We start from the raw sequence: 72,089 nt of genomic DNA on the forward strand, positions 1-72,089 counted from the left end.
AGAGAGAGAGAGAGAGAGAGAGAGAGAGAGAGAGAGAGAGACGGACACACACACACACACACACACACACACACATACACACACAGATACACACCTAAAATAGCAGTCAACGAATGAATGAGTGAATGAATGAATGAATGCATGAATAGAGCAATCAATCTATCAATCAATACAATACAATATGCAATAGATTCCATATCATTCGACCGACTGGTCTGCCCGTGCTTTCCATTGATTCACATAATATCCGCATTTTCACTTGATACTCCCATTCATACGGTTTTTTTTTCGTTTTACATCCATGACATACAAAACGGTCTTACGATATTCCACACTTCTCACAGTGGAACCATTTCTTCATACTAATTCCCAAGCCCACAGTCTCCGTACCTATGCTTCCGCCTTCATATTACAGACAATGCCATCTAGCGTCCTTCCACTAAACCTCCACTTCTCTGGGACAAATGGTGGTTACGGTGGTGGTTATGGTGGTGATGTTATGATGGAGGAGAGGGAAAGGAGAGCAGGGAGAGTACATGTATATCCATTCATATTTCCATGGGTATAAGCATGAAGTAGTGGGTGCAAGAAGAATAGAAAGAAAGGGAGAAGAAAGAAGAGGAGGAGAGAGTGTGAAAAGGGAAGAAATGGAAAACTTAGGAGTGATAATCAGCTGAGAAAAAAATACGAAAAGAAATTACATGAGTCAAATAGAAAAGAGAAAATGATGGTGATGGTGAGGATGATGGTGATGGTGATGATGATAATTCACGACGGAGGGAAGAGAGGCAGAGGTGGAAATGGTAGAGATGGTAGTGGTGAAGTCAGTGATGGTAGAGGCAGCGGTGAAGCGGCTGGAGGAGGAGGAGGAGGAGGAGGAAGTTTAGGCCGCTGAAGCTCTTGGACAACACCATTTCCACACAAACAGTCCCGGAACAAAGTTATGTCCGGAGCCTCGCCCAAGCTGCGCCACCCCTGCGACACACCACCACAACCACCGCCACCACCACCACAACCACCCGACCATGCACAACTTTACACAAATACACGGGCGCACATCAGCATACACGAGGCAGTAGCGGCGACACTAGCGTAGGAAGGGCGAGTCACCTGCACCACTACCACGACCAGCACTGCCACCATGACTTGCACTGTCCCGACCTCAACAACCGGGTACATGGAAACGAGGCTTAGGCAGACACCACCACGAGCAAGGATGGTTGAGTTGGTGGTCTTGTTAGGGGAATGGTACGGGAAGGGAAGGGAAGGGAGGGAAAAGGAGGGAAAGGAAGGGGAAGGGAAGGGAAGGGAAGGGAAGGGAGGAGAAAGAAAAGAAAGGGAAGGGAAGGGAAGGGAAGGGAAGGGAAGGGAAGGGAAGGGAAGGGAAGGGAGGAGAAAGAAAGGGAAGGGAAGGGAAGGGAGGATAAAGAAAGGGAAGGGATGGGAAGGGAAGGGAAGGGAAGGGAAGGGAAGGGGGTCAGGTAAGAATCGGAATAACAGGAGAGGTAAAAACTATTTATCTTTTGTTTTTTGTTACAAGTTGCTTCCTGTTGTATTTTTAAGACACCCAAACTAAAGCAAACAAAACGAAAACCAAAAAGAATTCAATCACAGACAAAAGACAAAGCTACTTTTACTTAAATTTCACGATACAGCAACAACACAAAAGAAGACAAAAATTGCAAACACACACACACACACACACACACACACACACACACACACACACACACACACACACACACACACACACACACACACACACTCAATTAATCAATACGTTCACAAGGTTTAGAAAAGTTATCTCTGATTGCTGAAAACTTTTTTTTACTCTCTCTATCTCAAACTTTTAACGAAGCCTCCTGATTGGCCAATTGTCTCAGTAAAGTAATTATCAACACACACACGCACGGAAGCACACACACACACACACACACACACACACACACACACACACACACACACACACACACACACACACACACAGTAAACACAAAACAGCCACACTCCAACACCACAAAAGCCAGAAGCAAACAAAGCATGGTCCAGGCGGTTCAGCTGCTACAAACAAAACTCACAATCATTCACCAGGTTAATCCTTTTAGCGCCAACAGGTGGAAAACGTAGCCACCTGTGTTTCTTCATTACCCCCAACACCTGGGAAAGCCGGACCGCTGCGTGGGTGGGATAGAGGACACTTTAGAACACCAAAATTTTACGGGTTCCTACAAATAGCACGAAAAAAGGAGAAGTGTCTTTACGCCCTTGACCTCAACCTCAACCTCATCTGGGTATTCTGGAGTTAGTAATTCATCCTTTGCCTCCGTGCACGCTTTTCTGAATCAAGGATGACCCAATGCGGAGCAAAACACCATAAAACCACAAAAACATATGCCTCCAGTTCCCGGCGTATCCCTGTTGCCTTGCAGAATCCCGGCGCACAATGTCAGGCTTTATGCCGTCCGGGAAAAAATACTGAATACTGAAACACGGAATGCCGCAGCAATAGACGCAAGAAAAATTACGAGGAAAGACAATACCGTGGCCGGGAATACCAGATAGAGAGTATATATAGTGCAGGGGACAATAGAGTCAGTATTTACAGGTTATCTTCCCCATAATACACAAATCAAGGAGAAAAAACAAACGCAGACCATTAATCAGAAAGAAATATTCACCATGGTTATTATATTATTCTCATAGGCCAGAAACTCCAAAATAATAGCAGCAAAAAATAGCCAAAAAAATATAAAAATGAGTAGCAAAAAAAAGGGGAACCAAAATTGAGGTGAAAATATGCAAAGTATCACAATTTAGGTACAGACAAAACCCCAACCAGCCTGAATGAGCTTACAGCAAAACCTACACGAGAAGATTTAAAGAAAAAAACATGAATAATAGGAAACCCGAAACTCAAGTAAAATTAATGCAAAGTACAACAAACTAAGTATACAAACAAAACCACAACTAACGTAAGTAAGTGCGGGTCAGGACAAGAAGAGACGGATAAGAGGAGGAGGAGGAGGAGGAGGAGGAGGAGAAGGGAAGCTGTATTGTCAGAAGCCCCTCGCAGCCCCACCCGCTCCCCCCATCAAAACCTCCCTCAGCACCAAGCTCGCCACTACGACCACATTCACCACTCGTTTGCCTGAGGGAAACAGGTGCATCAGAGCGGGACGAAAAGGGAGAAGAGAGGAGAGGAGAAAAAAGAAAAGAAGGGAATGGAGGATGAAGAGAAGGGGGATGGTGGGGAGGAGAGGAGAGAAGAGAGAAGAAGGGAATGGAGGATGAAGAGAGAGGGGATGGTGGGTAGGAAAGAGAGGATGAAAGGTAAGGATGGTGGAAGTGATGGGGAGCCTGGGATGAGGGAAGGAGGGAGGCTACGGGAGAGAGAAATGGTTGCAGCGCTGCGCCCCGTCCACAGGCCAGGCACTCACTTACTCCCCAGACACACAGGTGAGGTCCCGCAGCAATCAGCGCCGCCAGTGTGCCCGCCAAAGTGTGCAAATGTGGCCCCCGATGGTGTTTGACCTGCTTGATTGGGTGATATATTTTGCATAACGCTGACGGACCACCCTGGGGAGACACAAAGGACGGGAAAAAGGGGAGAGAGGCGTGAGGGGAATAGGAAGAGAGGGAAAGCAGTGTGTGTGTATGATAGGAGTGGGAAGGGAAGATTAGGTGTAATGTGATGGTAATTGTGGCTGAATGGGGAATCGTCTGCGCCCAGGTAGGAGAGACAATCAGTAGGAAGGGAGAGGTCGCGTGGAGAGCAAACAGAGAGAGCTAGAGAGAGAGACAACGGAGGAAAGGGACAGACAGACGTGGACGGAGAGAAGCAAAGGAAAACCAAAATCCTAGCTTACCCTTTTACCCTAATGCTCCTTCCTCGGCCTTCAGGGACACAAAACATTTCGGGAAGAATAAAGGAGCGTAAAAAATTACCTTCCTACTCATCAGGTAATCGTGTTAAGTCGGCGAGGCAGTGTTTTTACCTCCCCCCACTCGACCTTCTCTTCCCACTTCTCTCTCTCTCTCTCTCTCTCTCTCACACACACACACACACTGCTCACCTTCCCAAACCTGCCACTGCAACACAGTACTCACTCCATTATTAACGATAGCCACCAAATCGCCCATTAGTTTGACCGCACGCTTAGTCCGACTGTCAACAACCACCTAATATCCCCTTCCCTTTTTATTTTTGGGACTCGCGCCGCCACATCATCAGCTTTAAGCGCGGCCCTGTGTGACACCCGGATTTAGCTTTTGGGATGAGTGAGGATACATAAACGAGAGAGAAAGGGAAAGAGAAAGACAAACAGAAAAAGACAGACAGACACAGACAACCAGAGGAACACAGACGAAAAAACAGACGCAGACAGAAATATATAGATAGAGGCAAAACAGATAGATGAACAGAAGGAAACACGGACAACCAGCCACAAACAGGCACAGATACACACATACAGATAATCATAGACATAAATAAACAAATAAAAGGAAAGGTAAACGGATATTTAAATAAACAAAAGTAAAGGGACACACACACACACACACACACACACACACACACACACACACACACACACACACACACATACACACACACACACACGCAGCCCGGAAAAATCAGATTATGGACACCCGCTATTTCCGTACATCCTGTCAAGCTTTAATTCATGTGCTCCCTTGCCCGGCCATCCCTCTGCCTGATTATACCGACACGTTGCCTGTATAAGCGGGCTAACCCACTCACACCCACGAGAGGCGGAACACGACGGGATCGGAAGAGTGAACCAGTAAGAGGATGAGTGTAGGGACGGGGATGGCAGGGCAGGGAAGCGTAGAGTGAGGAAGGGTGCGGTGTGAGAGCATTCTGAAAAGTAGGCATGATAGGCTGAGAGAAAAGGAGATAAGGAACTAAGGGAGGATAGGGTGCAGGAAGGGGTGACTGAAGGAGGAAAGAAAGGAAAGCCGGTGTGGAAAGTAGGCAGGAAAAGGAGCAAGAGGCGAGGGAGAAAATGTGATAAGGGAGGAAATTAAATAAAGGCATTGTAAAAGGTAGATTTGGAAGGGAAAAAAGCGAAGGAGGGAAGACCAAGTGACACTGTGAAAGGGAGGGTGAGAGGGTGAGTGGAAAGGAAGCAAGGGACGGAGGCAGGAAAGGCAAGGGTGTCGCACAGGTGGTAGGCAGGTGGGCAGGTGTGGGGTTGGTGGGCAGGTGTAGGGTAGCGGTCGCCGACGTGTGATTGATGAGGGAAAGGTGAGCGTGCGGGCGAGGTGTTTGTGGCCGTGCACGAGTTTAATGGTGTCAGGTGTGGCTGATACGTCATAAAGCACGGAAGTATGTGTGTGTGTGTGTGTGTGTGTGTGTGTGTGTGTGTGTGTGTGTGTGTGTGTGTGTGTGTGTGTGTGTGTGTGTAACTACGGTCAGGCTACATGTATTCGGTATGTATCTCTATTCGTCTGTCTGTCTCTCTGTCTGTGGGTCTCTCTCACACACACTCTCTCTGCATTGAAATTAACTGCCACTCATTTTTATTCCGTCAGGACGTTTGCAGCTCATAAATCTTTTGTGTGAGTGATAAGCACGTCAGTACACAAACAACTACAAATGATAACAGGTACTAACTACACCGCACACACACACACACACACACACACACACACACACACACACACACACACACAAACACACACACACGAGTGAATCTTCCAGAAATAAATGTATCAGGTTTCACATTCATTAGTGCAAAGTTGTCTCTAGCCGGGCGATTAAAAATATAGTCAGAGAATACAAAATGAACCATAAAACAATAAAATAATAAGTGTTTAAGTGCGAAAAAGAGGAAAATACAAACAAATTATTTAGAGTTATGAGTTATCACGCTCCAGAGTAACACTAAGCCAGAGATTTTACGACGAAGAAAATAGTGAATGGGATATATATCTTTTTTGTTTACACTTATGATTACGAAGTAGGATAAAAATACGAGGAATTACCAAGAGCTCCCGGAAAATAAATACCACCACTTAATACGAGTCCAAAACACGTGCCATTCATGTCGTTTCCGGAAAATCTTAGGAGTAAAGTACACGACGAGATCATAAACATAGGGATCAGAGTTAAAGTGTGTCGGATTTAACTGCTTCACAAGGGGATTAGAGAGAATTTACAGGGACAGTAATGCTCTCTCTCTCTCTCTCTCTCTCTCTCTCTCTCTCTCTCTCTCTCTCTCTCTCTCTCTCTCTCTCTCTCTCTCTCTCTCTCTCTCTCTCTCTCTCTCTCTCTCTCTCTCTCTCTCTCTCTCTCTCTCTCCCCCTAAGGTGAGTTACTGTTGAATCTTTGTGTTTGTTTTACGCATTTTTTTTGTCTGTGTGTGTGTGTGTGTGTGTGTGTGTGTGTGTGTGTGTGTGTGTGTGTGTGTGTGTGTATCCTTCACAAAGCTCGTGTTTGGCGCGTGGACGTCAAAAACACGCACGAGAGTATTTAATAATGGAAATCTTTAGCAGTGAGTACAAATTCCTGCTTTTTCTTACTCATCATTATTTTATAAGAAACTATTTATGATAACACGTGCGAAGGAGAAATATTTAATGTAAGGTGGGGACGTGTGTGGAGGTGTTTGTGTGTGGGGGGGTGAGTGTGTGTCAGATATTTCCAGTACACATTAAATATTTCTAAAACCTATTGTTGGTGTCCATACTGATATTTTTTTTTTCCGTTTTACCTTCAAATACTCCCAATTGCTTCATAGTCTTTCTATCCGCACGCTTTCCATCTTTGAATGTAACTATTCCTGATCATTGTCCCACTTCTCTTTCACTTTCCTCTTCCTGTATCATCTTCTCATTCCCACTTCCTTCCCTCTATGCCATTTCACCTCACGTTTCCTTTCTTGCTGTTCCTCCGAAAGAATTTGTCTCATCCTCTTCTTATTCATCACCGAATCAACCATAAGTAGATGCTCTCCATGCTCCCATCTCCGGTTATTCTAGTCTCTTTCCCAAGCCTCTGAGAGTCTTCAAGAGGGTGAGAGCAGCGTCCGGGTGGTGGTAGTGCGCCATTACGCCGAACATGAGTGTGGGGGCGTGGCGAGGCGTGACGGATGGTGCCCACTCACGCCTCCGCCCCGAGCGCCCACTGGTAAAACAATAGACAAGACACACTATACTCCATTCTGAACCTGAACTTGAATCTGTCTCACTCACCGATGAACAGGCGGGGAAGCGCTCTCTCTCTCTCTCTCTCTCTCTCTCTCTCTCTCTCTCTCTCTCTCTCTCTCTCTCTCTCTCTCTCTCTCTCTCTCTCTCTCTCTCTCTCTCTCTCTCTCTCTCTCTCTCTCTCTCTCTCTCTCTCTCTCTCTCTCTCTCTCTCTCTCTCTCTCTCTCTCTCTCTCTCTCTCTCTCTCTCTCTCTCTCTCTCTCTCTCTCTCTCTCTCTCTCTCTCTCTCTCTCTCTACACACACACACACACACACACACACACACACACACACACACACACACACACCTCGATCTACCTGCGCCTCGAGTGATCGGAACACTCAGGTAACGAAGCCAATGACCAACGTTGCCCCACCTCGCCTACACGCTTTCGCCTGTGTGTGTGTGTGTGTGTGTGTGTGTGTGTGTGTGTGTGTCTCTCTCTCTCTCTCTCTCTCTCTCTCCATATTACTATTTTATTATTATTATTAGTAGTAGTAGTAGTAGTAGTAGTAGTAGTAGTAGTAGTAGTAGTAGTAGTAGTAGTAGTAGTAGTAGTAGTAGTAGTAGTAGTAGTAGCATTATTATTATTATTATTATTATTATTATTATTATTATTATTATTATTATTATTATTATTATTATTATTATTATTATTATTATTATTATTATTATTATTAATATTAAATATTATTATTATCCCACCATTCATTTTCTCCCCCTCCTATTCCTCCTATTTTTCCTAAAATTATAAATACGTCAAAAGGAACCGACAACTCTCCTCGAAGATGTGAAGGTCCTAGCGGACAGTCAGCGCAACGCAGCCTAACCAAGAAAATTGAAAACAGACCACTGGCAAACCCGACCCTCTTTACCTGACACGGGTAAACGGAGGTAACGATAAACCACAGACTGAAAAGTTCGACATCAAAGGAAACGATCTTAAGAAAAATTACATGGTACAAACTAATTCAGTGTCTCAAAGATGACGGTGTAAGATTCGAGAACCAGCTCCTCCGGCTCAAGAAGAAACGTTTCTGATTATAATTATCAAACAACTTATTTTTACTTTTTTTTCACATCTCCAAAACATGATAAACAAATATCCTTATAATATATATAATTTTCAAGATATTTACGACCAAGTCTTTCACGATTTTTTTCATGGTTATAGTAATCAAGAATGCGTGTAGAGAGGAACCTTCGCACGTATGTCTTAGTACATGTGTCTTAGTACGTATGTCTTAGCTGAACAAAGCAAGTTGTACTAAATGTCAGAATACTTCATTGGCACGGTACACTAAGAATCTGTATTTCTCATTTAGCAGTTTAATTTAAAGACTTGAAACTTGGCTGAATTCTCTACGGCCTGAAAACACGCAAAACTCGAGAAATTGGAGTCGATCGAGACCACTGGCGGTGCATGACAGGAGGATCGGTTAAATTTACTGGTTCGTTAGTGATTGCTTACCATTAATAGTTTTCTGGTGCAGCTGCTTTTAGTCATCCAATCCTCTTGCCGCGCCTCAACACTAATAACACCAATGATGTAAGCCTTACGAAGAAACGTGAAAATTATCAGCATGTTTACTGTGACAGAGGAGGAGTGACAAGTCTTCATGGTTTTTTTTTCTCTTCTTTTCTGAATAAATAACTAACCTGAGATCAAATATCAACCACCTGACAGTCCAGGAAAGCCATCACAACAGCATCAACACCAACAATAAGGATATGAAAGTATTCCTCCTCCTCCTCCTCCTCCTCCTCCTCCACGAGTAATATTACAATGTGTAACAATCTCCAAGTTCACAAACACATTCCTTCCGTTTCCCGTTGCGTCACTAGGAATTGTGAACCTTCCTCCCTACAATAACATTCCTACCCCCTACCTGCTGCTGCCTACTTCACTACCTACCACCTTTATTTTTCCTCCTCAACATTCTCCTTTTCTAAACTCCATCTGAATAAGAAATCTTAAGAAATATATACGTAAATGTGGCGGTATACATCAAAAATATTTCCATGCGCAACAGCAATAAAAGGCAACCACGATTTTGTTCAGGTAGAGGAGACTCGAGTAAAGTTAATATAGAGAAAGTAAAAAAAATATAAAAATATAAAAATAAAAATAAAACATACACAAACACACACGTAGAAAAAAAATACAGAATAAAAATATTTGTATAGGTAAAGAAATGTAAAAAAAAAATATATATATACGTGTGGGAGAAAAACAAGCAAGGTTAAGAGGGCGGACGAACGCGGGAAGACGAGAGAGAAGAAAAGAGAACAAACGTGTCGCTGACGGAACGGAAGAAAAGAATTGCTGTTGTCGACGTTTTTCCGTTCCCTCTTTCTTATTCTGTTGACAAGAAAACGTGTGTGTGTGTGTGTGTGTGTGTGTGTGTGTGTGTGTGTGTGTGTGTGTGTGTGTGTGTGTGTGTGTGTGTGTGTGTGTGTGTGTGTGTGTGTGAGTTTTGTGGGTTGTGGTACAGGTTGAAAAGGAAAATGGAAATAGGAGGAGAAGTAAGAGAAGGAGAAGACGGAGGAGGAGGAGGAGGAGGAGGAAAGGATGAGCAATGAGAAGGAGAACCAGAAGAACAAGAAGACCAACAACAAAATCAAACAAAAAACAAAACAGGTCGAGGAGAAGGAGGAAGCACAGGAGAAGAAGGTAATGATGGAAGGTCAGGAAGCAACACTAAAATGGTGTGGGAGGAGGCGGACGAGGCGGCGGCGGCGGGGCTGGGCGGAGCGGGACGGAGCGGCAGGCAGGAGGCAGGCACAAGCTTATAGGCAGGTGGTGGGAGTGCATGGAATAATGAGCGGCGTGCGGTGGGGCTGACGGATGGCCGGCAAGCGATGAGCAGCGATGAACGAGGCGGCGGCGGTGAATAAGAGATGAGGCGCCAGTGATGAATGGCTCGGCGGGGCGAAGGAGGGTGAGGCGATGGGCGGCACGTGAATAAGAACGCCCCATGAAAAGTGAACGAGAGAGAGAGAGAGAGAGAGAGAGAGAGAGAGAGAGAGAGAGAGAGAGAGAGAGAGAGAGAGAGAGAGAGAGAGAAACACACAGACAGACAGACACACACACACACACACACACACACACACACACACACACACACACACACACACACACACACACACACACACACACGACAGATAGAAAGACAGATAAACTGATAGACAGATAAGATAAACAGACGGACGGACACATAGAAAAACAGACAAAGAAGGAAAGAAAAGATAGAGAGAAAGAAAGAACTAGACAGACAGACAAACAGAAAAACAGCAGGGGTAGAAATGAGTGAAGGGATAGGTGACATTAAAGAGAATACTTAAGCACAAGGCAAAAAAAATAGGACACAAACAAATCAGATAAACACCCATAACTTCAGAGGAAGAATAATTATGGAACACACACACGAGAGAATACGTGGAGAGAAAATACGAAAGTACATCCATGAATAAGGAAGCAAATTTATGATTACTGACGGTGATTATTGTCATTACCCTACGGGACTACGGCGCACCATCAGGAAAACCATTACCTCTAGGGATAATAACCGACCTATATGAATATCTCGCCGACATACCGAACGAGTAAAAAAGTAGCTATTTGCTATCCATTGAGACTACCGTTGATCTAAACCTTTTTTTATCTATGGCCACGAGTTGTTCTTAAAACACGCTATTCGTCTCTAGTGTAAACATCGGCAACTCAGACCTGTTTCTAAGACGGAAGGAGAAACTATGTAAAAATTAGGTCGAGCTTGTGTGTGCGTGCCGATGCAAAACGTCAGTGAGACATGCAAGGGAGTGGAGGGTGTGGAGGAGGCGCTGCTGGCGAGCCCGGAACGACGGTGTGTATGTTTGTCGACAGCTCGCCGCCGCCGCCCGACCTGCTTCAGTGAGCCTCCTTAGCATGCACCACTACTTCATGGCGCTCACGTTGCCGCTGTTTGTTTTTGTTAATGGTATGACGATGCTATTAGGGTTGTGATGATGGTGTGCGTGTGAGATTGCAAAGGTAATAGTGGTGGTGCTGGTGGTGCTGGTAGTAGAAGTGGCAGAGGTAATGGCAGTAGTAGTAGTAGTAGTGGTAGTAGTAGACGTCACTACCGAGCCGGCACTGCTCCCCCTGGACGGTGAACACCTTAGATACAGGACGGCCAATACTTCACATGAGGCACGGGTTTATGTAAGTGCCCGCGGATTCTGGGTGCGCGGACAGCGGGCATTCATGGACATCCGCATATTCAACCCGATTGCTGCCACTGGAGGCCGCGCAACACAGGAACGAGCAGGAGAAAACAAGGGCATACGGTAACAGAATCCAGCATGTGGATCAGGGCAGCTTCACCCACCTCGTCTTCACCACATTCTGCGGAATGGGTCCCAGGGCCCGATGCTTCTACGCACGACGCGTGGAACTGATCTCAGAAAAGAAGCATCAGCCAAGGAGCCACGTTGTCGCCTGGATGAGGTGTTGCCTCTCGTTCTCCCAGCTCAGGTCGGCCATCCTATGTCTCCGGGGCACCAGACACTCTGGCCCAAAAGCCACCAACATTTCCAATATGGACTATAAGCCCACAATGGTGGAGAGTGACATTAGGGTGGGTCGGGAGCGATGTGAGTAGGGAAGGAAAGGGAGATCTAGACGCAATAGATGATATGGTGTTATGTATAGATTTAGTGATAAGTAGTACTAGTGATATGGTTGGATACCACAGTCATTAGCGAACAGAGTTGGAGCTAATGACCTCCAGTTTATGGAGCCCTCCATGATTATGTGTCGGGAAAATAAACATGGGTGGAGGTATCTTTTTAGTAGTAGTAGTAGTAGTAGTAGTAGTAGTAGTAGTAGTAGTAGTAGTAGTAGTAGTAGTAGTAGTAGTAGTAGTAGTAGTAGTAGTAGTAGTGGTAGTAGTAGTAGTAGTAGTAGTAGTAGTAGTAGTAGTACTAGTAGTAGTAGTAGTAGTAGTAGTAGTAGTAGTAGTGATATGGTTGGATGCCACAGTCATTAGCGAACAGAGTTGGGGCTAATGACCTCCAAGCTATGGAGCCCTCCATGATTATGTGTTGGGAAAATAAACATGGGTGGAGGTATCTTTATGTTGTAGTAGTAGTAGTAGTAGTAGTAGTAGTAGTAGTAGTTGTTGTTGTAGTACCAGTACAGCTTTGGAAATTATAGTAATAGCAGCAATAGTAGTAGTAGTAGTAGTAGTAGTAGTAGTATAATGTAGTACCAGTAATTTTGTTGTTTTTTGTTGTTGTTTTGGAGGTAGAAGCAGTAAGGGTGTCAGAGTAGAAACATTTATGAGCACGAGAAAAAAAAACAGCACATGAAGCTCAAAGCACGCCATTACTCTCGAGCAATGACGGGTTGGTGCACACGGCTCGATAATCTCACCCACACGGAAGTGGCAGAAATCTCGAGTTTAGATCAGCCGCACCCGTCCATCTCCCCCTATCATATATTCCCTTTCCACACCCACACACACCTCGGGGCCTGAGGGATGCGTGCCAAGCGTGATGAAACCCAATAAAAGAAACAATAAACTTTCACGCAACAGATCAAAACATGGAAACAAATACTCCCATAAATACACGAGTCCCGCACGAACAGAGGTTTTCGTGATCACCCTTTCCCGTCCACCGAGTAGCGTGTGGAGTGCCTGAGACCCTGAGACCCTCCAACAAATCCCAGTGGCAGAGAATCACGTCAGTCAAGCCGGAGGGTGAACAACGGGATGCCATGGGGAACAAGACCTCAGAAGACTTTATGTTCAGGGGCGGAAGGGAAATGAACGTCGCAGGAAATGAAAAAAATCTAGATTGAGGGGAATAAGTGGTAGAAGAAAAAGGAAATGGGTCTCGCTTGCGTGCTCGCCAAATGACTTAACCGGAACGATATATTTGAGGTAAAGTGTAGAGCCCTGACACACACCCCGCGGCCTCGCGTGACGCCGCCCACGCCCTGGAGGGAGGCGCCATCACCCCCTGCGTAACACACCCGGGAAGACACCATTAACCCTTACGAAGCACTTGACCACTGCGGGAACCCTTACCCGTGTCAAACCACGGGGAGACTTTTCGTCAACGAGTTACGCTTCGTACTGAAGGACACCAGTTAATCCCGCGGCACTTCAGTATTCTTATCTATACAGCGCAAAAGGAAGCCACTGTTTTAAATTACATGTCAATATAAACAATGTAAAGAAGATTAAAAGACAATGAAAAAAATATTGAAATAATAAAAGCGAAACAGAACACAAAAAAATATCATATAGGTAAGAAAGTTTTCCAAAGTCAATTAAAAATGTAACGGGGAAGTAAAATTTTATGTTATGATATAAGAAGTAGACCAACCTTTTCCATGGAAGCAAGTCATGTCCGTTACGGCCTGGCAGTCACCACGTCTCTTGAGGCATCCTGGACATTAACCTGCAAAAGACATCAAATCGTCATCGTCATCACCTCCACAACATTTGATCGGAGCAATAACAGACCTTGGTTACATTTTGCTATTCATATCACAAATACGGCGCACCAACGCTTCCTCCCTGACCGCCTGACCTTAACAACAAACACTTTTGGTCCCGCTTCCGCCTGGACTGAAGGGCTCAGCTTTGTTATTTTGTACCAAGAAAAATTCTTTGGGAGGTACTAGGCAGTCAGCGACTGGAAACAACCTCTCAATACACCAAGAATCTCTCTCTCTCTCTCTCTCTCTCTCTCTCCCACACTCGTGTGTGCATTGATCGCCCGCTGCACGGCTGGCTGGCTGCTGGTAATGTTTGGTCAGAGGTGATCACGCGAGCCACAACTCATCATGCAGGCTGCACCTTTCTCACGGGGTCATTTGCCGTAGCTCTTGGCATTCACCTCCTTACTTTCTCTCTCCCAAACCTCTGTAATACCTCCCTTGCTCTCACCCCCACCAAAATTATCTTTCTCCTCCTCCTCCTCCTCCTCCTCCTCCTCCTCTCCTCCTCCTCCTCCTCCTGACCTTCCTTCTGCTTCTCCTCCTCATTCGTGCCTCTCATGTCTTTCCTTTCCTCTTTCTTCTTTTGTTTGTTTTCTACTTCTCGTTGTCGTTCTCTTTCAAGTCGTTTTCACTACTTATACTCTTGTTCTTATTCTTGTTTTACTACTGCTCGTTCTCCTCTTCTTCTTGTTTTCTTGTTTTCATTTCATTTTATCCTCTTCTCCTCCTCTCCTTCTCCTCCTGCTCTTCTTCCTCCTCCTCTATCATCTCCCCCGCGCGTCGTGTCCTTCCCAGCGGTAAACTCCGAGCCGTCGGTGTCACCCTCGCGTGCTCGGCTCACGTCACTCTCTCGCCTTAGCAACTGGAGACTGATTTATATCTCGTGTTATGGTTTCCCGGAATGTCGTTCTCCCCTCTCCTCAGAAGCACCAATAGCTTTCATTCCATTATTACTTCCTTATCACCACTTTTTATCCTGGCTACTTTCCCTTGCCTCGCGTAGAATATCCCTCCCGTCATTACTGCATTTGTTTTTTTCTTCTAGTTATTTTTTCCTCTCTTCTCGGGCAGCGTTTGTTTCCTTCACTTCAGCTTCCGTGGGTTTACGAGGACCTCAGGCGGGGTAGAAGTGAGGGAGGGAGGGGTGGAAGGGGCGCCTGCTTCTTCTTTTGATAAGTTGGCGCAATCTCGCTGCTTTCTTTTCATCTTTTTTTAATCACACTCGGAAGGTGGCCATTAACGTCTCAGCGCGGCGCTCTCAACCCGTGTTAGTTTTTTGTTGTTTAAGTTCTGCTGCGATAAAGTACCTGCGAGCAATTTTCTTTTTTCTTTTTTAATGAGTTTTTTTATGACTGTAATCTCTGCTGCTTTAGTTCTTGCTGCTGCTGTGTTTTTTTATTTTATTATTATTCTTCCTCCTCTTCTGAATTTTTCTCCTTTTTTCTTCTTCCTCCTCTTCTTAATCTGTTGTCTTATTTTTTTCTTGTTTCTTCCACTTCCTTTTCTTCTTCCTGCAGTTTTTTTTTCGTCGCTGTGCTTTAGTTTTTGCTGCTTCTGGATTTTTTTCTTCATCCTCTTCTTGTTTTTCTTTTTTCTCCATTTCTCTTTTTCATATGTCTTCTTTTTTTCTTTTTCTTTCTCTTCCCTTTCTTCTGGTTGCTGTTCTTTTTCGCCGCTGTTGTCATTGCCACCGTCTATTTCTTCTTTCTCCTCGTCATCTTCGCCCACGTTTTCGACTTTTACGTAACGAGATTATCCTCATTATTTTTGCCATTAGTTTTATTGGTTTCTTGTTTCTGCTGTTCTAAGAAAGGAAAGGAAGGAAAGGAAAGGAAAGGAAAGGAAAGGAAAGGAAAGAAAATTAAATGAAACGAAAGGAAAGGAGATGAATGGAAAGTGAAGGAAAGAGGAAATAATACAAATGTGAGGAGCCAAAAAACATTGATAAAAAGAAAAGGGAGGCAGCAGGTAAATGGAATAGGCGTGTTTTTTTCATTTTCTTACCACATTGTCGCTTTGGCAATATTTTCTAACAGCAAAGAAGACAACTCAAGGACAAAAGAATAGAGAAACAAGAACCCTGTCCCTCCTCTTCCATAAAGCATTGCATGACTAAATAATCACTTCTGGAATCTCTGTACTGTGGCCGCGGTGGAGTTGGCAATACCAGTCCTCAGTAGGCGGGGTCGTTCACGAATGAGAGTGGCCGAGCATTCCAATAATTTCTAAGGAGACGAAACAGAGCGAGACACTATGTAATATGTAGGTGATGATTAACAATGCTGGACGGCGAAGGAGGTAGAAGAGAGGGAGGAGGTAGAAGAGGAGGAGGAGGTAGAAGAGGAGGAGGTAGAAGAGGAGGATTAGGATTAGGAGGAGGAGGACGGTAAGGTGGTGGTGGTGGCGGTGGAAGAGGAGATAGAGAAGGACGAAGATGATGTAGAAGTGAAGAAGGAAAAGGAAGGATAAAAGAGGAAGAGTACGGGGAAAGGAGGAGCAGGAGAAAAAGGAGGAGGAGGAGGAAGGAGAGAAGAAGCAGGAGTGAAACGAGCAGGAACATGAGGGTAACGAAGAGGAGGAAAAGCGGGAAGAAGAAGAAGGAGGAGGAAGAGAAGGAAGAGGAGGAGGAGTAAACAAGTGAAGGGAGAAGAAAAGAACGATAACAATGATGCGGGAAGGAAAAAGATGACAACAGTGCCGATTGCAGTGAAAGCTGATGAAAGAGAGAATGGGAAAAAAGGCCAAGAAGAAGAAGAATCACCTGTCAAAACTTTCTCCTTTTCATCAGCGGCGGAGGGAAAGACATACTCAGGAGGGAGGAGGAGGGACAGGGGAGGGAGGAGGAAGAGGAAGAGGAGGAGGAGGAGGAGGAGGAGGAGGAAGACGACACGGAGACAAACGATAGAGCGATAAGTTCAGAAACAGAGTAACAAAAGTGGTAAACAACGAACGCCCAGGACGAGGTGGCAAAATGTTGATAACTGTGACGAAGATAAGACATTATGACGAAATACATCTGACTGCATTGGTGTGTCTGTAAGAGAGAGAGAGATAGGGAAGTGGAAAGGGAAGAGAGGGAGTAAGGGAGGGTAAGAGAAGCAGCGAATAGAGGAGCAAAAGAAAAGGGAAATAAAAGAGAAGGGAATGGGAGATGATGTCGGTGAGTTGCAATTGGTGTATAGAGAAAAAATATGATGATGAGAGGATGTGGAGAAAAGTGGAAAAGAAGGAAAGGGAAGGAAAAGAAGGGAAAGGAACAGAAAGGAAAGGAAAGGAGCACAGAGGAAGAGGAAGGAAAGGAAAAGGAAAAGGAAAAGAAAAAAGAGGAAAACGAGGAAAGGAAAGGAAAGGAAACGAAAGGAGTGGAAAGGAAAAAGGAAAGAAGAGAAAAGTAAACGAAAAAAGGAAAGGAAAAGAAAGGAAAGGAAAGGAAAAACGGAAAGGAAAAAAAACAAGGAAACGAAAGGAAACGTAAGAAAACAAAACGAAACGAAAGGAAAGGAAAGGAAGGGAAAGATAAGGAGCAAAAAGGAAAGGAAAGGAAGGGAAAGACAGAAAAGGAGAGAAGAAAGGAAATTAAAGAAAAGGAAAGGAACACAAAGGAAAGGAGAGGAACAAAAAGGAAAGAAAAGTAACAATGAGAAAAGGAACAAAGGAAAGAAAAGGAACAGAAAGGAAAGGATAAAAGAAGAAAGGAAAGGAACAGAAAGAAAATCAAAGGAAAGGAAAGGAGAGGAAGCAACAGGAAAGGAAAGGAAAGGAAAGGAAAGGAAACGAAACGAATAAAGAAAAGGACAGGAAACGAAAGGAAGGAAAAGAATGGAAAGGAAAGGAACAAAAAGAAAAGAAAAGGAGAAAGGAAAAAAAGGAAACAAAATAAAAGGAACAGGAAATAAAGGAAAGAACAGAAAACGAGGAAAGAAAAAAAGGAAAGGACAGCGAAGGAGAGAGGAAATAAAACCTTTGTGAGTAGCCAAAAAAAACATTAATAAAAAGCAAAAAGTAGGGCAGCAAGTAAATGGAACAGACGTCATAATTAAAGCCGCCTCTGATGATAAAAAATGTCCTCTCCTCTTTCGTCCTTTTCCTGCCTTTTTTTTCTACACCTATTTTTTTTCACCTCTCGCCTTTTGTTGTGCGTATTTGCTCGTAAAGCAGATCAATTTTTTCCTCTTCTGTTCTTAATTCCTTGTAGCTCTTCGTTATGACTTTAATCTTCTTTTCATTTCTCTTTCAGTCATCATCTTTCTATTTTCTTTTTTCTTTGCCGTTTCTCTCTTTTCTAACCTTTTTCCTAACTATTTCCTTTTTCTCTTTCTTAGCATTTACTTTTCTTTATATGTTCTTTTCTCTCTCTCTCTCTCTCTTCTTTTCATTTCTCTTTCAGTTATCATCTTTCTATTTTCCTTTTCCTTGCCGTTTCTCTCTTTTTTCAACCTCTTTCCTACCTGTTTCCTTCTTCTCTTTCCCAACATTTATTTTCCTTACATTTTATCTTTTCCATCCTTCTCGTTACTTCTCCTTTTTTTCTTTCACTTCATTTCAGTTATCATCTTTCTATTTTCCTTTTCCTTGCCGTTTCTCTCTTTTTTCAACCTCTTTCCTACCTGTTTCCTTCTTCTCTTTCCCAACATTTATTTTCCTTACATTTTATCTTTTTCATGCTTCTCGTTACTCCTCCTTTTTTTCCTTCACTTCATTTCATTTATCATTTTTCTATTATCTTTTTCCTTGCCGTTTCTCTCTTTTTTTTTCAACCTCTTTCCTACCTGTTTCCTTTATCTCTTTCCTGACATTTATTTTCCTAACAGTTTCCCTTTTCCACGCTTTTCGTTAACCTTCTTCTCTTTCTCCCTCTTTTCGCACTATTCAATTTTCTTCCTGAGCAATCTGCCAATCTGTTATTTCACTTTTTTACATACTTTTTCTTTTCTTTTATCGTGAACCCATGTCAATCACTCCCATTTTGTATCTTCTAAGTAAATACCATCTTTTTTTTTCCCTTTCAGTCCACCCATTTCCTCTCTCAAGTAACTAACATGTCTTTCCATACTATATGATCAAGTACATTTCTTAATTTACCCTTCCCTCTTTTTCCTCCACCTTCTGTATAGCTTCTACTTTATCATACGTACTAAACCACTCTCTCTCTCTCTCTCATTCTTTGTTTTGTCGCTTTTTCTTCTTTTTCAGGTCACTTAATTTTCCCTTCTTTCTTTTTCCTCCATCTTCTGTATAGCTTCTACTTTATCATATGTACTAAACCACTCTCTCTCATTCTTTGTTTTGTCGTTTTTTCTTCTTTTTTCAGGTCACTCCTCTGTTCTACTTCTTACATAGCAAGTCTATTGTCTCTCTCCCACCAGTGATACTACTTCCTCTTTAACCACCTTACCTACCTCTCCACTTCTCTCCCTCTCTTGACCTGACAATTATTTCCTCCTACCTGCCAGTTTTCTCATATCAGCGACAATAAAGGTGATGTTCGCGACACACCTTGCTCAAACAAAGGACAGGTACGCATGCAGACACGCTGAAGGTAAAGTATTGCGACCAGAAATAGCTCGTTGATGTCCTAAAGGAGACGAGGTTCCGGAGAGCAATATTTAGTCAACGCCAGTGACAGATGAAGCGGCGTGATGTTACGGTCAATGGTATGGGAAGCGATCTGATACTATGAGTCGAGATAGGATTACAATTGGATCGGACCTGAATGGAACTGAAGGCTTCTATTGCATTAGCCTATACAGCCGTTATATCAATCGTCTCTCTCTCTCTCTCTCTCTCTCTCTCTCTCTCTCTCTCTCTCTCTCTCTCTTCCATCAATAATTAGGATGTAAGCGACAAACTCCTTGCAGAATCTCCTCTACCAATATCTTAACGACAAGGGTAAACTAAACATTCTTCAGCTACATGCAACAGGTACTAATGTGTTCTGCAGGTCAGGGAACAACACTCTGTATAACACAACAGAAGATCACTAATCATTGGAAGTCAAGGAGGCTTTCTGTTGCACACTCTTCCATGCTTCCACGCTTCCTCTTACATCACCCTGTTTACGCAAGGGTCTGCTTTTCCCGCGCCACCTTATATAAAAGTTATTTTGAATTACGTGTTTTTTTCTCCTCTCCGCAATATGTGTTGGGATGTTTGTCGAGTTGCGAGACAATCTTATCTTTTTTTCCGTCTACCTGTTTATCTTTCTATCTATGTTTGTCTCATTATTTCGCTTTAAGATGTGTATTATTTGTGTATTTACTATAATCTATTCACGTCTTCATTTTTTTCACTTTCATTGCCAGTTTAAAAAGTTATCGATACGACACACACACACACACACACACACACACACACACACACACACACACAGAGAGAGAGAGAGAGAGAGAGAGAGAGAGAGAGAGAGAGAGAGAGAGAGAGAGAGAGAGAGAGAGAGAGAGAGAGAGAGAGAGAGAGAGAAGTATATCAAAATCTTTATTCTTTTGATAGTGAAAAATAATGTGAAACGAACCTCCTCCCCCCCCTCCTCCTCCTCCTCCTGCTCCTCCTCTTCTTCTACTCACTCTATTTAGCTCTCTCTTGCAACAAAACACCTACACCACCATCATCTTCACCACCATCACCTCCACCACCACCTCCACCACCACCCTGCGCCCTCACTCTCGCCAGCACAATGCAACAACGTGCAACATTTTTCCAATAATTTCCTCTTCTTCGGAAAATGTGTGGACGATGCGAGGCTAATGTTTCGGGCTGGGGGGAGGGGGAAAGGGAGAGGAGGAAAGGGAGGCTTGAAGTGGCTCGTACCTTGTGGGGGGAATGGGAGTGCACGCGCGTGGCCCTTCAAGGTAGGTGATGGCGTCGGAGAGGGAGGGTGAGGGGAAGTGAATGGGAGAAGTGAAGAGGATGAGAGACAAGGATGGTACATAAAAAAGACGTAGGATTTCTGAAACCACTCTTAGTATATTATTGATTTTTTTTCTTTACAGCAGTGGAGGCAGCTCAAAAACAGCAACAAAACGGCCCGCTATACGAAGCTCCGACAAAATAGAAGAAGTAAAGAGGATGAGAGAGAAGGATGATACATAGAAAAGACGTAGATGAGCAGGATTTCTGGACCACCACTTCGCATTTTATTGATTTTCTTTTCGAGCAGTGGAGGCAGCTCAAGGGCACAACACAAAAAAAGCAACAAAAAATCCCGCTACACGTTGCTCCGACAAAAGAAAAAAAGAACGAGAGGCCGGAAGAGAGGTCAATTTCGGATGGAGAGGTGTTGATGCTCCCCTCTTGAAAGAAGGTATGGATTTACTCTATTCTCATTTAACGTGAATATGTAAGTTTCTCGAAGGATACCAACACCATTTGCTCGCTTAAATTTTCTTCCTTCTAGTAACAGTTTGTCAAAAAAGGATGATAGTTCGATATGTACCTTTGAAAATACACGAAGCTGATAGTCTATTACAGTTTTTGGTACTCACTTAGTACATCATTTATTTAAACTGTCATCATTTAACGTAAATTACTAGTTTCAAGAAGCCTATTAGCACTTCCTTTTTTTTATTTTATTTTTTTTTTTGCTTCATCAGTTTCTCAATAACATACCTTTATAAATACACGAAGCTAAAAATATATTACGATTTTTCATACTCTAAGGAACCCACTCAGCTTCTCATAAGATACCTTTAGAAATACGCGAAGCTGATAATATATTACGATTTTTGGTACTCCAAGGAACCCTCTCAAGGCCGGGTACTGTCTTCTGCAGGCGACGCGGAGGCGGCGGGGGGCGGGGCTAACGAGGCGGCCAGGTGTTCACGGCTGCGCGAGGCTCATTATCTCGCGGCGATGCGTCAGGTGGGGGCCGCCAGGTGGTATGCCGGCACTAATTACCTCCCTATCCTCCCTTATTCTCTCTCTCTCTCTCTCTCTCTCTCTCTCTCTCTCTCTCTCTCTCTCTCTCTCTCTCTCTCTCTCTCTCTCTCTCATCGTAACCAGCAACTGTTACAAATGTCTACACAATATCATTCGTTATCGCGCACCAAGCACTTCCCTTGACGCTAACACGGTGACGCAACACGGAAGATGACGCTACACGCTGCTTGCAATGATGGCGTTTGATATTATACTCATGTTACATAATTTCCACATAACATATTTCCAGCGTTGCATTACTTTGACTCCACTGGTAAACGTGTAGGTGGTTGACAGTAGACATGGTGGTTAACTATAGCCCGTGTTCTCAGACGCTTAAGGCTCACACAAAATATATATAAAGACAACGAAGGAGATTAGCCGGGATTTCATAAGTGTTTTTTCAAGTTCAAAGAGCAGGAGCACTGTCAAATTATCGCTTTTTTTTCAGTAAAGGAAGCAGCTCAAGGGCAATGAGAACAACTGAGAAAAGAAAAAAAAGAAAGCCCGCTAATCACTGCCCCTATAAAAGAGACTATAGAAGACATACGATATAAAAGAGGTCAATTTCGGGTGGAGAGAGAGAGAGAGAGAGAGAGAGAGAGAGAGAGAGAGAGAGAGAGAGAATAGATATATAGATAGATAAAGTTAGATTGATAGATAGACAGAGAGCCAGGTATATAGAGAAAGTTATATGTATAAATCTCATAAACCAACCCGTGAAAATATTAACACAACCTCTACGAAAATCTTCTCATATGTGGGTGTGTAAGCCCTGAAATGTTTGATATTATGAGCCTAGGATTGAGACGATGTTTGTTTGCACCATTTCAATACTATCAAGGTCAGCCTAAGCTCACACTTTGAAGAGAGCAGAGAAACATTGCAAAATAGGTTCCCTCTACTTTTAACAACCATATTTCATCGTGACTCAAGTTTCGTTCGAGATTTATGTCAAGCTTTGTACATATTAAGGTCAAGAAGTCTGTAATTCCTGTCAGTTCCTCGAAATTCTCTCTCTCTCTCTCTCTCTCTCTCTCTCTCTCTCTCTCTCTCTGTTATTATTTTTCGTATTTACGTTGTTCTTTCTCTTCCTTTCTTTTTGTCTTGCTCTTTTTCCTCCTCGGATTCCTCTCATTTATTCCAGTTGCTCTTCATCAACTCTCAGATTGCTCCTTCCCCTCTTATTCACTTCCCTTTCCCCGTTTCCTTTCTCATACGCTCCTGCCTTTCCTCTTTATATAGACTACCACCCATCTCTCTCTCTCTCTCTCTCTCTCTCTCTCTCTCTCTCTCTCTCTCTCTCTCTCTCTCTCTCTCTCTCTCTCTCTCACACACACACACACACACACACACACACACACACACACACACACTCATATCAGTAAAAAAAAAACTAGCACGCCATATTAATGTACCATGCACACACACACACGCACACACACACTCATCAGCAGCGAGCATACGGTTAATGTTACTTCGCGTTCGTACCCTTCGTATCTCAGCGACGGAAGATGGAAAGAAAGTAATGAAATCCTTTTCCATTACCTCCCATCCTATGTTCACGTCCCTTACATCATCCATTTTTATATCATTTCACCTTCAGGCAGTAGCGAAGGAAGCTGGTTGTGATGATGGTGGAGATGGAGGAAGGAGGAGGAGGAGGAGGGAGGACGGAAGGGAAAGAGAGAGAGAGGGGGAGAGGGGGAGCGAGAGGGAAAGGGGGGAAGGGGGTTGAGAGGTAGGGGGGGTTGCTCACATTGATTCATTTAGCTCAGGTGAGTACGTAACCTCATTACTTTTAAGGCTGTTTGCACCAGGTAAACTCATCTCCGGTAATAAGAACGAACATCTCTGAAAAATGGTTAGATATTAAAGGATCCCGGCGTGGGAGTAAAGGTGAGGTGGGGCGGCGGGGAGAGTGGGTGAGGGAGGGGAGGGGCGTGACGGAGGGTTTAATGGTGGGGAGAAGAGAGAGAGGGAGGGTCTTAGGGCAACAGGGGGACAGGAGGGGTAAATAGTGAGGAGAGAAGTGAAGGAGAGTCTTTGGTGGGAAGAGGAGGAGACTGAAGGAATGTCTAATGGAAGGAGAAGAGGAAGAAGGAGGGTCTTAGGGCAGAAGGGGGACAGGAGGGGCTAATGGCGGGGAGAGAAGTGAAGGAGGGTCTTTGGTGGGTAGAATAAGGAGGGTCTAATGGAGGTGGAAGAGGGAGAGGGAGGGTCTTAGGGCAGGAGAGGGGAAGTGGGATCTAACGTTGGGGAGAGAAGAGGGAAAGTGAAAGACGGTCTTACGCTGGGGAACAGAGGTGGAGAAGACTCTTATTGTGGGAAGAAGTGGGAAGGGGGTAAGGAAGGGTTTGACGGTGTGTAAAAAGGAGTGGTGAAGACGGGGCTAAAGTTAGAGTATATGGAAGAGCAAGGGGAGGACGTGATAAGCGGTTCACGTACTGAGGTGATACGAAGCTGTGTGGGGCGACTGGGGACACGAAGGAGGTCGTCAGAGATTCATACAGTAATAATGCTAGGACGGTGAGGGGGTCTAATCATGTAATGCGTCCTGATGGGTAACTGAAGCTGTTGAAAGGCGGTACAAAAACGGATATCCAGAGGGACGTTATCTATAACTATGTCTCAGTGGGGCAATCGACGAAGTTTTTGCACCGTGAACGTGAAAAACACATTTGAGAACCCGGCTAATCCTCTTTGTGGCCTTTGGATATATTTGTTGTGAGAGCCGAAAGCGTTTAGAACACAGGCCCTGCTCCCCGAACCCTGCCTCACGTTACCTTTGACGCAGTATTGACAAAGTGCTTTCGATATATTGCGGTCATCAACAAACACACAGACAAACACTCGGGAATCTATGATCTCCACCGCACTCATATTTATGCGTATAATATTGACTAGTGGGATCCAGTGCGGCTTACTGATAATTGTCGTAATAATATTCAATGCGTGAAAATTTTCAAATAGACAAAAAAACAGGGAGTTAATACAGACCAATAAGACCTTAAAACCTAATAACGGTGATGGGAGGTCTGGTGTGTGATATGAGGAGCTGAGGAAAACAAAAATGACAAGTTGGAAAGAATATCTGCGTGTGAGATGAATACAAAAAGTAGGAAGGGAGGATTTGGCTCTGCAGGAAAAAATATCGAGGCGCCAAAACCCTGAGTAAAGGCGTGAGAACGTGAGAACGACCTAGGTACCAAACATAACCTGAGAAAACTTATCCATTAGAGTCCAGTGTGATCGTGAGTTGCGCAGGAATGCTTTGCCTCACCGAACCTAACATAACCGGCAATGTATTGTGAAGGAATGTTATCTAAGAAAGACTTGCCTAACCAAACGTAACATGGCATAACACACCACAACCTGACAGCCAAAGTCCGGCATGAAGGGGTATTATGTAAGCACGGAAAGCTTGCCCTACGACTTAACCGAGACGCCACGACACCCATTGATCTCGCGGCACCTGTGTTTAAATAGAGGCATATTGTCTACGAACGATTTCCCTCATCTAACCTAACCTAACATAACATAAGTTGACCGCTAAAGTCCAGCATGAAGGCGCATTATATAACCACGATAAGCTTGCCCTACGACTCAACTAAGACGCCGGGACACCCATTGATCTCGGGGCACCTGTGTTTAAGTAGAGGCAGAAGCTAAATGCCAGTTACGTTACGAGCCATAAATATTGCAGGTAAGGAGGAAAAGTAGGCGAAAATTACGTTAAACCCCCGACCCGCCGTGAGCGATGCCTGTGTTCATGGGATGTAGATCACGCGGGAACCGAACCTTACACGACTTTCCTTTTTTCTCACGTCTTAAAAGAAATAAATATGCTGAAGGAGCGAGAGGAGGGTCAGCCGCCTGCATGCCAACGGGCCGTCTGGGAAAATTGGTCAGCTATGTAAGACGTAAAAAAAGAGACGCTATAACTTGGGCCGCGGGTAGACTCCCTTATCTGTGAGTGTGTGTGTGCGTGAGGAAGAGTGTGCGCCAGTTCTGCCAAATTATCGTACTCATCGCATTGCATTTTCAAAGTTTCTGACCAAAAAAAAAGAATGAAAACCATCAATATTTAACCGTTTTAACGATAACTTTAATTTTCTATCGTTATTTGTGTGGTTACGACGCTCTTGGAGCCTAAAAATGATATATGCAATGTTCAGAGTGCGACAATTTGGCAACGCTGGTGTACGCGTTAGAGCAGCTCCCTTTTAGTATACATATATCATAATAACTGATACACAATACAATATGAACCGCTAGATAGCAAATGTGTATCATCGTATTGGGGTTTCAAAAATCGGCGAAAGTCTATGGAAAAGCAAGTGTTAGCGGCGGACCTCGGTTGAGCGGGCCACCTTTACGGCCAAAGGTAACCAATTAATGAGGGACGAGGGCTTCAGGTGCTCCGGCCGGTACAGGTAAGGCCTTCCGAAGGGGATGTAGCAATTAATTATCAGTAAGCCGCACTGGATCCCACTAGTTAATATTATACGCCAATATATATGAGTGCGGTGGAGCTTATACATTCATGCGTGTTTGACCGTGTGTTTGTTCATGGCCACAATATATCGACAGCACTTCGTAAATACTGGGTCAAGGATAAGTTGAGGGGGGTTTGGGGGGCCGGTCTGGATGCATTCACGTGGTCTCTGTGGCACCGCTGGACCATGAACAGGACCTGATTTTTTTTTTCTCTGTCAATCTATTTTTGTGTCAAGGGTAACGTGAGGCAGGTTTTGGGAGCAAGTCTGGATACATTCACGTGATGCCTGCTTCACGGCTGGACCAAGAACGGGATTTTTTTTTTTTTTCGCTGTCAATCTGAGCTGCCGAGACTGATTCAACTGAGGACGTGGACAAAGTTTATTATTCTGTTTACCACAAGCCAAAATAATTCAATAAGGAAACATCGGTCTGAATGGAAAATGTGAAAATATGAAATTAACTGATCGAGGCAAAAATCTGATTAACAATTGGTAACAGTACAGATTCACGTGGATATCTAGTTTTTTTTCCACTTATCTCGTTAACTGTTTTTTTAAACGATCATATACTATTTTTTGTGCGGAACCTGATCCAAGTTCATGGTAAAATAGTTTTTTCACTGACAATAAAATACTTGATTCGTAGCCTTTGCAAATATGTGTTCACTCTGATCTTTTTTATGAGGAACGAAAGTATGGAAACAGTAACGAGTCGGTTTTTTTTTTTGCTATAATTTAACCCTGTTCACAACCTGCCAACTGTTTCACTTGATAATAATAATAACAATGTCTGTAATATCCCTTTGCTCGTGTAACCTCTCTCAAGGACCAACCGACACGCGAGCATTATTCAGCACCACACACCACATGCTTGCGAATCTGTATCACAAGATTTTACAATGTCTGACTCCAGAATGCAAGCTCCTTCCTGGAACACCGTGTACGATGAAACAATACTCACAACACAAAGGTATTAACGGAAACACCTCACACACACACACACACACACACACACACACACACACACACACACACGTACAAACACCAAGATTAGAGGGGAAACGAGACATGACGAGCAGGATGGGAAGGAGGAGGAGGATAGAAGGTGGAGATAAAGGAACGGGATGTGGGAAGGAGGGAAGGGCGGGAGGGAAAGAAGGAAGGAAGGAAGGAGAAAATGAAGAAAGGAAGGAAGGAAAAGAGGATAGAAGGAAGGAAAGGAGGAGGAAAGAAAGGATGACAGACAGAAAGAAAGGAAGGAAGGGGACATAGGCAGGAGGAAACCAAGAAAGAAAGGGACATCATGGAGGAAAGGAGGGATGAAGGGAACATGGAAGGGGGGAAGAGCGAGAGAGGACTTAGAAAGGAAGTAAGGATGGAAGGAAGGAAGGAAGAAAGGAAGGAAGAAAGGAAGGAAGAAAGGAAGGATGAAAGGAAGGAAAGAAGGATACATAGGAAGAAGGAAAGGAAAGAGGAAAGGGACATAGAAAGGAGAAAAGGGGGAGGGGAACGGGACAGAGGAAGGAGGGTGAGAGAGAGGGAGGTGAAGACAGGACAGTTAGTGCCGCAGGACCCAAGTCTCCCGCCACTAACAGCCTCGTTAGCCGCGCCCGCCGACTAACGAGCGGGCGGCACAAACTCCCTTGCCCCGCCCTGGTGAGTGAGCACAAGTTACACCAAGCAAGTTATGACGAGCAGTTCGGGCGAGGCGCTGCGGCGTGGCGGTGGAGGCGGTAGCGGTGGCGGTGACTCTGGGAATACTGGCGGAACGGTGGTGGTAATAGTGATGGATGGAGGCCGTAGGTAGTAGTCGAGGTGGTAATGCCTGGAGATTTATACTGGTGAGAGGAAGGGAGGGGAGTCGTGTTTAATTGTGAAGTGGTGTGATAGTGCGGTAAGTCGTTTATGGGGGAGGACGGAAATGATTGTGTTGTGACGTAGTGGTAGTGAATTTGATGGTGGTAGTGATGGTGGTGAGAAGAGTTGTGGTGGTGAAGGGAAATGGTGAGAGGAGTGAAGAGGTGGAATAGTCGTCTCGTCAGTAGGTGGAAGGCAGTCAGGTGGATGTGTTAGAAGGTCAGTGGTGGTATATGAAGCAGAAATGGTGAGGGAAGGGGGAATAGAGATAATATATGGAAGGATAATACTCTAAAGGGGATGAGGAGCAAGTACGTTTTCCTTATGCTAATGGTGATGGTGAAGGATGGTGAGGGGAGCTGCCGGGCTGGTGGAGTTGGAGATGGGTGGTGCTGGTGGTAGTGGTGGCGGTGATGGATGTTAGCGTTGGAAAGTGGAGGCACAATTGCGAGTGAGGCTGCAGATGTGTGCGTTCTGTATTATTAAGTTGTGGTTGTGTGGTTTACCAGTGGTGAGTAATAAATAGGTGGATGCAGCGTGATTGAGTATTGATTGGGTGGCGGTGGTAGTGTTGGGGGGGGGGGGGTATTGGGGGTAGGGGGATCGTGATGGTGGTGGTAGCAATACAAAAAGTGGTAATGGTAGTAAAATTAGAAGTTGTAGCAGTAGTAGCAGAAAAAAAAGTAAAGTAAAAGTAGTAGTAGAAGAAAAATAATGGCTGAAACAGTAGTAGTAGTAGTAGTAGTAGTAGTAGTAATTGTTGCAGTAATAGTAGTAGTAAAAAAGCTAGAAACGGGAGAGGCACATAGAGGCAGCACAGTTTGATCACAGAACGAGCGTAACTTAATAAAAAAACAGCCTCCGATAAAAGTCTAGCCCGAGGGAGGGAGGGAGAGAGAATATCCTCGTGCTCGTCTTTTCTCTATTTTAGCCTAATTCTGCTGAAGTGGCTCTTTCTTCCAAGCCTCTTCCTTCCTCCTCGCCAACCAGCCCGCCAGTCAGCCAGCCAGCGAGCCAGGCAGCCAACCAGCCAGCCAGCCAGTCAGCCTCCCGGATAGCCAACAATTCCTGCAGTACCATCATTTCAGTGCTCACAAATCCTCGTAGAGTGAAAAATATCTCCCACTTTCGGCGCGGGAACAATACTGCATTTCACGGCCGAGGGAGAGGAAAATCATTATATATTTCAAAGGTACGACGTGTTTTCCCATCCCGCCTTCCACCTTTTCTCCACCGTAAGTCATTTCCTAGGACGGACGGGCGTGGGCTTGGCGGTCACCTGTACGCCCTTCCCTGACGCCATTGCATGTTCTCCATAATTCTAATCCTCTTAATTTAGGCTAATCAGCTGTCCTTAGCGCAATTAGACTCGAGCTGGGATTGCCGTGAGGGGAGGGAGAGAACGTTGTGGGCCAGAGACAACCCCTGACAGTAATGGGGAACTGATGTGACCATGTGTGTATGTGTGTATCTCTCTCTCTCTCTCTCTCTCCACAACACTGAGCAATGTACGTAATTCAAAGTAAAAATTCTACCCAGCCATGTTCTAGTATATTTTCGTTTTGCCTCTCTCTCTCTCTCTCTCTCTCTGTTAATCCTCTCGATCCGACGCTAAGTCGCACCGTTAGCGCCTCAGATCAGTGTGTAACCTTATCGCATTACAAAGCTCGGGAGGCGGGGCAGGCGTAGGGATCAGACTGCTAAAGAAGAGCGATGGGAACGGAAAATAATAGAAGGACGGGTGAAGAGGAGTGCAAGGCAGATTTCCTTACCGCCCAGAGCCTGAAAACAACTACTTTCTGTAATCTTCCATCTATCTAAAGCACTAGCGCGATCATTTATAAACAATGTATTCAGTAATAGTGCAAGTGTTTAAAAGAACAAAGCAGCAAAGTGAGACATCCTGACAACTTATACAACACACACACACACACACACACACACACACACACACACACACACACACACACACACACACACACACACACACACCATTATAGTTAAGTGCCTACGATTCTCTGCCAATTGCCGTGAGCACAAAGCCATCCATGCGTCTCCTTCTTTATCTGTGTCTTCAACGGGATCATAAGGTTTTTTGACGTTACTCTTGCCTCTCCATCCACCACGATCTCTCTGACCCTGACTCTCTTCGCCCAGTTCGTCATCATTCACCCGAGCAGAAGTTGTTCCTTATGTAGTTTACCTTCTCGTCCTCCTTTCTCTCTAAACTGCTTTTTTTTCCTGTCATACCTTTTCCTCTTCTTCCTACTTTTACCTTATCTATCTTCCTCCTTTCGTTTTCTTCCTCATCCTCCTCTTTGTCTCCAGTCCTATCTTTCTCCTCCTCCTTCTCATATCATTTTTCTTCTTCTCCTCCTCCTCCTCCTCCTACCTTGACCAGATCAAAAGGACCTTGACCAGATCATCCAGTGGTCCAAAAAGTTCAACGTTGACAAATGCAAAGTCAAGCACTTTGGTTCCAGAAACAGTAACCATACATACAACATGCGTGGAAATCCTCCGCAGGTCGTGCAGAAGGAATCGGATCTTGAAGTCACTATCAGCAGTGACCTAAGCAAAACACTGTGAAAAAGCATATAAGAAAGCCAACACTATGCCCGGGTTTATATCAAGAAACTTCGATATAAGACGCCGGAAGTAATGTTGTACTTATATAACATAATATAGTATAATTAGGTCCCCTTATTACAGAAAAGACACTGAATTATTTGAAAGAATCCAGCGACGCGCTACGAAGATGAATCCACCCTTGAGAGCCCTGCCGTATGAAGAACGACTCAGGCGACTTAACCTTTTCACGCTGGAAAAGACGCCTACGAGGGGATACGATTCAGGTCTTCATGTACCTACGGAACTTCAGTAACGGCGACCACTCCTAGCTCTTTGAGCTACAGACCAACTCAAGAACTAGAAACAACGGCCTGCCCATTCAAGCGAAGCGATGCAACACAGACATTGGTATAGGAGTTTCTTCTCTAACCGACTCATACGCCATTGGAACGACCTCCCTGCTGAAGTAGTAAGTGCAGAAACCATCAATTCCTTCAAAAATCGCATCGACCGTCACTTCGTGACAACAGGAGTAAACTGAAAATACGCACCGATATGCCTTGAACTGCTCTGCAGGCACCAAGTGACTGTCAGGCAGATCACGGCTCTACAACAGGCAACCTCGTAATGAGTCAGTAGGCTTTCTGTTGCCTGTCATTCCATGTTTCCATGTTTCCTGGACGCGCCGTAAACAACGCCTCCACAAGTTAGTGCAACGCGAGCCTAACTTCGCCAAACGCGGCGCGACACTCCAGCTTCCATGCAACAGATCTCTCGAGTTTTGCAATGCGACGCGACTTTTAGGAGCAATTTTAGTCGCAGCAATTCCCCGACGGACTTTTCCCAAGCGGGAGTGAGTTAAGATTATCCAGGTATGAAAATTAAGAACCTTGAAACTTCTGGCGCTCTCCCTCCCTCGTATGCATGCAGTTTTCACGGCGATAGTGAAAGAGGATGGTTATGTGTGCTGGGGGTGACGGAGGGGGAAGGGGCGTGGTTGTGTGTGGGATTGGGAGAGGATGCGTGTGTGTGGGGAGTTGCGTGTGTGTGTGTGTGTGTGTTCTATAGTAACTTTTTTTTAATATATTTTTGTTTCTCGTATTCATGACATTATTTTTTGCAGTAACGGAAGCAGCTCAAAGGCAAAAATAAAATGGAAAACAAAAATGCCCCGCTAAACTCTGTTCCGCAAAAAGAAAACAAAATTGAACCAGCTTGATAATTCCCATTGTAAATTTTAAGCTATATACATTTAGAGAAACTACCTTCAGCTTCGTGTAATGTTGTACTACTTTTTCTTAGATTATTTTTTCCTAGTGTTATTTGATGCCTGGCCTCCCGTGTAAGCTCTGAAATTATATTATTGTCTTTTTTAACACTTTTGCTTGCTCTCCATCCTCTTCCCTTTTCGGCTTTCTCTAAACTCGGTACTAAAATTTTTCATCCTCTTTCCTTTTAGTCTTTTCCGAAACTTTTTCTCATACGTTTTCGACAATCTCCTAGCTCCTCCTCCTCCTCCTCCTCCTCCTCTTCCCCTCCTCCTTCACTTTAGTCCTATGAGTTTTTTCTTCTTTCTTTTCCCTCCATCAGATTTCTTTCAGGTTCTCCTCCCCAGTCTCTTATAGCAGGGTTTTTAGCCACATTTTTAGCACCCTTTCTTTTCTGGTATTCTCAAAAGTGACTTCTGCCTCAAAAATTTACTTCAAATCCGCACTGCTTTTAAACTGAATTCTCTCTCTCTCTCTCTCTCTCTCTCTCTCTCTCTCTCTCTCTCTCTCTCTCTCTCTCTCTCTCTCTCTCTCTCTAATGGATCCAAAATGAGGTTTGTCGCTACGAGCACCGACATGAAGTCCTAAAAAAAAAAAAGCCTGACGGAGGAAACGGAAGCGAAAAAGATAAGAGAGACTGTGTTATTTTAGCGTTAATGGCGCAGCTTGTTTTAATGTAACATGTTTTTCCTCCTTCCATGAAATTATTTGACTCAATCTAGGTCAAGTGTGTGCATGTGTGTGTGCGTGCGTGTGTATGTGTAAGGGGGTGCATAACTTTTAAATTTAACTATCAACGCAATAGAAATAATCTGCTGTTAATTGGCAAACTTTATTGACCAAACAAGTGTTACAGAATCTCGAGCGAATATCCAATAAATATTTACCCTTTCCTTGAATCATTAGGATCCAACAGCCGATCGTGCAATCCTTCTGTCTGAACAGGGATTTCCCTTGGCACACTTAAACACATTAATTATTTTTTCCGCCTAATTAAGACATCCAACCGCCTGCTGAGAAGTAATACACGTGTCGCTGTGAAATCTAAGCCTAACAGTTACACACCTTAGTTACATAAGGCTGTATTACTTCCAAACATGCCGGGGCCTCATTCCATGCATTGAACAAGGCTAGCGTAAAAGTTGCCGGGACTTGTATGAACACTTTTACTACTAGTAACCTTCGAAAATAAACGCATTGAAAACTAGAACCGTTTGCGAATGCTGGCCTTCATGTTAATTAATCGCTCGAATGCATCACGAACTCACATAAGCAGCTGACCACGTGAACGCTTTATCAATATACGGAAATAATCGATATTCATCAGTTCTCCACCTTAACTGCTATGACTTCATTATCATCATCTTTATCTTTCATCAGTTTTCCAGTCAACAACCTTTAGTTACTGTGTGACTCTGAATGCATGCTCGCACACACACTCACACACAAAATTTACAGAACAATTTTGTCAAGACTTGCTCACTAAGGGAAGATACTAATAAGCGATTCTGCTACCTGTACGGTGTTCCGGTTAAGGTGATGAACACACACTAAATAATATAGATAATTTAATAGGGATAATACTTCACGGTACTTGAGATGCCATCTAAGCAGAAATACCATCCACTGTATCTGATACACAGTTACTGGGACAAGATCAGTTGAGAAATTTTGACGTTTCTGTCCATCTTCCCCCTCACACCCTGCCGTCCCGCCGCGCCAATCTCGCCTGCCCTCCTCCCTTCCCCTTCCCATCGCAGCGCCGCCCGCCTCCTCCCTGCCCCGGACTGCTCAGTATTCCGGGCGGGACGTACCGAGGCCAAACAGCGTGGGCAGAAGGAGAATGGAGGTGGCGGGAGGAGAATGGCGGTGGCGGGAGGAGGCCGATGTGTCGCAGGAATTAGGTTAGTGTAGGCTACGCTCGCAGACCTTTAAACAACACATGATGTTCAACGTGAGGCCAATGGGCGCCGCTTCTCAGTAGTGCTGTCTGTTTTCTGCGATCTGCCTCAAAGTGCCGGCAGGCTTTCACAAACGGCGCTACACTTTAGTGACGGCGGACGGATTTATTTTTATTTTTATAATTGCACAGTTATTTATATTCCTGCATGACCCATGCGGCCCCAATACTCCCCAAGACAGACCCAATTGACGGGCAGCATGTGGGCGCTCAGTGGCCACTCGGCGATGATTGCAAACTACTGGCAGGCAGCGCAGGACCTTGAACTGGAGAACCCGTGTTCGCCCCCACTGTGCCAGGCCACTCCGCCACCTCCTCCCTTTATTCAGCCATCTACACTGAGTGGTAAGAGCACCAGTAGCAGCAGCAAGTATCAACAGAAATATAACGAGAATTAATGAGTAACTTGTGTTTCCATTACTACTGTTATTGACAGCACAGTTATGAATAACTAAAAAAAAAATATTTGGTTAAGATAACAATCCCATTCTCCTGTAACAATTCATCGCGGCGCCTCTGCTGGGCAGATTGTGTTGCAAGACAAAATATATCTAAATCAACAACACGATATTGTAAAGCGCTTTGGACTGTGTAGCGCCGCACTTCAATATTTACATGAACAAATACTTCAGGAAAAACTACGTGCTGATGCAAATGGATATAACTCTATCAACTCAATTTCCTTTCACTTGAATACTTCTGCGAGATTTCCCCGACACAGAAATAGAGACGCGTTGTTCCCGTGCTAAGTGCATCCATAAAAACTGAGGGAGTGATTGCTGCTCGCGGCACGCTTCTTACAGGGGAGCCCTGACAATTAAGGAGTCATTAAAGTAACAACTTAATGTCTTAAATGGTTTGTTTTAGTTGATCGTAAAACGCAATAACAGGTCTCATAACAGCGTACCAAGAGTATAATTAACGAAAAAAAACTGTTTTACATCGTTGTTAAGTTACGTAAACGGACGTCTTTGCCACCCAACCTTGGCAAACGATTTGTTTTCTCAAGATTTTTTTGTCTGTTATCCACTCCGGTGTGCTTGCTGGGAGTCAGGTGAAGGCAAAGTACAACACATTTTCGATGAACTTGTATCCTAGGCTGCTTTACGGCCCTTACTGACGGCAGCTACACATACCCGAGAAGAAAAAAAATCTGAAGAACTTGAGTGACTGGTATGCAGCGTAGAAAAAATGTTAATAAGGGAAACAAAGATTACTAGCTTTGAAAATTATTCTTGTACCGGCTACATTTATTTTCTTCTGTTTCTCAGAATAATTAGAGTTTTAGCACAATTAGCAAATTTAATGTCTGAGTAACCTGTCCCTAGATAGACACATCATTAGCACACGGCGACAAGTTTACCCTCCGCGGGTATAATAATGATGCACGTGTCTGTAATGCCGAACAAATCACGGATCGTTACGCCCACGTCGGCTCGCGAATGGCTGGCCCCGGAAAAGTAATTTTCCCGGAGTGGCTCCCATTCCCCGCTGATGTACTGCCTTATCACGGCCGTTAGCGCTGCCGGGAGTGGCCGAAACACCTTCATCGCCGGGGTGGTAATGTTACTTATTATATCCATGAATAACTTTCCCTTGACATCTACCGCAGCTTTATACTCCATGGGTGTTGAATTATTTAGATAACACCGTTTTTTACTGTTTTAGAACAAACATAAAACTGGAGGAAGAACTTATAATGAGCACACGCATGAAGAGAATTACACCATTGTAGCCATTAGCTCGGAAAGAGATTCACTTAACGCTACAGATTTAAGGTGAATTGAAAAAGATAATCCGGGACGGAGCAAGGTACGGCGACGACACTACTCTGAGCTCGGTGCCTCTCCACCCTCTCCTTCCCTTGCTTCCCTCCGTACGCTCCTTGACAATGGGAGATATCCTGCTAACAATTTTACGCTACATCAAATATATTAGCGATAGATCCCGCAAACAAAAGCTCCATGGTGGCCACTTACGCGAGCACTTTAACAGTAATCAATAGTTTGTGGGCCCCGATAATTTGAAGCTAATCTCATCCCATCCCACGCCCTTTGAAATTAGCTTTACTGTTACAATAAATAGTCTCATATATATTGAAATATCCTGTAAGACAAAAAAATAAACCTGGATATGAATAAAACTAAGTAGAATAAAGCTAAACATTGGGATAGAGTAAACGGAACGGTCTTAGGTAACAGAGAGTAGATATAAAACACAAGAGGAATAAACCATCACGTCGCAGGCATAAAAAGTCGTCAGGTAGAGAGTGAAGAGTGGAAGTTAGGGCGGCGGTCGTAAGAAGCAGGACCCAGCATGGACTAGGGTGGCGGCTAAACACCCTTCTTCTGCCGCAGAGGCCAATCGGAGCTCTCGGGGGAAATTAAGAAAGTGTGAAGGGAAGGAAAGAATCATAAGGAAAAACTGTCCGAGAGAGAGAGAGAGAGAGAGAGAGAGAGAGAGAGAGAGAGAGAGAGAGAGAGAGAGAGAGAGAGAGAGAGAGATGAATGAAATGGGTGGTAAAAGGGAAGGGTATGGGTGAGGAAGGAAAGGGAAGGAGAACAAAAGGAAAAAAAAAGAAGGATAAGGAGAGAGAAAGGTGCTGGAGGAGAGGAATAAATAAGGTAAGAAGGAGAAGGTATGGAGTATGAGAGAGAGAGAGAGAGAGAGAGAGAGAGAGAGAGAGAGAGAGAGAGAGAGAGAGAGAGAGAGAGAGAGAGAGAGAGAGAGAGAGAGAAAGGATCCCGTGGTAGCCCAATTTCGGGAGTCAGCATCAAAATGAGTCAAGTGAGAAATAAGTTGGTCTTCATCTTTGTCAGTGTCCTCTCGAGTCGCCACGATTTTTGGAGGTAGACTTTTTCCTTTCATCTTATTTTCCAACGCTAACCGCCGCGCCGCGTCCCTCTCCGTGTCAAGTTTTCGCTGCTCGGAGCTTCGACGCTTCGGATAGATTATTTTCGGAGCTTCGGAATAAATCACACGCTTTTTGTTTTTTATTACTCAATTATTATCATTATCATAAGTAGCATTGGTATCATTATCACTATTATTGTTATTACTATTACGATCATGGTTATATTGTCACTAATGGGTCTTTCTCCTTTACATTTTGTCCTAACCTTTCTTCCAGACCACGAAGCCGCCTTTCAAGACTACTGAAGCACTTGACAACTATTCAGCAACAGCATTTTCCACAACAGCCAGATCGTGACACTTAGCTAACCCTGTTGATAGATAACTGACAACAGCCTGATGAATAAACTCGTGTCAGCACCTGTCTCCCACTCGTAAACGTTCCACTAACTTTTAACCACATCGACTGTACTACGCTTTTTTCTTTGTTTCTTTTTGTATCTCATGACGTTCTTTGCCTATCGGTAGTAACATTATCTAATATCCTCTAAATCATGCCGTACACACCCATTCACATTGCCGGATAGCATTTTATTAATCAACACCAAATAGAAGGAAAATTAAATTATCAGGACAAAAAAAATTAATTCTCTCTCTCTCTCTCTCTCTCTCTCTCTCTCTCTCTCTCCATGGCCCTGACCATTAACGGCGCTAGTAAGGCTGCGTTATGTATTCCAATTAACCATGAAATCCTCTCATGTTCCTTCAGAGTGCTTCGGTGTGTGTGTGTGTGTGTGTGTGTGTGTGTGGTAGGAGTACATGTAATCAATGGCTTGTATCTGATCAGTTAATTGTATCAGCCATCCTCTTACGCCTTTTTACGCCTACATACACGATCCCTTCAACGTCTACACACACACACACACACACACACACACACACACACACACACACACACACACACACACTGCATTTTAAATTAAGCAGTATATTTTACAGTTTAGCAATTACACTCCGGCGTTTGATGCTGTAAACTCGATAAAACAGAAGCATGGAGAACGCAAGTTTCGTTAGGACTATAAAGTTACCTTAATGAAAATTCTAACAGATTAAAAAGCCAAACTAATATTGTACAAAAAAAAACAGTAGTAAAAGTAATAATAGAAGTAGTAGTAGTAGTAGTAGTAGTAGTAAGAGTTAAGTCGTTATTTTAGCAAAGGTATGAGTTCATTGTTACTAATTAAGATTGCATAGGAAGAAATTGACGACCGGTCTTTGTCAAACTAACCAAAGAATTCGATTATAAAACACTTGACGGATGGAGTTGTGAAATTAAAGTCATTATTCATAAAGCTGTTCTGAGAGTCTGCATCATAAACGAGGACGAAGAGGAGGAGGAGGAGGAGGAGGAGGAGGAAGAGGAGGAGGAGGAGGAGGAGGAGGAAGAAGAATAGAAGGAGGAGGTGGAGAATAAACAGTTAAAAATGACGGTCAAAATTCGAAAAAAAGTAATAATAAAGGAAGCATCAACAATCAAAATGGTTCCCATCATTCGTGCATAAAGTTTTTTTTTCGAGGCAATCAATAAACATCCGAGTTATTCATCACTAAATAAAAGGTTTCTCTCGACAAGGTAATTTGTGTAGCTAATTAAAATGCGACATGGAAATGAGCGATGACATGTAAATAACGTGTGTGTGTGTGTGTGTGTGTGTGTGTGTGTGTGTGTGTGTGTGTGTGTGTGTGTGTGTGTGTGTGTGAATTGGACATTGGAAGACAATAGTTTTGAAAAAGCCTAAAACTATACGAATGCAAAATAATTATTTATCTGTATAGCAACTCGTCTATTGATTTCATAAAAGACAAAATCACACACACACACACACACACACACACACACACGATTCGCTGCATTTCCTATTCTCGTGCTGTCGACGGATTTCAGGGCAAAGAAACCTTCACGACACCTCGCCCAACATCCGCCTTGAATCTTTCACGGGTCACTAAAATATTCAAGTCTAGTCGATAGGAAAATGTCAAGCTTCTAAAATACCAAGCTCCTCTTCACTAATTACGCCCGCTGCGGCAGAGTTCTGACGTAAAGATATTAATTAGTCAAAGGTCAGAGTTCTTAGGCGCTGCCTTCTCTTACATCAATCATTTCTAAAAGCCTAAAAAGAAGTTAAACGCGTCCCTGTGAGTGCTTCTTTACGTTTATGGTGCAGAAGCTTTGTCAAACTACCACCAGGGTCATAAAATTGCCCATGGAAACGCCCACAAGTCCTACGAAATCCTTGTTAAATGTATTTGCTTGAGAGCCGAAAGGTTTAAGAATATGACCCAAAGGAATTTTTATGGGGGGAAGATTTACAGAGAAGGGGAGTCACTGACCTTGCTTGCTCCATAGACGTTACGGGCAGGTGACACCTTGCCTCCCTCAATACTTCATAGTATGTACACGCCAAATCCGGGCGGCGGCGACATCACAAGAACCGTGCCCGTGTGTGGAGACTCTTACCTGGAAATTGAAGAAGTCTGTTAACATTATACTCGAGCCTTTCCTCAAAACATATCAATAATAAGAAAAATAAGGAGACAGTGAATAATAAATGCTCTACCTAATTATATACTGTATAGCTCTCTCCTTAATGACTTGACCTCACCATAAAGCAAATACCGTACTCGAACTCACCAGTGTACACTTCCAAGCTGCCAACGGTAACCTTGCACTACATATTATCACACAAGGCATGTAACCACAAATGAACGAGCCAGCCGGCCTGTCAGACTGGGCGCATGTGCTACCCTCTGCCGGCCCCGCACCGTTGCCATGGTTACGTGTCAAAGAAAACGTCATGCATTTTATGGATGACAATTGTAAAAACGCAAAAGTTTCAACTCAATCTCGATAATTTTAAAAAGGCAGAAAGGATAAATACCAAGCATACAATGTAATCTTATGAACGTGGATGAGTGGAGGTTACAGAAGAGATACAGTAGTCTGACTGATATGTTTGCACGTGGTAGTGGTCACGCCGACGGCTGACCATTTTGAACCGACCAGGCCACCCCTGAAACGAACCCTCGACCGAATACCGTTCCGATACCCTAATTTGTCGCTTTTTCTGCAGCATCATTTGAGACTGATGGGGTAAAAAACAAACTATTACCGGTTGCGAAACAAACATTTTGTAGCGCTATATGCGGAATGTTTTCAAGGCCGACGGAGTTCCCGGCGGCAAAAATAACACACCGGCCGAAGCACAATAGACTGAATTTCGTGCAACGACTCGTCCGTGATTCCCGCGGCGCTGTGCAGGTGGGCGCGCGGCGGCGGCAGGTGGGGCAACGCGGCGTTGATTGTAGTGAGGGCGGGAGTGATAGGATGCGGGGAAAAGGCTGAAAAACGTTGGGGAAAAAGTTAAAAAGAGGAGAGAGAGAGAGAGAGAGAGAGAGAGAGAGAGAGAGGGGCAGTCGTAGTCAGACAGAATAAATAGTAAAAAAAAGTCTAATGGTGAAGATATACAGAAAACACACGACAAGACCTACTCATTATGGACCTAATATATGCATTTGGACTTTCTCCTCTACGTACTCTTTGAACTAAAGCTTCCGCCCCTCCATCCATCGCCCACCCCATCCGTCGCCCCTCCCTCCCTCCCCCCCATCCATCCCTCTCCTTCCTCCCTCCCGTTCCATCGCCCCCCTCCCCCCCAGGATAATGGGTCTGGGATAACAAGAGCCAGTTTCTTCCCTTAACAAGACCTCTCCAATTACTTGTTCCTTTTCTTTACAGGCTTACTCTACTCTTTTATTTAGTCGCATTTGCCCGCGAGTAGTTTATCCTCTTTCTATTTCTCTCTCTCTCTCTCTCTCTCTCTCTCTCTCTCTCTCTCTCTCTCTCTCGTAATTTGCCTAGATCAATGACTGATAACCATTCGAGTTTATAAAGAGAGAGAGAGAGAGAGAGAGAGAGAGAGAGAGAGAGAGAGAGAGAGAGAGAGTTTCCTTTTAATATTTTCTTTTAATTATCTCTGTTTTCCTTTTCTTGATTGTGTGTATATCTTCGTCTTCAATGTCACCAAAATTTCTTTTTTCATATGTTAATCTTCAGATGTGTACCCGTAAAGCTTTCTTCCTCTTCCTCCTCATCATCACCGAGGACGCAACCTTCTTCAACGACTACAATGTAACAACCTAACCTGAGAAAAAGAAACAACGGTAAAACAATCCAAGCAAAGCGATGCAGTACGGATATCGGCAGGAGTTACTTTTCGAACAGAGTCGTCCGCCACTGGAACAACCTTCCTGCAGGAGTGGTTAGTGCGGAAACAATCGACTCTTTTTAAGAATCGCATTGACCGTCACTTTGCTGCATCGGGAGTGAACTGAACGTAGTCCTAAGTATGAAAATTAGTGCTTCAATCTTTCCGCAGGTCACTCCTGCGGCTGACGGATTGATTAAATCACTAAAAGAAGGCAGCCTCGCAATGAGACAGCAGGCTTTCTGAAGCCTGCTCGTCCATGTTTCCTCCTCCTCCTCCTCCTCCTCCCTCTCCTTTACCCCCTGTTATTCTTCCTTCTCAGTCTCCTCCTCGTCCTCCTCCTCCTCCTTCTATTCTATTTTCCATTTTCTCCCCATATATTAATTTATAATGCTGTATAAACTTCCTCTTATAAATAAATAAAAAAAGTTACATAATACAAAAATCAATCAGCCTTTGCTTTTTTGTCAAATGGTGTATCCCCAAAACTGCAGATACTTTTTCTTTGTCATGTCAATTATTTAAAAAAAATATATTCTGATATTTTTCTCGCTTAAATCCTTCACAAGTTTCAATTCAGGAATCCTCGATAGCAAAGAGTTTTTCCCCTCTTATCCAATTTTTTTCTTTGGGGGAGAAGCGGGGAAAAAAGAAGGAAAACACGTTCATTTATCATCAAAATTAATAATCCTCGAAAAGGTGCATTTTTTGTATAAAGTTAAATAAATACACCGATGGACAGATTGATGGATGGATGGACGCTACGCCGGCAAATTACAGTGAAAAAAAGGACGATCGATGATAGATAGGTCACGGTAACAATGGAGGACAAATCAGTCATCCATCCCCTTTCAAAAGAGACAAATTCCTACGTGCAGAAATAATGTCAAATAAATGTATGAAAAAACACACCAGAAAAAAAAACATATATACAAACGTTAGCACAAAAGTTTGAAATGCATAAATAAAGAAGAGAGAAAAAAAAATAAGCGACGCGACTCATCCCAATTAGAGAGAGAGAGAGAGAGAGAGAGAGAGAGAGAGAGAGAGAGAGAGAGAGAGAGAGAGAGAGAGAGAGAGAGAGAGAGAGAGAGAGAAAGGAGAAATCAGAACACTCAAAACATCATACAACAACAACAACAACAACAACAACAACATTACTCACAAACAACCCCATACATAACACATTCCTTACAATTATCCCAAACTGCCCGAGAAAAATAATATGCAAACGAATAACAACAACAACAACAACAACAACAACAACACACTCACAAACTAACCCATACATAACACATCCTTTACAATGATGATCCCATACCACGCAGGAAAAAAAATATATATGATATGCGAACGAACATTTTTTTTAATCCTATCCAACCTATAACCAAGCTGCCTGGACACTAATTTTACACAGCTGAATAATTACGCACACACACACACACACACACACACACACACACACACACACACACACACATCCATAAGCCGACGAGGGAGCGAGGCAATACAAGCTCCCATAACAACAGCAAAAATGAGTATCTGTATACGAATAACGTTATCATATCCATCACGAACTCGGCTTTATCGCCAGATTTTGTGCGTTCTTCTAAAATTAATGAGAAAGGGAGGCAGACAGGCAGACAGACAGACAGAGCGTGCATCTCCGCCTCTCAGACTACAACGTTAGTAAATAAATATTTGGAATAACTTAACTGTGCCCTTCACCGTCGCCACCTCTGCCTCACCCCATCACTCCACTCCTCGCTAAGGCCAAAGGAGAAGAGGGGAGAGATACGTATGTAGTTAGAGAGCGAGCTAGAGCATCGACATCATTAATAGTTTCAGGGTTGGCAAATACTGTAATACTCCGGATACTCGAAGCTAATCTCTTGTTAATGAGAGGGTGCTCACTACTCAGCGAATAAGCCTCGTCCTGCTAACCTGTCTACAAGGAAATGGGTAACAGGGCCGTTTTACAAGTCAAATCCGACATGTTCCGGTCCCTACAATCAATACCCAGTGCTTACATACCCACACTTGATAAGGCCTTTGTGGACGATTTGTTTGTATTTCCAAGGGTAGTCCAACGAGCCTTTAATATTGATAGTTTGACAAGGCTTCTGCACCATGAATGTGAAAAACACTTGTGGGAACCCGACTAATCTCCTTTGTGGCCTTTGAAAATTATTGTTGTAGGACCCGAAACCGAAGAATATGGGCCTAACACGAGAGAGAAAGGAAAGGAAGAAGTAGATGGAAAGAGATGAAAAGAAGGAGAGATATGATGGGATATGAGGAGTAAGAAAGAAGAATATGGTTGAAGGGGCGGGGAAAAGAGACTGAGAAAGGGAAAGGAGATAAGGGAATAGATGAAGAGATGAAAAATATAGAGAGAGATATATAGAGAAAGGGATAGGTGGAGGAACGAACAAAGAAATGGAAAATGAGATAGAAAATAAAGAGAGGGAAGGAGGAATATGCCTAGTAACGGAGAACGAATGAAGAAGCGGAGGAACAGAGATAGGAAGACACAGGGAGGGAAGGAAGAATATGCAGAGGAACGGAACTAAGAAAGGGAAGGAAGAAAAGGAGAAAGAGATGGAAAGACAAAGGGAAGGAAATATACATATGGAAGGAAGCGGGAGAACAGAGGGAGAGAAAGTGGAGATGGAAGGTGGAGGAAAGGGGATGATAGGATAGGGAAGGAAGATGGAAATATGAGGCTAACGGAAGAGACAACAAAAATGGAGAGAGAAGAATAGATGGAGGGACGGAAGCGAGGTGTTCTGAACGAATGAACGTGGCAATAGTACGTTGGCTATCAATTCGTAACGGGGACGCTTTACCTTCTGCTTACAAACTTTTCTATAGTTTTAGTGTTGCCAACCGCAGCACCGTGTGTGTAAAGCAATTATTTTAACACCAGAAATCGATATAACCATACCCTCAGAAATAATACCCATTTAACATCAATTTAAATTCTACTAGAGATGCTTGAAAGCAAAACACGACCATGAGCGAAATATTCAGAACACGAAATATTTCATGTTGCAAGTATGGGGCTGTTTACAAGGTAGTCAAACAGAGTTAGCTAGTTAGTTAGATCGTTAGATAGGTAGTTAGTTAGGTGTGTAGTTAGGCAGGTAGTTAAATACTTCAATAGGTAGTCAAACAGTTATTTAAAGTTAGCGAGTTAGATAGCTAATTAGATCGTAAGTTACCATCATTCATTTTTAGTATATTGTTTTTATCATTCTTTGCTTTTCCGTATTGATGTCTTTCATGGTGTTCTATTTTTTTTTTTATTCTTTTTGATGTTCTGGGTTTGATATTATCCTTTTCTGCTGTTCTTTTTTATATCGTTCATTTTTCGGTGTTCCGTGGTGGTTTGGACGAGCCTGTTACTCCACATAAAAGTCTCACCCATGATTTTGTTGATGTTGATGTTAGGGGCAAAAAGTGAATGATGTGTGTTTGGATTTTTTTCTATTTCTATTTAATTTCACTATACTTTATTCATTTATTTCTATTTGTTTATTTTATTTATATTTTTATTTCTTTACTTATATCTATTATCTATTTTATTTCTTAATGGTGTTTATCTTCTTTACTTTCTTTATTTTCTTTTTTTTTTCTTTTTTTTTTCTTTTTATTGCGTTTTTATATTATTTTCTTGCTGTTCCTTTACTTGCTGTGGGTTTTCTTTTTCGATATTGCTTAATTTTTGGTTCTTTTAATGTCCTCCTTTCTTGGTGTTCTGTGTTAGTCTGCATGAGCCGCTTTCCTCCCAGAAGACACCCACCCATAATTTTGGTGATGTTAGTTAGGGCTGAAAGGTGAATGGTGTCCGTTTATATTTTTTCTCGATGCGTCTCTATATTTTCTTTTTTTTCTTCCTGTTCTATTTTTTTTTATATTATCCTTTTATGGTGTTCTTTTCCTATGTCATTCTTTTGTTGATGTTTTTTGGCCTGGAAGAGCCTTTTTCTCCCCACAGAAGACTCGCACATAATTTTGGTGATGTTGATGTTAGGGCCGAACTCGATGTTTTTCTTTTTCTCTGGTGTTTTTATATTATCAATTTTTTGGTATTTTGTTTTATATTATCCTTTTCTGGTGTTCTCTTTTTATATCGTCGCTTTTTTCAGTTTTTCTTTCATTTTCATCAATGTTTTGTTACTCTGATTGAGCCTCTTTCCTCCCAGATAAGACTCAACCATAATTTTGATGATTTTTTGTTGATGGACGAAAGATGGATGATGTTTGTTTACGTTTTTCATTTCTCGATGTTGCTTTTGTATTTTTATTTTTTGGGGTAGGTTCGGTGTCGATATCAGGGTATGCGATGGATGGAAAGATGATGCGGTGACGAAGTATTATAGATTTTAGCGTTGAGTACGAAATGGTCGATACTTAAGTTTAGTATGAGTAAGTTTAAGTAAAAAAAGTTTAGTAAAGTCAGTAATAAAGTAAAGTTGCTGCGCTGAACTGGTAGATGCGATGGATGGAAGATAGATTAAGTAACGCAGGTTCAGGAATATAGATTTTAGCGCAAAGTACGAGAGAGTCAATAATAAACTTGACTATAAAAAAATAGCTTAAGGAAGTAAGTTTAATGAAGTCAGTAAGAAAGTAGAGTTTAAATTCAAGCTTTTCTCTTATTTCACGGGACACAAACACACCCAGAATATAATGGAGTACATGTAGGAAATATTTCATGAACCAATGATTGATAAACTACAACGGGTTCATTTCTATTACTTCCAGAACACATAAACTTCACACCTTCCGCCCTGCACAATATCGTACTCGGGTCTTATAGTAAAGCCTACTAAATCACGTATTAAACCTTCCCGGAAACTCATGACACACACACACACACACACACACAGCGGGGACTTCTTAGTTGGATGTGTCGTGCTGGAGGGGAGACAGACGGGGAATGATGTCGTGCAATGCGTAACGTAAATCACCAAAGCGTAACGTAAATCACTAATACGTCGTAAGGTGGCGGCTCAGGTGAGGAGATAAATACCGGTAAGTGATATAGCCGCCTCCCTCACCCACTCGTAACTCTCGGGGTATTTATCGCCGGCTCTATCATGAAAGGTTAGCGTTTCTTCGTATGGTAAAAAAAAAGTATCGTGATCTTTATGAGTGTTATTATTTATATTCGAAGTTATATATTTGAAGATTTGTTCTCTCTGCTCTCGAGGCTGAAAACTGAAATTGGTGTTATTCAATAATCCGGTTCAGTGCTGATGTTTTTGTTTGCCAGTGTTTTGAATGTTTAGTTATTATTATAATTATTATAATAATTAAAATAATAAATAAACATCCAAAACACAGGCACGCAAAGGTGTGATTGCAAATACATGCAATAAGCTAATGCATAATTATTTGTCCAAAATAATTCTTCTTTACTATAATGTTTTGTGATTATTCTTGTTTTAAAGACGAATGTGACGCGCCCTGAATAAAGGAAAAACAAATGAGAAAGTGAATACAAGTTGTATTGATTATTAGAGCATGATCATCATAACACTACTGCTACTACTTTTTCTACTACTACTACTACTACTACTACTACTACTACTGATAATGATAATGATAATTATCATTATCATTATCAGTAGTATAAGTAGTAGTAGTAGTAGTAGTAGTAGTAGTAATAGAAAAAAATAGTAGCAGTAGTGTTATGATGATCATGCTATAATAATCAATACAACTTGTATTCACTTTCTCATTTGTTTTTATTTTATTCTTATTCTTCTTTCTCGCTAACTCAGCGTCCCTTCAAAAAACACCAATGGCAGTGCGTGTGAGTGTGTGGGGGGGAGGGTGTCAGGGCGTGTCACATTCGTCTTTACACAAAGAAGAATCACAAAACATTATAGTAAAGAAGGATTATTTTGGACAAATAATTATGCATTAGCTTATTGCATGTATTTGCAATCACACCTGATCAGATTTATGAGGGATAGAGATATCCATAATTGCCCCCCCCCCCCTTCTCCCCCGCCCCCCCACACACACACACACACACACACACACACACACACACACACACAGCACTCATGTATGCACCATTAATCTGCTAATGCGGAAAAGCTCGTGTTCATTCCTGGCTGGCGTGAGGGGAAGGATGAGGGGAAAGCCGGTTTCGAGGCAATGAGGGGAGCGGAGAAAGAAGTGAATCTGACTGGGAGGCGAGGGAGAGAGAGGCTAAGAAGACCTTGGGGACGGGAAGCTGCGAGTGAGTGATAAAGGGGAAAACACTTACGACTCTAAAGTGGGAGCAAGTTAGGCCGGGAGCAGGAAAGGTAACGTGAGAGGACCAGCGGGATGAGGCTGGGATGCGAATGTGAGGGGGAAGTAGAGGGCTAATGAAAGGCAAAATCAGGTAAGGTCAGAGTAAAGACGAGGGAAGGGATGCTGGGTGAAAAAAGGGTAGAAGGGAGAGTACTGAGAGAGGAAAATCAAGAAAGGTAAATGAGAAGTATATAGGTAAGAGAGAGAGAGAGAGAGAGAGAGAGAGAGAGAGAGAGAGAGAGAATATAATGATGATGATGCCTGTAGTAGTATGGACGACAGAGACGACAATGATGACGATGAGGAGGACGACGACAGCGAGAACGAAGACGGTGACGATAACTTAACGAACCTACAACGATGAGGACCTTCTTTTAGACCTGCGCAGAAGATGTAAATGAAGAAAAGGAAGAGAAGAGGAGGAAGAAGAGGATGCGGATAAAAAGGAAGAGAAGGAGGAGATGCTACCACCAAACTCATATAAGAAAAACTGAGGCGGCGATCTCGAAGGTAAAGGAAGCTAAAATCATCTCCGAGTTGGTGAGTCTTGAACGAAAAATGAACTGAGCTGATGCCACAAAAGTTTTCATCTTCGTAGGAGGATTTCAGCCAGCCTATGAAAGCTTCCATCCCTTCTTTCTTTATACATATTTCATACCTACTTTTTTTATTTATCTATTGTTTTATGCTTGTTTTTATTTGAATCTTTACTTCCGTGCAACAGTCACATACTTTCCTTGTAAAACACTTGAATTTTCGTACCCACACAAGTAAAATATTTTGTTTTGCATTTATATTTGGCTGCTTTACTTGCTTGGCCAAATCAATTACTTTCCTGTTTTACCTGTTTTATATTTATCTGTTATCAAAAACCTATGTGAACTATGTCTTTTTTTTTACAGCAAAGGAAACAGCTCAAGGGCAAAATAAAGGAAACAAAAATGAAAAAAAGCCCGCTACTCACTGTTCCTATAAAAAGCGTTCAGAGGATTGGCCGAAAGAAAGGTCAGTTTCGGGAAGAGAGATGTCCTGATACCCTTCTCTTAAAAGAGTTCAAGTCGTAGGCAGGTGGAAATATAGGAAAATTGTTGCAGACTTTACCTGCGTGAGGGATGAAAGAGTGAAGAGAGCTGTGTGAATGGAGCCCCCTCCACACGTGAGATGCATACTCCATACGAGGGTGGACAAGGCCCCTGTATATGAATAGCAACTGTGTGGTGAAGAACTGGCGGAGACGATACAGGACGCCCAACCTCGAAGAAGCTGATTTAGTTAGAGAAGAGATGTAACGTTTCCAGTTAAGATTTGGAGTTAAGGATAGACCGAGGATGTTTAGTGTCGAAGAAGGTGACAGCTGAGTATTGTTCAAGAATAGGGGATAGGTGTTTGGAGGATTGTGTCGAGTTGATAGGAGGAGAAATTGGGTTTTTGAGGCAAAATGGGAGTGTTCTATTTTCCTTGCAAACTTTTCCTAACACCTCCCAATTCTTCTCCTGTTTACCTCTCTATCTACCTCACCTTTTCTCTCTTCCTAAATTACCAAAAGCTCGCTCTCCTGCCTATAAAAAATCATTCTTTTCTTCACGTCTTCCTAAACTAACATTCCTCTACGAATTTCCCCTCCCCGTTCAGGTTCTTTTTTTTCTATTATCCAACTTACTCTTCCTTTCACGGACTCACTCACTATTATCCGTCCCTTTCTCCCTCGCTGTACTTCCCTTCCTTTCCTGCGTCCACCAAATTCCGCTGCCGGCCCTCGCTGCTTCCCTCCTCCCTCGAAAAAAGGCAACTCTCTCTCTCTCTCTCCTTCTCTTCCCTTAATTTTCTCTCCTTCAGCGGGGCTCTTCTTCGCTCTCCCAATCTCTCCTCTCGTTCAAACTTTCCCAAATGTTCCTTTTGTAACCTCAAGGACCGCCGGCGTTCAGGTGTCGCTTATACCTTCTCTCTCTCTCTCTCTCTCTCTCTCTCTCTCTCTCTCTCTCTCTCTCTCTCTCTCTCTCTCTCTCTCTCTCTCTCTCTCTCTCTCTCTCTCTCTCTCTCTCTCTCTCTCTCTCTCTCTCTCTCTCTCTCTCTCTCTCTCTCTGTGGGTGTGGGTGCAATTGGGGGTCTGTCTGTCTGTCTGTCTGTCTGTCGGTCGGTCGGTCTCTCTCTCTCTCTCTCTCTCTCTCTCTCTCTCTCTCTCTCTCTCTCTCTCTCTCTCTCTCTCTCTCTCTCTCTCTCTCTCTCTCTCTCTCTCTCTCTCCGCTTTACTTTGTCCAGGTAGGTTTTCTTTCTCTCCATCCCTCTCTTCCTTTCCTCCCCTTCCGGCTATGGTGTCGTCCCTTCCCCTCTTTCTCGGCCGCGCCAGACTTGTGGAATGTCCTAATTTTCACCAAAAGTCCCTCCTCCCTTGCCAATTGACACGCGGCGAGGAGGGCGAGCTACGTAACTTCTCTCCCTGAAGTAACTTCCGCCGGGATAGATTGAATTTTTGTTACACCTTGGATATGTTTTTACTGTTTTTTTTTTTTTTTCTTTCGGGGTAACGTCAGACGGGTTATACGGATTTTTTTCTACATTTGTCAATTTTCACCTTTTTTTATCATTTTAATTCCTCTCAGGGGTATTTTTCACTGGGACAGGTTCAATATTTGTTGCATTTTGTGTGTTTTTATTGTTGTTTTTAATTTTACAGTAAAGGAAACAGCTCAAGGGCAAAAGTGAAAAAGGAGGGCCTCTTTTCATTGTATTGATTTTTTTCTTACATTCATTACGCTTTTTTTTCTTAATTTGAAGTTCTCTAAGGGTAACTTCCAACGATTTATTTTGTTTGTTTTTATTTTTATATATTTTCACTTGTTTTCCTTTTTCATATTCTTATTGTTCATTATTTTTCAAAGGTAAGTAACTGATGAATCTTTGTGTTTGTTTTACGTTTTTTTTTTGTCTGTGTGTGTGTGTGTGTGTGTGTTAGTATGTGCTTCCTCTCTTCCCTGACCTCGCTCCCTCCCTTCATTTTTCCAACCTTCTTCCTCTTTCTTTCTCCTTCCATTTCTCATCCACAATCCTCCGCTTCCATCTGCTCTTCCCTTTCACGCGGCAGGTTCTTCTTCCTCCTCTTAGTGAGCACTTTCGGTTTGCTCTCCACAAAATCATCTTCCCTTCCTTGCTTGCTTGCTTCTCCAGTCATCATCGTTATCATTGCAGCTTCTCCCTCTCCCTCTTTCTCTCATCTCTTCATTTTTATCTCTCTCTTCTCTGCGTTTCTTCCTTATCTTGCTTGCTGCCGCTCTTTCGCCCTCTTTCTCTTTCTCTCTCTGTCTCTCTCTTTACTTCCCCTTTCCTCGTCCTTCATAAACGACCTCTTATTCCTCTTCAAGTCGTTTCTTTCTTCTCTCGTTTTCCTCCATCACGTTCTGTTGCCGTTATCTTTAATTATCGAGTCGCTTCACTTTGCAGGTATTGCGCTATTCTTCTTCTTTCCCATCTTGTTCTTTCGTCATGTTGTTATTATTGCATTTCCTCTTCTATTTTTCTTCTTCTTCCTTCTCCCCGTCGCTGTCCTCGTCGTCCTTCCTCGTCCCTCATTTTTTTCCTGGTGGCTTCACGGGAAACACGACGCAAGAAGATGAAAAGGACGCAATTCAGATGACGAATGATAGAGGAAGTGGAGGAGGAGGAGGAGGAGGAGGAGGATCAGGGGAAGGAGAAGGAGGAGGAAGAAGAAAAAGGAGGGGAAGGAGCAGGTGAAAAAGTAAAAAAATGAAGAAAAAAATGACTATAAAAATAACAGGAAGATGATAGTGATGGCGAGTGGTAATAATGATGATGATGATGATGATGATGATGATGATAAACGCCAAGGACAATGAGGTAAAACACAAAAGGATGAAGAAAACGTGAAAACAGACTTCAGCAACATTAATTAATCTACGGGCCTTTCTTATAAGCAGTTTCCCTTTCTTCTTTTCTTCTTCTTCTTCATATTCTTCTCTTTCGTGTCCTGCTTCCTATTACAATACGCACCTTTCTCGTCCCCTTAGTGCTAATGAAGGTCAGGAGAATGAATCCACCTGGCCTTGCTGCAGATAAGACAAACAAATAAGTAACTACATGCTCGGGAGAGGGTGACAAGTGACCTAACTCAATTCTCTCTCTCTCTCTCTCTCTCTCTCTCTCTCTCTCTCTCTCTCTCTCTCTCTCTCTCTCTCTCTCTCTCTCTCTCTCTCTCTCTCTCTCTCTCTCTCTCTCTCTCTCTCTCTCTCTCTCTCTCTCTCTCTCTCTCTCTCCTTCTATTTCTTTCTTTCGTTCTTTCTTTTTTCTTCCTTTATTCTTCCTTTCTTTTACTTATTCTTTCTCTTTTTTTTCTTTTTTCTCTTTCATTCTTTCTCATTCTTTTTCTTTCTTTCCTTTCTATCGTTCTTTCCTTTATTCTTTCCTCTCTCTCTCTCTCTCTCTCTCTCTCTCTCTCTCTCTCTCTCTCTCTCTCTCTCTCTCTCTCTCTCTCTCTCTCTCTCTCTCTCTCTCTCTCTCTCTCTCTCTCTCTCTCTCTCTCTCTCTCTCTCTCTCAGTAAAGGTGTAATTAATTTCTGAGAAGGGGAGAGGCCCTGAATCTTGTTACTCCTTCATTATCCTTCCAGGCCAACGCGTCCAGCCTCCCCAGCCTTCCCCTCGCCGCCGCCACTGTCAGCCCATGAGCACCAGCCCACCACATCACACACGATACAGCACTCGGCATAGCACAGACGATAAGACAGTAACCATGCACTAAACACCATACGGCATATAGGAGGCGGTTGCTGAGTGGTTAGCGAGCGGGCGCGGTGTTCTGGAGGGTCCGGATTCAAGGGTCATCATATTCTTAAACGTATCGGGCTCCCATTATGAATATTTGCCAAAGAGGAGGAGGAGGAGGAGGAAGAGGAGGAGGAACAAAGGAAGGAGGAGGACAAGGACGAGGATAACACGAGAAGGAAGAGGAGGAGGAGGATAAAGAAAGGAAGGTTGGAGGAAAATCATTGTAGAAGAGAGTAATTAATTTGATCAAGGGAAGAAGAAAAGGCTACCCGGGTTTTCATGGGTGATTTTCCCTTTCAAGGTGCAGAAGTCGAGTAAAACTATCATTAGCAGCACAAAACAGTCCTTCAAAATCCCGACAACTTCTACGAGAGGCTTTTTAATCTGGCGAACTGAGGCGCCGATACATTTATATCCCATTGAGTCCTGAAGACATCATGATGACGCTACTTATCTCGCAATTTCAGTTCGCGGTTTTTTTTAATTACTATCTGAAAGTATGGATGTATTCAAATATTCATTTAGCCTTAACAAATATACAACTGCAAACATGGGGGTAAAGAAAATATTCATGGTTTCAACGATGAGTCCAGTCCCAGGAGTCAGCCAGTGCCCCTAGTGCATTCTTGGGTACCTGGATGCTTATTTCACTCACAAACGTCATGGGATATCAGGTCTCAATGGGATATATACGGGTGCAGATCCTACAAGCCTCTACAAGCTCATCATTTTCAGTCACATGCTGCCCTGATGACCACCTATCAACCTGGACTCTAGCGACATGCTCTCAAAAGGATCAAGTGAAGTTTCGGGGGGCAGAATGAGCAAAGCAAGAATGGCGCCACTGTAAACCACTTGCCTGCCCCAGTAGCCCATTCATCGTTCTTTCATACGTTCCTTAAAAACAACTCTATCAATATTATTTAGTACTAAAATGTTACGCTGCATGCTATCATAACATACATAACATACAGCACAGCATATAGTCCACCTTTCCCCCTTCCCTACTCGCCTATCCTTCATCCGTCCCCCTAATGCTGTTCGGCCGAGGTTATTACTACGATGCTACACTGTTTTCGCCTCCCCTCTATGAGCGATGGGCGTTTACGATTTATAGACGACACAATTTTGAGGTGCTTTTACTTGTTATTTTTTCGTTATCGTTATTCTTTTGGCACGTTTGTTAGTTGTTTCGTTTTCTCCTCTATTTTTGTCTGTCCCTATATTTCTCCCTTTTTGTTTCGGGAGCTGTCTCGTTTATTTCTATCTCTTCTTTTTTTTCTTTTTCCTTTTTAGTTCCGCTCGTGAAAAACAAAATTGCTCTTGCAGTAAAAATTCTCTCGCTGTTTTCTTTATGGAACGGCACAGCACATGGGAGGAAGTTATTCTCTCTCTCTCTCTCTCTCTCTCTCTCTCTCTCTCTCTCTCTCTCTCTCTCTCTCTCTCTCTCTCTCTCTCTCTCTCTCTCTCTCTCTCTCTCTCTCTCTCTCTCTCACACAAAAAAAAAAAATAAAAAAACAAAAAAAAAACACACACACACACACACACACACACACACACACACACACACACACACACACACACACTGGTAGCTCAATCGGTTAGAGCGCCGCGCTGCAAGGCTTCACGGTCAAAAAGGCGGCAGTTCGAGCCCCGCTCAGGCCAGACTCTTTCCGTTGGCTAGGAGTGGTTACTGTCCCCCCTTGAGCAAGAGGGATGGGGTGTGTGGTGGGTGAGGTCCTGGCAGTACCCGAAGATCGACAAAAATGAGAATATGCTCACGTCGTGAGGGTACCTGCTGGCGAAAGCGAGTCCAACTCGTGATCAGGCCGTGGTGAATTGCACGCACACACACACACACACACACACACACACACACACACTAACCCTCCTCCACACTCAAGCAAACTCATCCCCCCTCCTACATACACACAAATCACACACGCACATAGATACACATACACATACATGCACCTAATTAAAAGGTTTCCCATGTGAATTATCTCTGTCCTAGCCACTCCATCTTCATCTCTTTAGGTGAACAATGATACGCTGCGACTTGATTTACTGAGGCGTATATCTTCTTAATGTTTTTTTCTTCTCTTATTTGTCAAATGGCCACTCTGAGATTTACGTTCGAGGGCTGACTGATTGACTTCGAGGGGGAGGGAGGGAGGGAAAGGTGAAGAAAGGAGGTGGAAGTGACAGGAATGAAGAGAGAGAGAGAGAGAGAGAGAGAGAGAGAGAGTAAAAGTTTTTGGTTGTGAAAGTATTGTTGCAGAAGAATTTATGTCGTACCTTTATACCCTCCCTCCGTCTCTTCCTCCTTCCTTCCTTCCTTCCTTCCTTCCTTTCGTCCTTCCTTCCTTCCTTTCTTTCTTCCCCCCCTCCTGTCTTACCTTAATTCCTTCTTTCCTTCCTTCCACTTCCCATCCACGCTCCCTTCCTCACTCACTCACTCTTTTCCTTCCTTCCTTCCTTCCTTCCTTCCTTGCTTCCTTCCTTCTATCTCTCCTTCCTTCCATCTCTACTTCCTTCCTTCCTTCCTTCTTCTTGACTTTCCTCCTTTCTTTTCTCCCTTCTGGCCTTCCTTCTTTCTTTTTTCTTTTCTTTCTTACTTCTTTTTCTTCGTTCCTCCGTATTTTCCTTCCTTCCTTCCTTCCTTACTTCATTCATTCATTCATTTATTCCTCCCGTCTTTCCTTCCTTCTTTTCTTCCTTATACTTTCCGCCCACCTTACTTCTCTCCCTCCCTCCTTCCCTCCTCTTATTCCTACCTCCACCTGACTCTCTCCCTTCCTCCCTCCCTTCCTCGTACATCATCGTGATATAACTTAGCTCCGGGCTTTACTTGTAACCATGATGTCTTTTAAAGCCTAAAACATTACCTCAACTTATTTCAACACACACACACACACACACACACACACACACACACACACACACACACCGAACATACGACACACATACGAGCGCAGTAAAAGCCATAAAAACAACGTTAAAACACCGGAAAAACAAATGCACACAATACAAACACCCACGACACAAAAAAGCAAACCTAAGCAGCCACTCAGCCACTCACCCGCACAGTCAGTCTTCATCCACTCAATAGCTTAGCCATTCAACCAATTCTCCCGAGCCAAACACCCAAGCCAGTCATCCAGCCAGCCATTTCCAACATTCACCCACTCAACCAAGCATCTACCGAGCCATTAACTTAGCCAGCCAGCAACTCAGCCAGTCAGCCACCCACCTCTCCCCCTAACCAACCCTTCACTCAGTAAGCCAGCATTCCTACCAATCTTCCACGACTCAGCCATCCATTCAGGCACTACTCAGCCTCCTGGACGCCGTGCAAGCCAACTCGTCAGCTATATACCAGTATCACCAGTTTCTCAATAGCCAGCGAGTCAGCCATCCAGTCAATCAGTCTCATCCAGTAAGCTATTTCATGCATCCAGTCAGTCAGTCAGGAGCCCCGCCAGTCTAACCAGCCTCACCCAGCAAGCCATTCAGCCATTCAGAGTCAGCCAAACCAGCCCGCTCCTTGTCGCCGGTTCAGACGCGGGGTAAAACAAAAGGGGTTAAAAAGTTGGACTCATAGAGAAACAAATGGCGGGAATATATCACACAAAACGGTGCTAAGTGTCTCCCGTGTCGCCGTGTGTCAGCCCCGCTGTGATCTACGCCCCCCAGCTGAAATTAGAGACGGGCTATAAAAGGAGATGTACGTAAATAAGAGCTTCCTTTCTTTTCTTAGCGGGAGGGTGAGCGCGGGGGATCAAGACGGGAAACTGTTGCCCAGTATTTTGTTTACGAAGTTTGCTTATTGTTATGTTCTTGTTTGATTGTAGTTCATGTAGATACAAGCGTGTTAACAAGGCGACTGGGCTATGAAAAATATTCCTCTTCAAGAACAGCTACAGCAAAAAAAGTTACTAATGATAAGAATATGAATAGGGACAGTTGCTTCGTTTTCTTCTTTATTTTTGTCTTTCCTTATCTTTCTCCTTTTTTTTCCAAAAGCTGACTCGTTTATTTCTATTTAGTCTTGTTTTGATGCCCGCCGATTACCAACTCATTGCCAGAGCACCAAATACTTTGCTGGGCACCTATTTTCCCTCGCTCTTGAATCATATAATCATCATTCATAGTTACAGACGCTCAAATATTAAAAACTTTATCAAATGCCACCTACGTTAAGTTACACCTGAAACTGACCTATCTTTTGGCCACTCATCTATACTTTCTTTTACAGGAGCAGTGATTAGCAGAGCTTTTTTTCATCTGTTTTTGCCCTTCAGCTGCTTTTCTTTACTGTAAAGGAATAGAATAAAAAATATCCCCGCACCTCCAAAGGCTCCTCGATACCTGATATGAAGGGAGTTTTCCTTTCTACGTCTGAAAAGCAATAATGTGTAATCAAGCCAGTCAGGAAGGGTAAATAGGTGTGCTTGTTCCAATGTTGCTTCAAAGATTTCCGTAATAGGTATTGATTGCGATGATTTGCGACATCACCATCGAGAGAGAGAGAGAGAGAGAGAGAGAGAGAGAGAGAGAGAGAGAGAGAGAGAGAGAGAGAGAGAGAGAGAGAGAGAATCAAAGAGAGAAAGAGAGAATCATATAGAGAAAAAGAGAAAGAGGGAGATTGCATGTGCGGAAGAGATGGAATAAATAAAAGTGAGTGAGAAGCTCAAAGCATGACTAAAAGAATACAAGTAAAAGAGGATGGAAGGACAGACAGGGACGAATAAACAGAGGACAAGACAGAAACAGAGACAGAGACAGATAGACAGACAGAGACGGATAGATAGATAGACACAAACACAGAGAAGCGGCCGGACGTCTCTTTCAGATATCCCAAGCTTCGAGGAACGAAGAACTTCAGCTCGTGAGTTTTGCCGCACACGACATGGAGTGGATTCCCCGGCATGTGGTCGTGTTGACTTCTAAGTATTCCTCTCTCTCTCTCTCTCTCTCTCTCTCTCTCTCTCTCTCTCTCTCTCTCTCTCTCTCTCTCTCTCTCTCTCTCTCTCTCTCTCTCTCTCTCTCTCTCTCTCTCTCTCTCTCTCTCTCCTGCATATGGTTTCTCCGCACTCGACAACGAAGGAATAAAGAAAGGCAAAGCAGCGAGAAAATAAATCACCGCGAAGCAAATTGAGTATGATGGACGATTGAGGGAGGAGGAGGAGAAGGAAGAAGAGAGGTAAAGAGGGAGGAGACGGATGAAAGAAAAGAGGAGGTAGAGGAAGGAAAAGATGGAAGAAAAGAGAAGGTGGAGGGAGGAGGTGAGAGAGAAAAGAGGTGGCGCAGTGAGGAAGAGGAGGAGATGGAAGAAAATATGTGCTGGATGGAGGAGAGGAGGGAAAAGAGGCAGTGGAGGAAGGAGGAAAGAGAAGAAAGGAGAACGTGGAGGGCGGAGGGGGAGAGAAGAAAAGCGGCGGTGGAGGAAGGAGAGGGAAGAAAAGAGGAGGTGGAGGGAGGAGAAAGGAAGAAAAAGGTAGAGGAGGGAGAAGGAGAGGGAAGAAAAGATATGGTGCATGGATGGAACAAAAGAGGTGATGGAGGAAGAAGGAGAGGGAAGAATGGAGGTGGTGGAGGGAGGAGGAAAGGGAAGAAACGAGACAGAGAAGGAGGGATGAAAAATATGAACTAAAGGTACGATGAAAGAGAGAACGACGACACACAAAAAAAAGAGTCGACGCTTATATTCCATTCGTTCACACCCACCCACACACACCCACACACACACACACACACGAGGTGCGGCACATAAATAAGCAGGTACGCAAACACAATCAGGCCGTTCCGCGAAAAGCAAAACACACATGCAACAACAACGGTGAGACAACAGGAGTAAGATAACAGTAATACAACAGCAGTAGGACAACAGGAGGAAAGCGACAACAGTAAGACAATAGAAGAACAACAACAAAAGCAAGACGGTCAACTGAAACAAGGGTCAAAATAAAGAGAATAATAAATCAACAGTAGGAATAGTAGGTCAAAGTCAGGACAACAGTAAGTCAACAGCAAGACAACAAAAGAAAGATCGTCAACAGAAACAAGAAACAATTGGGAGTCAATAGTAAGACAAAAGTCATTCAACAGTAAGGTCAGTCAATAGTAAAGTCAGTCAACAGTAAACTCAGTCAATAAATAAAAAGTCAATCAGCAGTAAAGTCAGCCAATGGTTAAGCCAGTCAACAGTAGAGTCAGTCAACAGTTAAGTCAGACAACAGTAAAGTCAGTCAACAGTAAAGTCAGTCAACAGTAAAGTCAGTCAACAGTTAAGTCAGACAACAGTAAAGTCAGTCAACAGTTAAGTCAGTCAACAGTAAAGTCAGTCAACAGTTAAGTCAGTCAACAGTAAAGTCAGTCAACAGTAAAGTCAGTCAACAGTAAAGTCAGTCAACAGTAAAGTCAGTCAACAGTAAAGTCAGTCAACAGTAAAGTCAGTCAACAGTAAAGTCAGTCAACAGTAAAGTCAGTCAACAGTAAAGTCAGTCAGCAGTGAAGTCAGACATTAATAAAGTTAGCAGTAAAGAGTAAGTCAACAGTAGCATAAAGACAACAACAGCAACAACAACACCAAGGACGAAGCCATTGATAACAGGCTACTCATGTTGGTATCACTGCGTGTGTTGGGTGTGGCTTCACTTGCCTTAATCAAGTGAGCGGGACTCGTAAATGAAGAAGCAGGATTTGAGCTGGCACAGTAACGCTTCATGAAACACACAGGTGGAGTCCTAGTCGAAGTGAGTTGATCTGTGTTGTATGCAGCACTACATTACTGTCGTGTTTGGGTGATTGCTCTAACACTTCACACACAAGTGAATAGTTAAAATTTCGTCCATTTAGGAGACAATAATCATGATAAACACCTTGCGTTATTGTAAGACATTCGTTATAGGTGCATCGAATATATTACACATGGTTAGAAAAACAGTAGAGGCATGGTTGCTATTATTGTATTAGAATATTGTATTAGCAATGCTTTTAGCATCGCAGCTTGAAGTTGAGTTTTCTTTTTTTTCAGATACCCACAGTTTGTTCATGAGAGAAAATACACGTTCAGTGGAAACATTAGTTCCAGGATGGCACATCATGAATTGAACTATAGCTGACACGCGTTGATGGTTGATGTTTTTGTCTTTGACATGAGGGAATACTTCTACCCACCGCTGTTACGTATATCATATGAACATTATTGTTTCATAATTTGTGAATGTAAAGTTTAAACAAATGGCACTCAAATCACTCCGTTAACAATATGGTGATATCTAGTATCTCAGTGTCTCTCTTCATCTCTTTCATCCCACTTTTACCTACCCTGCCGAGATTACCGGGTTGATCAGTGTGATGATGATGATGAAAAAAAAAAAAAAAAAAATAATAATAATAATAATAATAATAATAATAATAATAATAATAGTAATAGTAATAGTAATAGTAATAATGATAATGATAATGATAATGATAATGATAATGATAATAATGATAATGATAATGATAATGATAATGATAATAATAATAATAATAATAATAATAATAATAATAATAATAATAATAATAATAATAATAATAATAATAATAATAATAATAATAATAATAATAACGGCAACAATACTTTTTGGAGTGTGTGTACATCTAGACGCAGGCACAGTATTATCATTATCATCTATATAAGCTTCTTTTCTTGCTTCTTCTTTTTTTGTCTCGGCGCAGTTTGCATCGCGCCGTTCACGCTCATCATGACCATTAAGACCGAATGGAAGGCGGCACGCGCACTGGCACACACAATAAAAGTTTAATTACATGAACGATAAAAGAAACTATATATAACTACTACTACTTCAATGACTATAACTGCTACTGCTATTACTACTACTACTACTACTACTACTACTACTACTACTGCTACTGCTACTGCATCTCTTACGATAATAATAGTAATGATAGTAATAATAATAATCATAATCATAATCATAATAATAATAATAATAATAATAATAATAATAATAATAATAATAGTAATAATAATAATAATAATAATATACTGACTACTAGCATACAAAGTAATTAATGAAGTAAGAAAAAGAAAGGTGGGGAAAGTCGAAGAAATGATATGGTTGAGAGAGAGAGAGAGAGAGAGAGAGAGAGAGAGAGAGAGAGAGAGAGACATAAAAAAATCGTAAACAGAATACAATGGCAAAGAAACACAAAGCTCGAAAGATACATTCAGAACCTATAAATAAAAATAAAAAGATTAGGAAACAGGAGGAGGAGGAGATGAAGCAGTAGAAAGAAGTGGAGGAGTAGGAGAAGGCAGAGGTGAAAAATGAGGAGGAGGAGGACGACAAAGAGGACATAGATGGAGGACGAAGGAGGAGAAGGAGGTAAAGGGAAACGAGGTGTCGGGCGTTATAGTCTGTTTCATTCCGTCTGTCCACCAACAAAGCGGGAATTTTGATAGATGTGGCACCTGCGCATTTCTAGTTCGTGGATGCGTGAAATTCAACTGTTGTGATAGACATTCAAGGTTATTTTTCAATAATATATTTGAATGTTTATATATACAAAAAACAACTCAGTCGTTTGCATCGATAATTAATCTAACACACAAGCACACGAAAAGACAGGCTTGTATCAAATAACCCAGTCACATCGTGATAGAACGATCTATGTATTTTTTTCAAATTCATTGATTGATAGCTCATTTCCGGTGTATTACAAGACATCTGGCTCTACAAGTGCAAATAAAGGGTATCTTAATAATTTACTGCTTGTAAATACCAATTATTAATCGAAATAACATGAAGTAATAAATAATAACTGTTGAATGCGATGCTAGGCTATTTCGAATATTGGGCTACCCATGTTATTTACATGCAACACATCAAAATTCCTTATTTATAGACATTTGCAGAGTCTGAAGTCACTTTATGTACCTGAATGAGATGAAATATGGGTATCTGAGAGGCTATGAATCGTTCGAGTATGAATAGACTATACTGTTTGATATACAAGTTGTTCTTTCGTGTGCTTGCATGGCAGATTATCGATGCAAATCGGCATGTTTGCTGTTCATATAAGAGGTTTTGATTTTTTTTATATACACAAACCAAACACTCAAATATATCACTGAAAATATACAGTTGATCATCACACAATCACGAACTAACAATGCGCAGGTACCACTTCCACGTTCGCGAGTGGACAGACGGATTGAAACGGACTATAGTACCTATACATACACACACAGGTAGAGCCAATCACAGCCCTGGAGCGCTTCCCGGGGATTACAAGCACAGTGGTGGTGGTGGCGGTGGTGGAGGTGACAACGATGGTGGTGTGGTGGTGACAGAGAGACGTGAGAAGGGAGACAGAAAGAGGAGGTTAATGAAAGAGAGACAAGAATGAAAGGGTGAGAGGAAGGGAGAAAGGAAGGAAGGAAAGAATGAAACCAGGGTGGAGGATGAAGATGGAATGCTGGCAGGAGTGAGAGAGACCGAGAGCGAGAGAGAGAGAGAGGAGAAAGGCAAGAGAAGGAAGGAAATACGGTCCGCACGCTGTAAACTTTGGGCACAATAGATGCAATTTGCCTAAAAGCATAGTTAAGGCGGCGGGTATCCAATATGTTATGGCAAGGTGTCCAATAAATTAAGGTAACCAGTTTAAGCCCTGAGATACTGTAATGTTTGACTCTCATTCTCTGCTCATTAGTGCCACGAGATCCTTCCTACCAGCCCCCTTTCCTCCTCTTCTTCTTCCTCATTTTCCTCCTCCTCCTCCTCCTCCTTCTCCTCCGCCTTCTCCTCCTTCTCCTCCTCCTCCTCAGGTATTCGCGAGGTGAGGCAGGAGGAAAAAGGCAAAAGATGAGGGTTTTTACTTTCTGCCAGGAGTGTGAAGCTGACGGCACTGATTGCTTCCATTTTTCTTCCTTTTTACTTGCATTTATTTGTATTTTTTGAATGAGTGGAAGTGGCAAGGCAGGTGAGAAGGCGGGGAGAGATAAAAGGATAATGCATGGTGAGTGTTAATGTGAGTCAGTGTGAGTTCTTGAGATGAACAGACGAATAAACAGACAGAGAGACAGACTGACGATTAGGGAGAGAGGGGGGTAACATTGTACCTTCCCTACGAGTCCCCGATTCTGATTAACTTCAAAACTTTTCATACACGCCGCTTGCCTTCATTCCACGCTCGGGTACGAATCTCGCAGCATCACTCAAGGGAAATACGCCTTGTGGAAAAATAAGTTAAGGGTCACTTGCAATACAGTTAATCCATACTTGCTCTCGTTTCGAACTTACCTGTAAAAGAAGGTGCCGCTTGTTCCTCTCTTTCAGGTTCGTTTTATTCTGTTGTTCGTCGTTAAGCATGACAGGTGTGGAGTGACTGTCATTATACTTGCTACTACTACTACTACTACTACTACTACTACTACTACTACTTTTACTACTCTGCTATTATGTTCATTCCCAGGGTGTAACGTGGACTAGGTTGCCATTTCAGAGGGAGGCCACATTACTATTTAAGGAGGCAATTATTTATGCAAGACTCTTCTTTTTTGTTCAAGTTTGTTTAGTCAGTTGCCAGAGTACCACAACGACATGACACACGCGTTACCTACTTCTTAGAACGCCTAGGAAAGGTAAATAGTAACCACCCCTTCCACCATACCCACAACCACCTCCTCTTGCTCCTGCTCCACATACTCCTACTTCTCCTCCTCCTCCTGCTTCGCCATTATACTCAATCCCTCTAGTTACCCTCTTCGTCCATCGCGCCAGCCCCCACCCCAGTCCTTATGAACACCTCCTCCTCCCTCCCCTAGGCACGAGGCTGATGACAGGGTATAGAGGGGGAACAAGGGATAAATAAGGCCAGCGGCAGTAACCTTTCCCTCCCCCTCACCACTACAGTAAGCGATGGGCACTAACCCGGAGCTAAGAAGGGTTTGGCCATCCACTACCGCTATTCCTTACGAGTATCACCGCCATTACCACCACGACAACGACCGCCGTCACCGTCGCCGCAACTGCTATGACTACATCGTGTTGCTAGAGAAGAGAATGGGTTAACATATCTTTTGTTTTTTTTGCTTTTGATGGCGAATAAATATACGTTGGAATTGATGGCTCCAAGACCACTAGAATACAAACTAGAATGTCGTAGAAATAATTGTAGAGATAATAATCAACTTTTGGTGATTATTTATTGCCGATACATTTTTTTTTCCCGCTTCATAACTACTATTTTATCTAACAACTTGAGCCTTGCCTTTCTTCTTTATCATGATGGTTATTTCTGCTCTTTTTATGCTATTTATGCTCTTTTTTATGCAGGTTTCTCAACAGCCTACAAATTCTACTGTCCCACCTCAACGCTAAGTGACTAACTGATTGACTGACTAGCTCACTCACTGCACAGTTATAAAGTCTTTGTCATCAATTCAATGTACATGTTCCCTTTTAACTTGACTTTCACACGATTATATTCAGTATAATCTCTCTCTCTCTCTCTCTCTCTCTCTCTCTCTCTCTCTCTCTCTCTCTCTCTCTCTCTCTCTCTCTCTCTCTCTCTCTCTCTCTCTCTCTCTCTCCACATGAACGGAGATAAACAACATTAATTTAAATAGTTTACGTCTGCCAAACAAGTAAGAGTCGATTGGAAAGGTGGAAGAGTTCAGAGCAGTCAATACCTCCACACACACCAAAAAAACAAGTCATGAGTGGCACAGTTAAATAACAATATGAAACTGCAATTCAATGGATTTCCTCGTCATCTAAAAAGAAAATAAAGTGAAGTATTTTCCGAGCACTTACGTCTATGTGTTCAGGGTTCACTGCCCGGCGCTGTGGCGATGCAAAGGAAATTAGTAAATCCATGAAATCAATCCCGATGCACTCAGAAAAATAGCAGAAAGCGGGTCATTGAGGCGGAAGGGGAGAGTAGAGTTACGTCAAAAGGAAGAGTATGAGGAGGAGGAGGAGGAGGAGGAGGAGGAGGAGGAGGAGGAGTAAAAAGAGGAATGCATACTTATCAGCGAAGCGGAAGAAAAAGAGGGGCATGGAGGAAGAATAGAAGAGCATATAGGAGAGGAGGAAGGAAAGCAGAAGGAGTATTGAGTGGAGCTGAGTGAGTGCGTGAGTGAGCCAGTGAATATGGGTGCACACGAGTAACTGCTGGATGGAATGGGTTAAGTGTATCAGGTTTGAAGAATGGGAAGGCATGGCACGGATAAGGTAGTGATGGAGGGGTGCATGTACGTCTGTATGTATATGTGAATGGGTATGGCTGAATGGCAGGATGAAATAAATAAAAGAAGTTCATGGGGTCTTACGAAGCTTCAATTTAAAGGTATGACATGGAGGAGGAAGCGAAAGTGTGTGTCTGTGTCCGTGTGTGTGTGTGTGTGCCTGTACGAGTGTGTGTTGGAGCCGCCGCGAGAGCAGTGATGGAGGGTCTGGGAGTGATGGAGAGGCAGGGAAAGTAATGTGTGGGCGGCGGAAGTGATGGGAAGGGAAGAGTGTAGTAATACGTGATGGAGAGGCGGGCGGAGGTGATGGAGGGCCGATGGGAATGATGGGGAAGTGATGTGAGTGATGTGAAGAGGCCAAGGGTAATCTGGAGGCAGTGGGAAGAAGTATGTGGAGGAAGAAGGGGCGGAGGAGGAAAAGGAGGAAGTATTCGACAGCGGAGGAGGAGGGGGAGGAGGAGGCAAAGAAGGATGAGAGGATTAATGGTACAACAGGCGCAAGAAGTAATGAGAAGAAGGAAGAGAGGGAGGAGGAGCAGGCTGCAGAAAATACCGTGGAAGAGAAGGAGGAGAATAAGATAAGTGGTAGAGAAAGAGGAGGAGGAAAAGTAAGAGGAGAGGATTCATGGCACGGGAGGCGCAAGAAGTAATGAAAAGGAGGAGGAGGGGAAGCAGCTAGGAGGAGGGGTAGAAAGAAAATGAGGAGCAGGAGTAGGAGGAGGAGGAAGGAAGGAGTAAGGGGGAGGCAGCGGCGGAGGCGGCGGGAGTGATGGGGAATATTGGAACACACACACACGGCAGCCCGGGACGAAGCCGCCGCCGCCGCTCAGCATTTACATGGGAAACGCCACCGTAAATTACCGGGACTGACAGATACGCTTATGGCAGGCGTCGGGCCACACACACTCTCTTTTTCCTTATTATTTATTCGGCAGGAGTCAAGCGAGGCCTCTGTGTGTGTGTGTGTGTGTGTGTGTGTGTGTGTGTGTGTGTGTGTGTGTGGAGAAGAAGTCGAAGGGTTTGGGATGCTGTTTCTCTACACACACACACACACACACACACACTCAAAATCCCCCGTAAGCAACACACAGCCACTGATGAACCACTGCGATGGACGTCTGAAGGAACAAAACAATCTGAATTCAAACGAGGAAATCCAAACGGTGGACGAGGCGAAGCGCGGAGGCTGAAACAAACATTCCCTGAACCGAGACTCAATTGCGTTTCCAAGTCGCAAGCTCTCCATCCACCGAGCGGGCGGCACAACAAGCTCTTCATTCAAGGGTAAGCTCCAGGGATACCGCTCATGCCCACCGTCCTCCGCCATGATCCTTAAAGCGGCCAGCAGGAAGGGAATGAAGTCCGGAGTTTACAATAAAGGAGTAAAGATAAGGATAATGCAGTCGTATGTTGTGGGAGAAGGAAGGTAAATGGTACGGTGAGGAGGAGCGACATCTAACGTACCAAGGTGTTCGGTTCATTACGGCCAGAAGGAAGTGAATGAAGTCCTGAGTTTACTGTAAAGGAAAGATAAGAAGAGAGTCAGTTGTATTGTAGGAGAAGGAAGGGAGGTAAACGGGACCGTAAAGGGGAGCCATGTCTGGTGTATCGAGACGTTTGTTCATTTTAAAGCAGCCAGGAGGAAGGGAATGAAATCCTGAGTTTACAATAAAAGGGAAAAGATAAGAAGAAATGCAGACGTAAGTTGTGTGAAAAGAAAGGACGGTAAATGGTAATGTAAAGAGGAGCGACGTCTATAATGTATCAAGGTGGTCATTTAAAAGCGCCCAGATAAAAGTGGATGAAGTCCTAAGTTTACTATAAAGGAGTAAATATAAGAGGAACTGCAATCGTATGTAGTGTTAATGGGAAGGAAAACGGTTTAGTAAAGGGGAGCTACGGTAGTGCCAGATTTTTATAAAGTGAGAAAGTCAACGGCCACTGCACTGCACTTAACACTTTATAAAAATCTAGCACTACACTACGTCTGATGTATCAAGGTGCCAGAAGGAAGCTGAAGAATTCCACAGTTTACGCTGGAAATATTCAAGATGAAAAGTCAGTCTTGTGTGAGGGCATGTGAACGATGGAGAATTGGCAGTATGGTGAAGGAGATTGATAACAGCTATGTAAGGGTGTTTACCTTAGCTGCAAGACAAAGGCAAGGACGGTCTCGGTTTACTAATATGATAACGGTAAAGAAAAGCCAATTATTTGCAAAGGATTGTGAAGGAAGAAAATAATAATACTATAAGGGGATTAGCATCTTAGCAGCAACAGCCAGAAAGAAATGCAAGAAGTCCTGAGTTTGAGATACAAGAAAGTATGGATACACAAAACATGGTCGTAGGTAAGAGAAGAAAGACAGAAGAGATACACAGTCAAGTAAAAGTAAGGGCAACGTGGGCTGATTTAATGGCTTCTCTTTTAATAAATATCAGCTCTGGAGGATGTTATTACGATCCTCCTTCTCCCGCGGTTTTGTGAGCGGCTCGGTAAGGCCAGGATTTATACGAGAGGTGGTATGGATTCTGGGTAAGGCTTCTGAAAATGAGGACGGCGTAAAGATTTGATGTCTAGGCGCGTATGTATTTTTGAGCAGACTCATGCGAGGAAGCCGGTGAGATGTGGTGGTGTGACGGTGGTGGCATTGTAGCAGTGGTAATGGTGGTGGTGGTGGTGGTGATGATACTAGTTTTGAAAGTAGCAATAGTAGTAGTAGTAGTAGTAGTGGCGGTGGTGGTGGTGGTGGTCTAGGAAGCTTAAGGGGGTAGGCAGGTAGTTAAATAGTTACTTTAATAGATAGTCAAACAGCTAGTTAGAGTCAGCTGGTTAGATATTTAGTTACAAAGTTAATTAAATAGTTAGTAGATCAGTCTTTTTTTCAGTATTTTGTGTTTTTGTCATATTTTGCTGTGTTTATCCTGTTTTTTTTAAATGATCCATTTTTGGGGTCTTATTTATATTTTATCTTTTTTTTTTTTTTGCTCCTTTTTATATCATTCATTTTGTGGTGTTCTGTGGTGGTCTGGATGAGCCACTTTGTCCCCATAAAAGACTCACCCATAATTAGGTTGATGATGTTAGGGGCGAAAAGTTTACGATTTACCTTCCTTATGTACCCAGTGCAGGGCCTTAATTTTTTTTTGGGGGGGCTAGGGTGGGTTATAGTCCCTCCAGTATTTTTTATATCGGCCTTAAAATGCCCCTAAAAGTGCTGATTTTAAAAAATCCTCCTTCCCATATCTGCCTAAAATACGGGCCTGGAGAGAGAGAGAGAGAGAGAGAGAGAGAGAGAGAGAGAGAGAGAGAGAGAGAGAGAGAGAGAGAGAGAGAGAGAGAGAGAGAGAGAGAGAGAGAGAGAGAGAGAGAGAGAGAGAGAGAGAGAGAGAGAGAGAGAGAGAGAGAGAGAGAGAGAGAGAGAGAGAGAGAGAGAGAGAGAGAGAGAGAGAGAGAGAGAGAGAGAGAGAGAGAGAGAGAGAGAGAGAGAGAGAGAGAGAGAGAGAGAGAGAGAGAGAGAGAGAGAGAGAGAGAGAGAGAGAGAGAGAGAGAGAGAGAGAGAGAGAGAGCGAGCTCGGGTGTGCCTATTTCCATTGTCAACAGATGGGCCTGTGTTAGGCGTTGCAGATCAATCGTGTAGTGAGGCCTGGTTCTTGTTGGGTCCTGTTGGAGCCATGCCTTTACTTCCCGTTCATTGTCTTGGTCATAATGAGCGTTGTCTTCAAGTCTTATTGAGAACACTGACTTCCAGGTTTCTCTGAACTCTTGGGCAATACTCTCGTCATCCTGTATTTTGACTCCTCCCTTCTCTAGGTGGATGGGGCGTTGGTGCGTGTTGCCCTGCAGGCGTTTTATTCCCTGCCAGAAGGCTTTTGGGTCCTTGTGTTTCTCGGCGAGGCATTTGATTGTGTTTTCCCAGTGCCTGTTGTATGCTGTTTTGCACGTATCTTGTAGCGTTCGTTGGAGAACTCTACTTTGTTGATAAAGGTCATGCGTCCATACGATACGCCGGGCGGCACGCCCGGCGTATCGGAGGATGTTGGTAAAACGTAGCTGTGCGTCCGTAATCACTTGGTTGCGGTGTGGGTGTGATAGTGTTTTGTTCCTTGTGAGGGGAATCGCTTGTATCTGGACAGTTTTGACAACGGTCTACCAGGTGTTGACAGCAGTTTCTATGTCATCTGTGTTTTTTCCCTCTAGATGCAGGTCAGGTAGTTCTGAGTCTATAATGTTCTTAGCTATATTGCACCCAATTCGCCTTTTTGTGTTCATGCGCTGTGGGCAGGGCACGACAAAGGGAGTGGTTGAGATGGTGAATAGTATTGGGAGGTTTTCGCTGCTCGTTAGTGGCCCCTGGCTGGCGTGGGTGCTGTGGTATGTTTTCCCGTTAGTTAGAATCACGTCAGGCGTGGTGAGGGCTGAGTGGCCCATAAACGTGGGGAAATTTAGACCTATGTGCTGGGCTTCGAAGGTGGTGATGATTTTCATAATATTTCGTCCTGTTGTATTTGTGTTGGAATGGCCAAGGCTGGTGTGGCGTTCGTTTACGTCGCCTATGAAGTACATGGGTTCAGGTATGCGTAGCAGTTTATAGAAGTCAGGAAAAATGATGCAGCCCTCTCTTGGGGGGATGTAAGTAGTGGCAATATTAATGGGCCCGAGGGTAGTCATTAATTTAACAGAGTGTCGGAGTAGTGGAAGGCGTCATATATTTTGTGCTGGGTTCCTGTTTTGACTGCTATTGCCACTCCAGCGTGTTGCTCACCTGTTATGTTCCGCTGATAACATGAAAAATTCGGTATCTTAAGAGCCTGGGTGCTGGGGAGGCCATGGCTATTAATGAGGATTATATCTGGGTTATCATGTGTGTACGTGTTTATTAGATTGATGCGTCTGGTGTGCCAGTGGTGGACATTGTGCTGTAGTATTTTTAGTTGATTGGTAGGTTGTGTGAATGACATGGTTGTGAGTATTAGGGGCCAATTTTTGTGCCTCCTTTTGCGTCGCTCCTCAGGCCGGAGCGAGTGCTTGCTCTGTTGACACCTCTGTGTTGGTCCTGGTTTGGTGGGCATGGTTGTGTGGCCGAGGGGAATGACCGCGAGGGTTGAGGGAGTGTGGGGGAGGGGGGGGGGTGGAAGGGTCGAGCCAACGCTCCTGCCCCAGTTGTGACCCTGGTACCTCTTCACGAGGTGATTCAGCGTTTGTTTGGCCTGGGCCGAGCCTGCCGCTGGGGGTGGGGGGTGAGTGTGAATGACCGTTGTTGATAGACTTGGGACTAGGGCCTGAAGGGTCTGAGCGGGTTCAGCCAAGGCTGTGTCTGCTGATTTCGTGTTAGCCGGTGATGGGAGGCCATTATCAATGCTCAGTGTCCTTATCACATCCTGGTATGTGCCTGGCGCTCTTTGTTCTTGAGATAGGGCAATAGCCGTAATAGCTGCAGCCTTCAATTGGTTTTCCAATGAGCCGGGTTGTAGGTAGGTCTGATTGTTGTTGGCTACATAAGAATACAACTGGTTAGATTTCAACTTGCCTGTTTTCTTTTGGAGCATTTCATGGCCATGCATGAGTGCTGGCCTGAGCAGAGGATACATTTCTGCTCCCCTGTGTCGCATTCTTGCCACGTGTGGTCTATCTGTGCGCAGATTGAGCACACCTTGTAGTCTTGTGGCTTTGTGCACTCCTTTGTTATGTGTCCTTCGATCTGGTAGCATCTGAAGCACACAGTAAGTGGAATAAACTGTTCCACCTCCAGCTGGGCTGGCGTAAGGCTGAGATTTAGGACCCTCAGTCCTTGCCTGCATGCCGTGACAGCCATGTCTTGTGTTCTGAACATGACTTTATACGTGTGGCCTTTCGGGAAGCGAATGACCACCGTGACGGATGCCCAGCTCTGTATGCGTTCAATATCTTGTTTAATATGAACCAAGTCATGTTCAGCCAAGCCCTGTACATTCTTTACGATAATGCTCTTGCGGCACATGACCTCTGGATGGGTGCATAGGGTGAAGCCCGCGTCGCCGAGGACTTTGGTTGTTGTGTCCAGATATATCTGGTCGTATGACTTATCTGCCACGTACGAGGAGAAGCCCCCATAACTCTCCTTTATGTCTGCCACCAAGATATTCTGGTTGGCAAGGCATTCAAGGAGTTTTCTCTCTATGGCTGGGTTTTTTTTCTCCTCCATCATCGATTTACCACTAACCCACTTCCTCTTCGTACTGTACCCTTGATTAAGAGAGAGAGAGAGAGAGAGAGAGAGAGAGAGAGAGAGAGAGAGAGAGAGAGAGAGAGAGAGAGAGAGAGAGATAGAGAGAGAGAGAGAGAGAGAGAGAGAGAGATGAGAGAGAGAGAGAGAGAGAGAGAGAGAGATTTACATATAGAAAAATCAGACCACATGAGACTCCTATGGTCCAGACTTGTGGTCTTGTCCTAAACCTAAGTGATTTACATTAATTGTGAGTATTCCTGCAACGTTGCATTTCTACCTAGTTGATATTAAGTTGAAGGAAGTGACGGTCGAGCTTATTTGAAGGAGTCAACTTGGCTACACTGGACCACTGACGGTGAAGCTTATTCATTCTCGCACCTCACAACTTTGGTGAAGAAAAATTTGTGCAGTCTGAATTTACTTGTTCATACCGTTCCTGCGCAAAGTGTCATCGATCATAAATACGTTGATCTGTCTACATTCGTGAAACCATTAAGCATTTTAAAACATTCGATCAGTTTTCCTCGAGGCGACGTTTCGAGAGAACATGTTATGGTAGAAAGCCTTCGCAGGATTTGCTGCGCTATGGATCATTTTCTGCTGCCCGACGCTGAACACCTTCTATTTTAGCAATATCCTCGCATGGTGGGGAGACCAAACTGTACCGCATATTCCAAGTGGGGTCTGGTCTGACGTTGTTGTTGCAGAGCGGGAGGCTACACTTTATGAATGAATACAAAGTTTCTTTTAATGACATTCAACATTCTGTTCGCTTTATTTGCTGCATCGATGCATTAAGGTGAGAATTTGAGGTTTGACGCGATTTGACCCCCAAGTCTGACGCATTGAACGCTTTTTAGTTTAACGTCATACTTGTATTCGAACTTTATTCCTCGTTCCAACTTGAAGGACCTGGGCACTTGTCTACGTTAAAGGGCATTCTATCTATCCGACCGTTGAAATTTTGAGGTTCTTGTGGGAGGCTTTGCCTGTCTTCGTCAAAGAGAACCGAGTTGCTAATCTTGTGTCGTCTGCAAATTTACTAATGCGGCTATTGAGTCCAACATCCACGTCGTTGATAAATAATGAAGAGCACTGGGTCATGACCGAGCCCTGAGGGACTAGTTCCCTGAGCGCCCACTCTGGAGTTAACCATTACCACTTTGTTGTCTGTTGCTCAATCACTTCGCGATCCATTGGTTTACTTGACTGTCAATACCTATTTTAGTTTTAATTTGTAAATACCTTCTATGATGGGACTTTATCAAACGCTTTCTGGAATCAAGATAGAACGCGTCCAGTGATTTGCTACGTCATAAACAGTGAAGAGGTCGTTATAAAAAGGTATAGGGTTTGATAGTATCTTTGCTTCAGCTATGTTGTGAGTCCCCAATCAATGAGTGGGCTTTCATGTAATTCACAATTTCAATCGTAATTATGCCTCAAGTGCAGCTTTACCCACAAACTTCAGTTAGACTAATGGGCCTGTAATTACCTGGTACTTTTTTGTCTCCTTTCTTGAAAATCGGTGTCACGTTAGCCTTTTTTCCTTGAAAAAGGACGATGCCTTGTCGTTTTTATATCTGATACGGCTGTGGTGGAGATATTTCGCTCTTGTTTCTTTCAGCAGAGT

At 43.4% G+C, this 72,089-nt stretch overlaps 1 long non-coding RNA gene across 1 annotated transcript; it reads right to left on the minus strand.

Moving 5' to 3' along the window:
- Nucleotides 1-1,534: 1,534 nt before the first annotated feature.
- On the minus strand, nt 1,535-39,436 carry LOC127004303 (uncharacterized). Its single transcript, XR_007757745.1, has 4 exons — nt 39,320-39,436; nt 39,019-39,145; nt 13,585-13,659; nt 1,535-2,174 (listed from the first exon to the last, which is right to left on the minus strand). It is a non-coding gene; the product is annotated as an uncharacterized LOC127004303 (long non-coding RNA).
- Nucleotides 39,437-72,089: the final 32,653 nt, after the last annotated feature.

The sequence above is a fragment of the Eriocheir sinensis genome, chromosome 27 (assembly GCF_024679095.1).
Source record: "Eriocheir sinensis breed Jianghai 21 chromosome 27, ASM2467909v1, whole genome shotgun sequence".
Taxonomy (NCBI): Eukaryota; Metazoa; Arthropoda; class Malacostraca; order Decapoda; family Varunidae; genus Eriocheir; species Eriocheir sinensis.